Source organism: Triturus cristatus, chromosome 5_1 (genome assembly GCF_964204655.1).
Source record: "Triturus cristatus chromosome 5_1, aTriCri1.1, whole genome shotgun sequence".
In the NCBI taxonomy this organism is placed as follows: Eukaryota; Metazoa; Chordata; class Amphibia; order Caudata; family Salamandridae; genus Triturus; species Triturus cristatus.
In genome coordinates, this window is record NC_140587.1 from 656,725,844 (window position 1) to 656,797,932 (window position 72,089).

Consider the following 72,089-nt stretch of genomic DNA (forward strand, 5'->3'; position numbering starts at 1 on the left):
GGCTTGATAGACTGTTGGAGCGTTATCTGGTATGAAAATGCAACAACTAGATTGGATAACCTTACATACCCCACCGCGGTCTGCAAGAATAACGTCTAGAACCATGCGGTTCTGCAAAGTCATGAGGCGATCCGCTTGGAGCTCAGCTGTCAAATTACCAAGGGCACCAGCCGTAACATTAACAGTGGATTCAACCACACGAGTCAGTTGTCTCAGGTTCCTACTATTGACCATCGGTCCCCAAAACGGCAGGAAACCCAAAAAGAAGTCTCCTGCTTCCTGACCTGCAGTATCCTCCTTACTAATCACGCCTCTCACAACTCTGGTCTTGTGATAGTCGGAGGCAGCAGTAAATGTTGGCGGTAGCAGATTTGCAATATAACATGTGCCCGAGAAATCAGGGGGCAACCATGTATATGCTCGGTCATTGCAGACAAAATATGTACCCTTGGCAGCCAAAAACGCAGGGGAAAACTGTGATGGAAAAGTGTACGTTTCAGTACAGTCACTTTTCCCCAGTTGAGCTCTTGGATTCTGACCATTACCTTGTAAACAGAGCCGACCTATGTGGGGTACGACCCAAATTGGGGATGAGATTTTCCGCTTCCTTTCACCCAGACTAATACTATACCCCGTCGCGTTCCACCCTACATATGCTCTCAATTCTTCTTTGGGAATAGATGAGTATGCATCGATATCTCTGCTCATATCGGCAACTCCTTTCATTAAGGCCTTATTATTTGTGCTAGGTCTGATGGAACGCGGTTGTCGCGGGGAGTAGGCATCTAGTGCAAAGAGAAACATGGTCTGGAATGCCCATGACGATCCATTGTAACTAAACGGCAGCACTAGATACGGAATACCCTTATTAATGGTATGTGGCATTAAACCACACACCCAGCAATTGGTTGTATTCATAACTAGTTGGTGCTGATGTAGGAGCTGAATAAACGAGTTGTTTACAAACTCTGATCGTCTAGCTTGTTCGTGTTCAGGCAGAGGGTGAAAAGAGTGTGAGGAGACAGTAGGAAGAGGTATAGGCTGTACAGTGGGTGCAATGGGCTCTTGAGAGGAGAGGAATACAAATCCCACAGTAAACACTATCATACTACATAATATAAACAGACATAAAAATACAAAACGTTTGCTCTTCATTATTTTACACATTCTCGTTTTCAAGTTCATTTCCTCAGCGAGTCTCTCTATCTTGAAAAACTCCATCCTCTAATCGTGCCGCTCGCGGCGGGTGAGTATCTTCTGCTAAGGAGTACGCCTGTCAGTCCAGGAAACGCCCTAGACCAACCAGAACCGTTGACCTAACGTCTTCGGCCTGTACCCCAAAGTCTTGGCACCGCGACCCTGCGGCTGAACCCGGATGGTGGTTCGAAAAACAAAGATCAAGAAAGTCCTTCAGATGGGAGAGCTATGATATCAAAAACAAAAAGGTAAGGGAAAGGAATATTTATTTGTCCATAGGCCTTGGTCTCAGATTATAGTGGAAACGGCCAGGTACTGTCTGATCTTGAAACAAGAGTTCAGGCTCTGTAGTGTCCAATCGAATTGACGGTGGCACAGCTTCTTGCAAAATATCGTCACTCTGTTGTGCTGAAGTTGTGCCTCTTACGCGTGCATCACTGAACGGCACAAAACGAGGTACAGTGTCTGTTTCAGAGTCAGCGAAACCCTCCTGGACCCACTGGTCATACGGTAGAGGCAAAGGGATCCTCTTGATGTGGGCGCCGTGGATCCAATTCTTTTCCCCCTTTACTCGAACAGCTGATCTTGTAGACAGAAGTACGAGGTGAGGGCCAATCCAACGGGGCTCATCGTTGCTTTTGCGCTGGAAATTCTTGATGAGTGTTGGAAGGCGGACCCTGAGGAGTCGGCGAGACCACTCAGGGGGGGCCCCCACACTGTACGAAGTAGCCGAGCGCTGCAGAGAAGCCTCCTGGGAGGTCCTCCTCCTATCCTGTACTAGCACAGTAACACCACCACACCGGACTCAAGGAGGTTGTCTCAAGATGAGCAATTCTTTATCAGCACGTTAAAAGGTTACGGGTTCAATATTTACACAAAAAGGGGATCGAGGGATCCGCAAAGGTCTCAGTGTCTCTTTAGAAGGGAAGGGGTAGCGGGACAGTCCTTGGCAGGAGCTTGGTACGAGGGTACCTGGGGCCCAGTTCTTATCCTCAAGCTGGGGGACCTCCGGATCTCGGAGGGGTCGAGCCGCGACGGCGTCAGCAGGGCTTTGGCGTTCAGTTCGTGGAGAGCCGCGATCAGGTCGGCAGGGCTCTCAAGATGGTTTCTACTCAGCTCGAGCCGCGACGTCGTCAGCAGGGCTCCGAGGGAGGTTTCAGCGAGGTTGGGCCGCGACAGCGTCAGCAGGGCCCCGATGTTCCGGGGGGCTTCAAGGTTTCAGCAAGAGGGAGCCGCGACGCAGTCTGCAGGGCTCGTGGTGGTTTCCAGCAAGAGTTCTTCTCCGTAGGGTCGGCCGCGATTCAATCAGCAGGGCTCTCGACTCCGGGATACAACTGCCGGTCTGTGGCGGGGTCGCCCCAGATATAGGTCTGGAGCCCTTTGATGTCCGGACCCTTGTGCCCGGGGGGCGGAGAGGCCGGGTTGGGAGCGGCCAGACGCCCAGCAGGAGAGGCGCCCGGCCCAGGAGAGATGGAGGCCAATCGCACCTTGGTGTGTGGGGACGGTTGGGGGTCCCATCGATACTGCCCTCCGCCAGGGCGATGAGGTGTTCACGTGACACCCCCTGGCCAGTTCTTGGTGCCTCAATGTCTGGGCCTTGCTGGGGCCGAGGCCGGGTTGAGCGGAGTCAGGAGGACTGGTGTGCAGGGTCACGTGGCAGGCAACAAAATGGTGGAGCCCCGAGGTGTATGTGACCTTGTGCGGCCCGAACGGGTAGCTCGTGGAGGTTAGGGCGGGGAACGGGCCCAACTCCCGGGAAGTCAGGACCACGCCACGAGGCCGGGTCCAACAATGAGCACCCATGTGCCAGGGTCGATAGGGTGTCCTGGAGCTTCAGAGGCCTGGGGGAGAGTATCATGCACCTGTTGGTGTAAAACACGCAATTTAGCCGTCAATTCATACAAGTAATCAAGCAGTACTGGATGTTCGATTTCGCTGAGTTTCGCTGGTCTTGGCACACCCCATACATTGGCCGGGCGGCCAAAAATAATCTCGTATGGGCTAAGTCCCACTCGTGAGTGTACGGTCATTCTGGTGGACAGGAGTGCTAGAGGCAGAGCGTCAGGCCATTTAAGACCGGAGCTCGCCTGGATTTTGGCCAGCTTGAGTTTTAGAGCGCCATTGTAGCGCTCTACTAATCCAGCTGATTGGGGGTGATTTGCAGCGTGGAACTTCTGCTTGATCCCTAATCCCTCACACACATTGTTCATCACTTGACCCACAAATTCACTCCCATTATCACTCCACACCATTCTTGGCATTCCAAACCTAGGGAAAAATTCCTTCACAAGGGCTTTGGCTGTGGATAGAGCAGTGTTGTCTTTTAGGGGATACGCTTCTATCCATTTTGAAAAAGCGCAAACAACAACCAATACATATTTCAGGTTGTTGCACCTTTCCATGTGGATAAAATCTAGCTGCAAAACTTCGAATGGATATGATGGAGGCGCAAAATGACCAGCTGGAGTTGATGTTCCCCTACCAGGGTTGTATTTCAAGCATACCATACAATTCTTGACCACATTCTCTGCACACTTGGGAATTCCAGAATTCTGCCATACTGGAGCCAACAACTTACAGATTCCTTTCATACTGATATGTGCCATTCCATGTGCCATAGTAACCACTGGAAGCACATATGCATCAGGTAACAACCATCGCCTATGTTCTGACAGATCAATCCAACAACCATTCTCATCCAATTTACCCGTACTTTCTCTCCACTTGCTCAACTCTTTCTCTGTGGCTTCAGCTTGAAGGGACTTCACACTCTCTATCGTGTTTTCACACATTCCAACATCACCAACCCATCTTGCAGGGCCTGCAACATACATTTGAGTCTTCACATCTTTTGCTGTTTCTTTCGCGATTTCATCAGCAAACGCATTACCACGACCAACATCATCAGTGATTTTCTTGTGCGCACTGCATTTCATGATCGCAACTTGTAACGGTAGGGTCAGTGACTCAAGGAGATCATTCACCAACTTGCCATTCTGAATCTTAGCTCCATGCGAAGTCAGGAACCCACGTTCCTTCCACAATCGCCCAAAACTATGAGCCACGCCAAAGGCATACTGGCTATCAGTATATATGTTCACTTTCATTCCTTCAGACAACACGCATGCTCTTGTAAGGGCAATCAATTCTGCTGCTTGAGCCGAATTTTGTGACACACGTGCAGTTTCAACAATCGTGTGCAAAGTAGTGATAGCATATGCAGCAGTCGTATCACCATTCGGAAGCTTGAAACACGAACCATCCACCCATAAGGTACCATCACACTCAGTCAGGGGAGTATCTTTAAGATCTACTCTCCCTTTCGTCTCTTCTTCTGTTCTGAACAGACAATCATGTTGCTCAATCTCATCTAGGTCTACTGGGATTGGTAATAATGTAGCTGGATTCAACGTGTTGCATCTCTTTATGTGTATATGATTTGCTAACAGTGGCAACTCATATCCGGATAATCGCGCACTAGTTAAGTGCTGTGTCTTGGTCCTGTTTAACAATGTGTCCACAGCATGTGGAACCATAACAATCAATGTATTATCCATTACTAGTCCAGCAGATTGTCGAATAGACATAGCTGCGGCGGCTGTAGATCTCAGACAACTTGGCAATGCCCTCGCTACCAGGTCCAAGGTTGATGAAAAATATGCGCATGGACGCGGTCTGTCGCCAAAAGGCTGTGTTAACACTGATAATGCGCAACCGTTCTTTTCGTGAACATACAATGTAAAAGGCTTGCTGTAGTCAGGGGTACCCAACACAGGAGCTGAACATAATGCATTGCGCAATTCCAAAAAACTTTTCTGACACTCTTCAGACCATGGAATAGGATTCGGTGTGTCTTTGCATGTTAATGCTAACAAATGTTTTGCCAGCAAGGAAAAATTGGGAATCCAATGCCTACAGTATGAAGTAATGCCCAAGAAAGCACGCACTTCTCTCTGTGTTCTTGGCACACTCAACTGTGCAATAGCTTGAATTCTTTCTGGGGTCAGTTTCCTTCCCTCCTTCGATAAGAGATGACCTAAGTAGGTCACTTCTTGTCGACAATATTGCAGCTTTGAGAGAGACACTTTGTGAGGAAAGGCAGACAAATGACGCAACAATGACAATGTAGCTTTCTTGCAAATCTCTTCAGTATCCGCGGTGAGGAAATATGAATTTTGTGATCAGTTATGTCCCCTATCGTAGACCCCAACGGCTCCATGTGCAGGCTATAAGTACATGTATGTTCCCTCCAGTTCCAGTTATGAAGACGCAAATACATGTGCGTCCACCGTCAACATGTCCTCTTTCAGATCCGCCATGAATGGGTCAGATATTCCATTCCTAAGTATGAAAGGCCACCGACTTTATGTGGTTCACTTTCCACATTTTACAGATTCAGGCGAGTAGGCCCTGAATTCTGTCATCAAGCCTTTTCCTGCCTTCTGCCTCTGAAAGCTCCAGTCCGAGCCCGCATCGGTATCCATGAACTTTGTCCTACTCCCTGCGCGGCTAACGGTGCCTGATCCAGCCTGTTGCCTGCCAAAAACTGTATTTCACCTTCAAGATTATCTGCTCCGTTCCTCATCCGATGCATTCCTGTCTAGTAGTTTAGGTAAACATTCTTCCAGCTACAGTGCAAAGGGCCAGGCCTCACTGTCCTCATGCAAGTAATTCATAGCCCCTGTTACCATGGAAGATTCCTGCCCCCTCGCATCTCATGTAGACACTTAGACGCTTGTACACGCACCAATAGTCAGTATAGAATAGATTCTGTCCGAGAGACCTTTCCTTTTGGATAATACAGTTCTTTAAACATAAGATATTAGATATGATTTGGGATTAGGTTGACATGACCCCCCAGACTTCTGTCTCCACATGTAGAGCTAAATGTCAAGTCCCCTTCACCCTCTAGTTGCACGTCAATCACACGTCATGCGGCTGCGCGCGCATCTCTGCCAAATATTTCTGCTGACATTGCAGGATTCTCTTATGGATCCACCCACTTGTGACATCATGTATAATGACGTTTTCTAAGTTACGCCTATATGTCCGCCTTTTTTAGTTACGTATGCATATTTTATCTATCTTATCAACTGTTACGCCTCCTGCATCTGTTTCACTGTAATGCATTTCTTATAAGAATGATTACCTGTCAATAATGTATTGCCTTCCTTCCTGAACCCCCATGGTGATGGAATTGGAAGCCTGCAGTTCGAATTGTAATTCCTTTGTAGAGGAATAAAGCCTTTTAGAACCTCTAATACCACGGATTCTGCCTCTTATATTTACTGAGTTATTCTTACTAGACTTTACCGCATAAAAAATAGTACCGGTAATGAAATATTTACCACATAAATTGGCGCCCGAACAGGGACACTTTCTCATCTCACGCGCCGGAGGTGCGTTGCAGGCCCGGTCTCCTGCCACAGCTGAACGGACAAAAACGCGTACCTGCAGGATTTCCTGTATCTCCCTCCGGCCGAGCGGGGGTGACTGAGGCTGCAATCAACACCCAGACGAGGCGGTGAGAAGTGCGAAGTATCCTGACCAGAGCCTAGCTGAGAGAGCAAGATCCGAGGTATACAGAGGCCCACCAGGTTCCGAAGTTCCGAGTCCAGTCGAGTCGAGTCCAGTCCGGTCCAGTTTCAGTTCAGTTCCGAGGCCTTCCGTTCCGAGCTACCCGGTGAGTACCATTGCCGGGGAGGCATTTAAACGTGCACATAGTCTGTGCCGGTCAAGACGGGTTTGGGTACACAAATCCGGTCTGCACTGTTTCAGCAGTGTATCTGTACTGTTTAGCAGTATATCTAGTATGTCTTGCATATAATTAAGTATTATCTAGTGTCAGTAATATGTCAGTAACTAGTTTTCTATTAGTTATTATCGTTCGTTAAAACTGTTAAATGTTAAATGTTTTAAATACGTTCTACATATTGTGGTGTGAATGATTGTTCCTCATTGTGTTTTACTGTATTACGTGTGTTCAAGGTTAAGTAACCAGATCTAAAAATGCCGCTCTTTTCGAAATTAAGACAGATCAAAACTAGAAAAGGTGTACTCGAAGAAGCTGTTCCCATTCCACCTAGAGACACTCCAGGATACTTTATGTATCATAAGCATGGCCTAGATGCCGTATTATTTCTTGATTTATGGGTGGACTACACCAAGGATTTGCCAGAAAGTCAGAGATGGCCCGCAGCGGGGACCTGGGATGCAGATTGCATCATGAGAGTAGAAGAAGAATTATGGAAAAAGAAAGCCAGACAGTCACAGAAAGATGCCATTGAATTATGGCGTAAAGAATCATATAGACGTACAGAAAAAGCGCTCAGACAGGAAGAGAAAGGTAGGGAGAATTCAAATAAAGCCCGAGAAAATCTATTAATTGAGGAAGGTACCCGAGTAAAATCAGAACAAGTAGATAGACAAAGAAACACTCTTATGAATGGTATGTATCCTCTTCTGGCCGAAGATCCAGACTTGACATTGTATGTAGATGGTTCATGTATGAGAACAAGTACAGGAGAGTTAGTGGCCGCTTACGCAGTCACAACAGACACTGAAGTCATTGAAACAAATTGTATTAACACTTTGTCAGCTCAAGCAGCAGAGCTCATCGCTCTGACACAAGCCTGTACTCAAGCCAAAGATAAGAAAGTCAACATATACACAGATTCACGTTATGCATTCGGAGTCGTCCATGACTTCGGCGTATTGTGGCGAGAGAGAGGTTATTTAACTTCTCACGGTGCCCACATCCAACACGGACCCCTCATTCAAGCCCTATTAGACGCGATTCATTTACCTACTGCAATATCGATTATGAAATGCAAAGCCCATACAAAAGTTACCGATATCATTTCTCAGGGTAACGACTTAGCTGACAGAACAGCTAAACAGACTGCTCAGAACCAGACTCATATAACTGACGCGACAAAGACAATAGTTCCGACACCAACACATTGCATGACAGTTAAGGATCCTGCCCTTGATGTAATTGACATACAGACACATGCTACACCAGAAGAAATAAAGAAATGGACTGAATTAGGAGGGATCCAAACGGATCAAGGATGGATGACGAAGGAAAAATCTATATGGTTTCTTCCCGACTCCATGGTTCAAGTCATCATTAACACAATACATAGTCCAGCGCACCTAGGAGAAAAAGCTATGCTAGATAGTATTCAACACATTTGGCTCAACAAACACTTGCGAGCAGCAGCCAAACAGAAAGTACGTACCTGTATGATATGTTGTCAGTTTAATCCAGGTAAAAGCATCCCCGTAGAGCAGGGTGGATTTCAACCTCCCGATCATGCTTTTGAAGCCCTCCAGATGGATTATATCCAGATGGAACGATGTCGAGGATTCAAATATGTTCTCGTAGTTGTTTGTGCTCTTTCCCGTTGGACAGAAGCCTACCCGGTTTCAGATTACACTGCCCCGACTACTGCCAAACAGCTAGTTCGAGAATTCTTCCCACGGTATGGTTTGCCACGTGTTGTCTACTCAGATAACGGCCAGCCATTCTCATCCGAACTAATGAAACACGTTTCCCTTTTGTTAGGCTACCAATGGAAATTCCACTGTGTCCGACATCCCGAGGCAGCAGGTCTCGTGGAACGCCATAATCAAACTCTGAAAATTAGATTGTCCAAAATATGTAGAGAAAAAGGTGTCGATTGGATAGTAGCCTTACCAGTTGCGCTCTTTTACATGAGAATGGTAGCACATTCTCGAACAGGGCTATCCCCGTACGAGGTGATCTTCGGTAGACCACCAAATATGTGGGGGACGCCTATACCTCGCAAAATCACTGATGTTGACTGTAATATGCTGACAGATTACCTGGCTTCCTTGATGTCTGCACTACAATCTTGTCGTTCACAGGTAGCTGCAGCTTTTCCCGATAACACTGAGGTGAAGCCCCATGACGTGGTTCCAGGTGACCTGGTTCTGGTACGGAATTTCGACCGGAAGACCTAACTGGAGCCTAGGTGGAAATCGCCTAAACTCGTTCTACTAACAACAAGGACAGCCGTGAAGATCGAGGGACGTAAAGGGTGGTTGCACTCGAGTCATATCAAGAAATTTTATGGACTACCGTCCAGTGTGAACACTCAGCCCTGCATGCCCTCACAGACAGACTCAAAGCTCCCCTTGGTTGAACCAACAAAACACGAACTTTATAAACTGAAATTAAGGTCTAGCAAGTCAGACAATTTGATTGTTTAAGTCCTCTCCAAGGTGAATCGGTTGAATTTGTCTCTGACATGTATCCTCTAGACCGGAATAGAGAAAGAAATCGACAGATGCAACTTAAAAAGCATGCGTATTGTAAATCACTTCGTAGTCACTGCACAGTAACATTATTAATTTTGTTTTTTCTAAGTCTTCTGATCATCATTTCTAGTATATTGCTGCATATGTATTACCCTATTTCTAAACGTGCTTACAATGTTACTGCTGAACATTCTTTTAGTGAATTACCTCCGCATGAGTTGTCCTATAGATTTGCGCTGCGCAACAACACATTCATTAGTATGTTACATCATTCCCATCAGACCAGCAATGCTACAAATTGTTGGATATGTGGCCGACTCCCTCCCTATCAGAACTATAAGGGAGTTTTGCCCCTCTTTCCATATCCGTTCACACACAATGGCTCCTGTGGAGCATGGTTTAGTTTGATTAATTCCCTAGATTCAAATTCCGCAGTTTATCAAGACAACTGGGTATGGGGAAACCTGAACCTAGTTTTGCTTAAAGTCTGCTACCCTAACAAGGAGGGACTTCCCAAAAGAACAGGAACTGATCTAGAAAATGAAGTATATGGATTAGGTAATTTTACACTTAACCTCATGATCCTGAATGTTGAATCTGAAGCTACACCAATCTTGCCCGCTATGTCAGTATTCCCAGTTAAAGGGGAATTATGTGTAAGCAAGAATGGTTCCATACACATGGGCCATAGTAAATGCACCACTGTAATAAAATTCAGTGATCAAGGCAAGTCTACATTTAGAGCTTCCCGTCATTCCTACTTCATATGTGGCCAGACCGCATATATACGTCTACCTCTAGATTGGGATGGTACCTGTTACATAGCATTCCTTCTGCCACCTGTTTTCCTAGCTCCTCCTGATTATCATAGAAATACCCATTTAGTACACAATAGACAGCAGAGAGATCTCCCGATTGTCGATTACACGGAAACGGCATGGGAGCAATACACAGATTTCAATAAAGGTTTCTTTCCCTATATAGGTACAGTCACTAATAGTAAGCTGATACGTAGATTAACTAGAACCCTTGAAGCAGTAGTGAACAAGACTACTTCCGCCTTAGGCAATTTAACAGAAGAGCAGTCTGCTATGCGGATTGTTGTGCTTCAAAATCGTCTTGTCCTTGACGTCATCCTGGCCGATAGGGGCGGAGCTTGTAGGGTCATCGGATCAAGTTGCTGCATTGTCATACCAGAAAATTCGCCGTCAGTATATAAAGCCATAACTCGCCTTCATAAGATTATAAGCCAGATACACCAGAGTCCAGGCACCTGGACTTGGTCCGGTTGGTTCTGGAGCGTGTTGTCAGCCTGGGGATGGAGGATCCTATCCTTCCTAGGTATTGGCTTTCTCATACTATTCAGTTGCTGCTTATGTCTACAATGTGGGCCAGCGATTTGTGGCCTGTGTGCCACATCGTGTATCCCACCTCCAAGTTTTCGTTCAAAATCCCGGAAGAAGAAAGAAGAACAAATGATGCTATATGAACAGATCGATGGATTGATGAAGATCGATATCTCCTGAGGGTCCGTAGGGGACAAGGAGGGAATGAGGAAATATGAATTTTGTGATCAGTTATGTCCCCTATCGTAGACCCCAACGGCTCCATGTGCATGCTATAAGTACATGTATGTTCCCTCCAGTTCCAGTTATGAAGACGCAAATACATGTGCGTCCACCGTCAACATGTCCTCTTTCAGATCCGCCATGAATGGGTCAGATATTCCATTCCTAAGTATGAAAGGCCACCGACTTTATGTGGTTCACTTTCCACATTTTACAGATTCAGGCGAGTAGGCCCTGAATTCTGTCATCAAGCCTTTTCCTGCCTTCTGCCTCTGAAAGCTCCAGTCCGAGCCCGCATCGGTATCCATGAACTTTGTCCTACTCCCTGCGCGGCTAACGGTGCCTGATCCAGCCTGTTGCCTGCTAAAAACTGTATTTCACCTTCAAGATTATCTGCTCCGTTCCTCATCCGATGCATTCCTGTCTAGTAGTTTAGGTAAACATTCTTCCAGCTACAGTGCAAAGGGCCAGGCCTCACTGTCCTCATGCAAGTAATTCATAGCCCCTGTTACCATGGAAGATTCCTGCCCCCTCGCATCTCATGTAGACACTTAGACGCTTGTACACGCACCAATAGTCAGTATAGAATAGATTCTGTCCGAGAGACCTTTCCTTTTGGATAATACAGTTCTTTAAACATAAGATATTAGATATGATTTGGGATTAGGTTGACATGACCCCCCAGACTTCTGTCTCCACATGTAGAGCTAAATGTCAAGTCCCCTTCACCCTCTAGTTGCACGTCAATCACACGTCATGCGGCTGCGCGCGCATCTCTGCCAAATATTTCTGCTGACATTGCAGGATTCTCTTATGGATCCACCCACTTGTGACATCATGTATAATGACGTTTTCTAAGTTACGCCTATATGTCCGCCTTTTTTAGTTACGTATGCATATTTTATCTATCTTATCAACTGTTACGCCTCCTGCATCTGTTTCACTGTAATGCATTTCTTATAAGAATGATTACCTGTCAATAATGTATTGCCTTCCTTCCTGAACCCCCATGGTGATGGAATTGGAAGCCTGCAGTTCGAATTGTAATTCCTTTGTAGAGGAATAAAGCCTTTTAGAACCTCTAATACCACGGATTCTGCCTCTTATATTTACTGAGTTATTCTTACTAGACTTTACCGCATAAAAAATAGTACCGGTAATGAAATATTTACCACAGCGGCGATTAGCAAATCGTCAACATACTGAATGAGGATAGCGTCACTGGGTAAAACAAGTGCATCAAGCTGCGCTTTTAAAGCCTGGCTGTATATTGATGGGCTTTCACAGTAGCCCTGGGGAGCGCGTTTAAAGCGAAAGCTTCGACCTCCTAAACTAAAGCCAAAAATGTCTCTGCTCTCCTCTGCAAGTGGGATGCTAAAGAAAGCATTCTTTAAATCGATCACTGAGAACCATGCAGCGGAGGCTGGAATCATGGTTAACAAGGCAGTTATATCAGGGACAACTGGAAACTGTGGCACAACAATCTTATTAACCTCTCTAAGATCAATCACAAATCTGTAAACAGGTGGCTGTGAAGGGTCCGTTCGTTTTAAGACAGGTAAAACAGGACTATTGCAAACGTTGCCTCTTGTCTCTTCAATTATACCCTTTTTAATCAAATCGCTGACAATTGCTAACAACGCCTTCTGACCCTCATTGGAGATCTTGTACTGGGGAATGCGTGGCAATCTGACATTGGCTTTTAAAGTTACCACATATGGCGGTATTTCCAGAAGACCCACATCATTGGGACCAGTAGCCCAAAGGCCATCCGGAAGGGATGACAGTTCAGGTGGCATTGCATTTTTAGACAAATACATTGGGGAAATCACTTTCTTACCTAATGTAAGTTGTACTCCTGAGGGAGAACAATATAGTGTTGCATGCAATCTTTTTAGCAAATCTAATCCTAGCAAATTTTCCCCACAACCTGTCGTTAGGATGAGGGGTGCTTTTAGCTCACAAGGTCCAAAAGAAAGTGACATAGGACTAGAAATCGGGTTCCTAACTGGGGCGCCAGAAAAACCTACTGAAACATTCATTTCGCCAGACAAAGGTGCGCCAGGGAGTTTTGAATGCATGATTGAACTCTTTGCAGCACCAGTATCCAGCAGAAAGGGCTCCGTTACATTTGCTGTAGTTACTTTAACATAAGGTCCGCTCTGATCCACTGGCACTGAAACAACTCCCTCTCTCTGTCTACGGCTGTCCTAGTAATCATTATCTTCTACATTGTCGTCTTCTGCATAATAATCATTATTGTAGTACTGAGCTGTATTACCAGTCGCGTTGGCTTGCTGATCAAAGCTATTTATGGTATTTTGAGGCGGAAGAGGACGCGCGTTCTGGGGAGCATTTCCACGCCCCCTACCTCTAGGAGCTTGTTGACCACCTCTACCTCTTGCGCCATACGCATTACTGTTACGCTGCATTAATTTAGGGCAACTATATTTAAAATGACCTTCCTCTTTGCAATATGAACATTGGTTGGGACCTACAGGGATACGTAGTTGATAATACCCATTCATTTGCTGATTATTCTGAAACTGTTGGGGCTGCTGATAGATACCTTGGGTTTGCCTATAATTATTCTGTCCTCCACGTGGCGGATAAGCCTGCTGTAAGAGGACCTTTGTCTTCAGTTCTTTTGTTTTCTTATCTGTTCTATCTTTCTCGTCTTTATCTCTATTTTCATAATACTGTGCAGTAGCCAGTATTTGTGCTGAAGAGGAAACAGCCCAAGAACTTTCTGAGTCTTTTAATTTCTTACACAACTCGGGAAGTAGATTCTGCACAAATTTATCCACAAATAACCGCTGGCCACCTTCAGTACTCATGTCCTGACCACTGTGGTCGATAAACGTTTCTTCAAACCGTGTAAAGAAATCGGACACTGTCTCATCCTTCTTCTGCTTGCATACAGATAGTTTATCCCAATTTACGCGCATCGCGGGCATTATAGTCTTCATGTATGTGATAATTCTACCAGGGAGTTCTGCTACCAAAGGGTCAGGCTTCGCGCCACCAACTTGTCCAGCATCTGCAGCAATAATATTAGCCCATGTGTTACCCAATTCTGCAGCGTGATCTACATTACGAATGGATCCCCATAAAGGCTGTGGAACCACATTCCCAAACAGCATATCTATGTCAGCCAGATTCATTACACACGATTCTGCAGTTTGTGATAACTCCTTATAATAACCTGTAGGGTTTTTACGGGGGTCAGGCAATGTCTGCTTAAGCGCTAACACCTCAGATCGTTTCCAAGGGACATGCACCCAAACACGCTGAAAATGAGCTGGGACAGCTGGATTAGCATTTGGATCAGCAGGTCTCCACACTGGAGGAACCTCACGCATCGGATATTGGCGCGCTTTTACCTTCTTCCCCACAGGGAGTTCCTGTACGAACAATGATTGCTGACAATCACCATTTCTGAAGGACAGTAAAGTCGCAACTGCTTTATCTACATTGGGACCCACAATTGTACCTGTCCCAAAGTCAAATCGCACTCGACACAATTCCTGGGGGTTTGGGTTTGAACCATTATCTTCCAATTGCTCACAGAGGAATTCACACATTTTGTCAAAGACATACCTCTGTGTTGGGGCATCCCATTGGTGAAAAACGTTAACAACTGATTCCACATCATAGAGTGAAGGGAAACCAATCCACCTACGCGCCAGATGATCTAACACCTCTTTCTCGTCGGGACCAGGCAGCTGACTGCGCAATTGTTTACGCTGTAAGCCAGGAGTCGCACTAGATGACCCAAAGAGAGGCGACATTAAACTAGTAACTACATTAGCTAGTCGTTGTTGTGCTGAAGGAGAAGTTGAGGCGAAAACGGGGGGATAGACAGAGGGAAGAAAAGCGGATTCAGATACAGGTACCTGGGTAGTGTAAGAAGGAGTGCCAGGGGAGGCAGCTGATGTGCTAGGCAAAGTCGCAGGAAGCGCAGGGGCAACAGGTAGCAAAACTGGCGGCCCTTGAGAGGGCTGCACTGCAGGGATAGGAGCCAGCTGAAGAGGAGCTGGCGGCTGTGGGAAGGCTTGCGGCATATTTACTGGAGGCTGCGCATTTACAAGCTGTGGAGGCGCTGTGGAGGCGCTGTGGCATTTTGCGCATACGGGGGTGGCAAACTTAGCAAATGGGACATTAGGGAATCCTTCTCTTTCTCTTTTGTCTCATCTTGCACAAGGGGTGACAAAACAGGGTAACATTTATCAATCCCTAGTTTGCGCTGTCTATGTAGCTGTTCATTCATTTGTTCCTCCTCATTATCTTTAAATTGCACAGCTGCTTGCATCACTGACATACCTCTTTCTCTCTTATTCCTTTTCGCTAGCTTAATTTCCTTCTGTTTGGCTTCCTTTCGCCATAGGCGGAAAGAATCAAACATCGCCGGCCGGGCTTTCTTTTTAAACAATTTAACTTCCAAATTATCTAAGATATCTGTATCAAAACTACCATTTTGGGGCCATTTTAAAACACCGTCCTTTCTGGTGTATCGGATCCATACTTCATTATATGCAATGGGGCCCACGCCATGTTCTACATAAAGCTCGTAAGTTGGAGTTCCAATTGGAGGAACCGGACATGAATCCTCTAACTGGAAATCCCTTCCACAACCCAAACAAAACAATCTTCCAAATACACTAGCACCAGGCATCTTCGCTCACTAATCTAGTTTCAAACTTCAAAGGATTATCGATTACGATAGTCTCGTGAATACACGAGTCCTCTGGCTTTGGCGTTTGCAAACTCCAAATCAAAATGATCCCGAAGGATACCAAAAATCCCAAAGGATACCAAACAAACTGGGAGACGCTCCACTTATACTTAACTGAATATCGATGATCAATGGCGTCACCAGAAGACTCTCTCGATTGTTTCGCTCTACCAAAATCGTCAAGGGTCCAAAACAGGGCGATTAATCAGGGCAGCAGTCCTTCGTAGCCGTCGGGACGCGGAGAACCTCGCAGAAAAGACTTTCCGACCACGTCGACATGCAGGGGTCGATGAAGTGGCGGCCTTCCTCCAGAATTTCCACACGAAGCTCCTCACGAACCTCTGGCTTGGACCGGTACCGCTGAAATCGTCCCGAGTTGGGCGCCAACTGAAGTGCTGGGAATTGTAAGCCCAGCGGTGCAGGGGAACACACCCTATGACTTCGGGTTCTTCCTGTTTCAGACCTACAGAAACACAGAGTCTTCTGGGTGAAGTCAAAGATCAGTTTATTGGCTGCAGACCAATTACAGGTATCCTAGAAGTACAACAGCGTGTATGTTCTCAGGAGACTGCTAAAAATTACAGAAACGAGCTTCTCCTTAAATACAAAATATCATGCTTCAGGCACACATTCCTTGTTTTACGGTATGGTCATTACAGGTATACATTACAAACGAAGAGGCAGAGTCATGATGACCATCCCACATTCCAGTTAGGCCAGCCCACAATTATTTACCCAGCGAGGCTCAGATCCCACATCAGATATCTACAGGCCCCAATAAACACGGGCATCTCCTGTTTGGAAAACAAGCCATAAAGCAGGAACGGTCAGGTGTGAAAGAGATTAGCTGGAGGCTCGTGTGGGATGAAAAAGGCTTTATGGTCAAGCCCTGATGCTAATCACAGGTGGCCATAGGACGGGGAGCTCGTGAGACCGGACTGACCTGGGGCAGCGGAGCCAAGCTGCCCAGGTCACAGAGAAGTCAAAGGAAGGCACATGTGCTCTAAAGGCCCGTATTTGCTCGTGATATGTAGCCTATGTGAGGGCAACCATAAGATGGCCACCGCTCTAAGATGGAACCCACGTAGTGATGTATAATATCGTATACACAGTGCTTTCATAGCTAGAACGTTATACAAAGCACTTGTACATACCGCATTGACCATTCGCGGTTCGCTAATACCGGGATAGACAGGGGTAGGGCCCTGCCTCCTACGCGGTCCCAAATTTCAAAGTACGACACCTCCGCAGGCCGCGCTGCTATTGGCGGCTGTGGCCGCGCCTCCACCACAACCTTCGCCGCCGGTCCCTGGGTCCCGAAAGCCTTCGGAGGGCCCGGGACCGGCCTCCACTCAGCGCGGGGCCCACCGGCCGGCCCGAGACCCGCCGGAGGCCCCCACAGCACTACGCTTCCCCGACGCCCCCCTCGTAGCCGGGCAACCCCGGGAGGCGCGCACGGCAACCCCGAGGAGGAGGCTCAGAGGAGAGCGAGCCCCCGTCGCAAGGGCCCCGAGGAGGTCGAAACCACAGATAACCCCCGGGGAGGAGGGCGGAAGGCCGGAGAGAGGCCCAGAGTTCGCCCCTCCCCCCGGGTACTCTATCCTTGGGCCCTGTTGGCCCCCACTTGCCCCAGGACGGGGATATCACTGGCCAAGGGAGCTACTGTTGGTATCTACCGCCCAGGCCGTGGAGGAGGTATAATCTTGCCGGACAAGCAGTGCTTTGTACATAAGGGGGTGACGATGAATTAATGCCATGCTCGCCCCTAATGGAACGCTGATCCTTGCTTCCTGAACTGGTCCTTGGAGCCTCAGGGTATTGGGCTAATGCCTAATAGTTGAGTGGTGGCCTAGTGGCCGTGTTTCACATTCTAATGAATTGCCCAGTTTAGCGCTATGGTTCCATGCCATGTCTGAAGCACTAATGCTTTGCTATGTGTAGCGCTATGTTTAAATGCCATGCTTTAAAGCGCTATTGCCTTGCTATGTGCAGCGCTATGTCAAATGCCTTGTTTGAAAGCGCTATTTTCTTGCTATGTGCAGCGCTATGTCAAATGCCATGTTTTAAAGCGCTATTGCCTTGCTATGTGCAGCGCTATGTTAAATGCCATGTTTTAAAAGCGCTATTGAATTGCTATGTGCAGCGCTTTGCGAAAACGCTGTGTTTGACGCTCCCCAGGATCACCAGGTGTCGCGCTTTGATTCAAGGCCAGGTTTTGATGTTGGAATGAACTGCTACTCTATTCCTAATGAAATGCTTTTGATCCTAAGGTTGGTTTTATCCAAACTACTGTGTGGTGTCAATTATTGCGTGCGTTTCCTGTCTCAGTGGATGTGTGTGCTGTATGGTCACTTTACACGTAAGCCTTTGGGTGCCTACCTGCTCGAGTCACGTTACCCCCAGAGGGCCTGGGGACCCCCGGTCCTACATTGTTGGCCAGCGGTGGGATAAGGACCTGTGACTATACAGCACCCTCCAGTGAGACGGAGGGCGCCGCAATTAGACGCCTATTGTGTATGTTAGCTCTGCATCTTTTATTGCTGCATTAATTGGCCCCCACTGTCTAGACTGAGTGTATGGAAGCCTGGTTAGCCCAGTACTGTTACCTGCATCCTAGTATTTTTTCCTTGATGTCTAGGTCCCCACCTGTCACAATGGAGTTCCAGTTAGCCAACCTTGAGGGGTATACAGTAAGGCAGCTGAGAGAATTCGGACAGGGGATGGGGGTGCCGGGGGTGCGGAGAGCCAAAGGACCAGAACTCTGTACAGCCTTGAGGGCATGGGTTGAGGCCCACCCAGAGGGGAGAGGGGATGGGGGACAGGAGGGGCAGGGTGCACCTCAGGAGGAGAGCGCACAGGAGGAGCTAGACCTGCTCAATGTTGATGTTTCTGAAAACTTGCCACCAGGGAGATGTTCCGGGGCAAGCAGTAGGACAGGGTCTAGGAGGAGCGCGTCACCAGAAGAGTATGAGGACAGGAGGGAGGAGAGGCAGTTGAAGTGGGAGCTTGCCAAGCTAGAACAAGAAAGGGAAAATAAAAGATTAGCGATGGAAGAGAAGAAGCTGGCGCACGAGCTTCAGCTTAAAGAGTTTGAGCTGCGAGCTCTACAGCTGAATGCGTCCAATAAGGATAATGGTGGCAGCGTACCAAAGGTTTATCTGGAGCCAAATTTGTATCTGCCCAAGGATGTGATTGCCAGTTACACGGTGGGGGATGAAATCGCCAAATGGCTGGAGGCGTATGAGGTGGCCTTGACAGCCCATGGGGTACCTGAAAGCAACTAGGGGGGTGGCCTGTATCGCTACATACCTCCCAATGTCAGGGACACCCTTTTGTATCTAGCAAAGGCGGATCAGGTCAGGTATGCCCCCATGAAAGAGGAGCTACTTAAGAAATTTGGCCTCAACCCTGAAAGGTATCGGCAGAAGTTCCGTGGCAGCCATAAGCTGTCCACGCAAAATTGGGTGGATTTTTTTGATTATGCCCGTAAGGCGCTAGATGGTTGGGTGCGTGGCAGCGAAGCACATGACTACGAGGGCTTATACAATCTGTTTTTAAGAGAGCACCTCTTGGATAAGTGTTTTCCGGAGCTGCGCCAACATCTGGTGGACCGCAAGTTAACTGATCCCCGTGAGCTTGCGGAAGAGGCGGTGTTGGAAAGGCGTTCGCCGGAGAGGTGTACGATACACGTCTTGCCCACCCCTTTGATCCACCTCTCCCAAGTAGGCCGAACCAGGCGCGCACACCTGAGCTTACACTACGAACAGAGGGACACCACACGTATTTCTTCGTAGGACGATAGGTTCTTTTATCGAAGGTTTCAAGGGATCTTTATGATCCAAGTTGCAAGTAGTATATCAGTGGCACAAGAGACTACAAATCGGTGGTAGGGGAATGGGGGTAGCGGGACAGTCTTTGAATGTAGTGTCTCTGCAAAGTACCCTGCGGACAGCTCACAATCCTCGAGCTGGAGGGTGTTGTTTCTCTTGGCGATCTCTTGCCAATTCTTCCTCGAGGGGAGAGCCGCGAGTCACTCAGCAGGCACAGGTAGTTCGGTGTTCGGGAGCCGCGACCTCGTCAGCAGGGCTCAGGTGGTGCAAGGGCTGGAGGCCGCGAGTCACTCAGCAGGCCCAGGTGGTTCGGTGTTCGGGAGCCGCGACAGCGTCAGCAGGGCTCCGGTGGTTCCAGGTCTTCTCTGCCATTCGTCCCTCCGGCACCCCCTATTATACTCCCCCTGCCCTTTGAAGTCCGGAGTCCTCGCAGAGAGGGGCCTTTGGTGACTGAGGGGGTTCGGCGGGATTTCCTGCCGCTCGTTCCTTTGGTCTTTTCAGGTGGGTCTGGGAGGGACCCCAGACGCTCGGCAGGCGAGGCGCCTGCGCCACAGGGGCCTGGTGGCCGATCGAGCCCTCCCGGGGGAAGGCGATCCGAGGTGTGACTGGGCTGGCGCCTCTTGGTCTGGCTCGGGGGGTTCTCGCTCCCTTGGTCGGACATGCGTGGTAGGGTGTCGAGTCTGGCGGGGGCTCTGGCCGGCCCTCGGGTCTGCGTGGCTGGGGCAGCCGGAGTCGGAGATGCCGTGTCTTGGGGTGGTTGCAGGTTGGCTGGATGATCGGGAGGGCCTACGCCGTGAGGCCGGTCTCACACGCGTCCCCCCCAGCTGAAAGGCGTGGAGAACTACCCATCCACTGGGGGGTTCTCCTCGCCGAAGCGGAAGAATCGGGACAGGCCGTCGGCGTTGGCATGATCCGTTCCGGGGCGATGCTCGACAGTGAAGTCCATCCCTTGGAGGGAGATTGACCATCGTAATAGCTTGGGGTTCTCTCCCCTCATCTGCATCAGCCACCGCAAGGGCCAGTGGTCCGTCTGCACTCGGAAGTGGGTTCCGAACAAGTAGGGCCGTAGTTTCTTGAGGGCCCAAACTACGGCGAAGGTCTCTCGTTCTATGGTACTCCAACGCTGTTCTCGAGGCAGCAGCCTTCGGCTGATGAAGGCTATAGGCTGATCTATGCCCTTGTCGTTGAACTGCGAGAGGACGGCCCGATGCCGTGTTCGGATGCGTCGGTCTGGACCACAAACTCTTGGGAGTAGTCGGGGGCCTTGAGTACTGGGGCGGTGCATATGGCGGTTTTCAAGGCGTCGAACGCTTGCTGGCACGGGGGGGTCCACTGCACCTTCTTCGGGAGCTTTTTGGAAGTCAACTCCGTGAGGGGCCCCGCGAGGCTACCATAGTTTTTAATGAACCTCCGGTAGTATCCTGTGAGGCCCAGGAAGGCCCGGACTTCCGTCTGAGTGGTGGGGGGCTCTCAGGACTTGATGGCGTCGACCTTTGGTTGGAGGGGGGCGACCTGCCCGCTGCCCACCTGATGCCCCAGATAGACCACGGAGCCTTGCCCGAGCTGACATTTGCTGGCCTTCACGGTTAGGCCGGCTTGGCGCAGGGCCAGTAGTACTTGCCGGAGGTGCTGGAGATGCTCGTGCCATTGATTGCTGAATACGGCTATGTCGTCAAGGTACGCTGCGCTGAACCCCTCGAGTCCGGCCAAGACCTTGTTTACCAACCGCTGGAAGGTGGCCGGGGCATTTTTCATTCCGAACGGCATGACCCTGAAGCGGTAGTGTCCATCGGGTGTGGAGAAGGCAGAGCGTTCCTTTGCTCCCTCCGTGAGCGCAATCTGCCAGTATCCGCAGGTCAGGTCGAAGGTGCTGAGGAAACGAGCGGCCCCAAGGCGGTCGATGAGCTCGTCGGCGCGGGGGATAGGATGAGCGTCCGCTCGGGTGACCACATTGAGCCCCCGGTAGTCCACACAGAATCTTAGTTCGGGGGCGACCCCAGGGGCGGCCGCTTTCGGGACCAGGACTACCGGGCTGGCCCAGGGGCTATCGGAGGGTTCGATCACTCCAAGGGTCAACATCTTCTGTACTTCGGTCTTGATGCAGGTGCGGACCCGGTCAGGCACCCGGTAGGCTCGGTGTCTCACAGGTGGGCTGTCGCCGGTGCCCACGTCGTGGACACACCAGTCGGTGACCCTTGGGATTAGGCAGAAGAGGTCTGCGAATTGTCTGAGCAGCTGGCGACAGTCGTCGGACTGTTGGGGGGTGAGGGTGGTCGACAGTTTCACTCCCTCCACGGAACCATCTATTTCTTTAGCGCACAGGGGGTCGGGCAAGGGGTTCAGTGTCTTCTTCCGCCCCATCGTCGGTGGCCAGGAGCAAACTCAACTCCGTTCTCACAAAGTGGGGCTTGAGACGGTTCACGTGGAGAACCCGGAGGGGGTTCCGCGGGGACTTCACATCGATCAGGTACGTGACCTGACTCTTCCGCTCGATCACCTTGAAGGGGCCAGTCCATTTGTCTTGTAGGGCGCAGGGTTTCACCGGGGCCATGACCCAAACCTGCTGGCCCGGCTGGAACTCGACCAGAGTTGCGTTCTGGTCATACCAGCGCTTCATTTCTTCTTGACTGGCCTCGAGGTTAGCTTCTGCGAGTTCTCTGAACTTCCGGGTCTGGTTGCGGAGTGCCAGTATGTAGCGGAACACATCAGGGGGGGTCCCCCGGGGGCTTGTCTCCCAGCCCTCTTTGACCAGGCTCAGGGGCCCCCGGACGGGGTGTCCGTATAGTAGTTCGAATGGGCTGAACCCCAGGGACTTTTGGGGAACTTCCCGGTACGCGAACAGGAGGCAAGGGAGGAGGACGTCCCAACTTCGGCACAGGGGCTCTTCGAGGCCCAGGATCATCCCTTTCAGGGTTCTGTTAAAGCGTTCCACCAGGCTGTTGCCCTGGGGGCGGTAGGGGGTCGTGAACTTATATGTTACTCCGCACTGCTGCCACAGGGACTTCATGTAGCGGGATATGAAGTTAGTGCCGCGATCACTCACAACCTCACGAGGGAATCCTACACGGGAGAAGATCCCCATGAGAGCCCGGCCCACCACTGGAGGCGTCACGGTGCGGAGGGGAATGGCCTCGGGGTAGCGGGTGGCATGGTCCACCAGGACGAGGATAAATCTGTGGCCCTGGGCGGTCTTCGGATCCAGGGGTCCCACGATGTCGATGCCAACCCGCTCAAACGGGGTACTCACAACGAGAAAGGGTTGTAATGGAGCCTTGGGCTTTCCGCCACTTTTCCCACTGCCCTGGCACGTGAGGCAGGATTTACAGTGGGCCTCTACATTTGCTCGCATCTTGGGCCAATAGAAGTGGGTAACTAATCGCTGATATGTTTTGTCTTGTCCTAAGTGTCCTGCCAAGGGTACATCGTGGGCCAGGCCCAGGAGGAGGCTTCGGAAGCGCAGGGGTACTACCAGCACTCGGGCTGTGCCTAGCTCGGCTGACTTTTGTTCGCTGTATAGGAGGCCATTGTCCCAATATACCCAGTGGGTTCCGGACCGGTCACCGGCGGTCTGGGCTTCGGCTTGTTGTCGGAGTACCACGAGGGAAGGGCAGGTGGCCTGTTATTGGCAGAACTCTTTACGGGAGGGACCTCCCTCACAGCGCCACTGGGCCATCTCGGGCAGTTCTTCGAGCTCAGTCAGTGCCTCAGGGGCGGAAGGTTCCGATCCCTCGCCCGGGTTAGTGTCTTCTTCTCCTTCCGGAGGAGGGTTGTCCATTTCTGGTAGGGTGTCCCGTTTCTCGGGGACAGTGTTCCGTGGGAGGGCCTCAACGCCCTCGGAGAGAGGCACTCGCGCGGTCATGGAGCGCGTGGTGGCGCAGACCCATTCGGGTAGGCCCATCATCTCGAGATGGGCTCTTCCTTCTACTTGCCCCCACGGGGAACTCTCAAGGTCGTTGCCCAGGAGGCAGTCTACGGGCTGTGATGTTCGGACGGCTACCTTCAATTCTCCGGAGACTCCTCCCCACTCGAAAGGCACCAGAGCCATCTGGCAGAGGCTCTCGGAATTGTCGGAGGATATGACCGGACAGAGGGCATCGGGTAGGATCTGGTCTTCAGAGATTAGGTTGCGGTGGACCGCGGTGACACTTGCCCCGGTATCGCGGAGGCCCTCGACTCGGTGGCCGTTGATGGTCACCTGCTGTCGGTACTTCTTCGTGTTGGCGGGCAAGGGTGTTCCGGGGACCATTTCTCGATCCCCAAGGGAGACCAGGGCCATGGCAGCTGGTTCCCACTCTTCGGAGTCCTCTATCTCTTCCCCTAGGGCCACGGAGGCCATCTGCCGGGCCGGAGGGTTGGTCGTTGCGGGTCGTTGATACAGGGGACACTGGGGGTCATTGGCGTAGTGTCCGGGCTGTTGGCAGTGGAAGCAGGTGGTCCTGGTTCGTGGCCCTAGCCGCCCCGGGGCTCCGGTGCTGGCTGGGGACGGGGCTGGACCTGCCGCCGATGGGCTGCTGGGAGGGCTGTGCGGAGGCCCCCCTTGGAAGTCTCTCTGTCGGCCTTGGTTTCCTCCGCCCCTCTGGCGGGGGGGTCCTTGACTGTGGCGACCGTAGTCCCCCACGGGGCCTCGGGTGGCCCGGGTGTTCACCCAACGGTCAGCCTCGGCGGCCAGCTTTCGAGGGTCGGTGAGTTTACTGTCCAGGAGATGTTGGCGCAGTTCTACAAAGCAATTGGCCGCTAAATGTTCCCAGGCTATCAGATCAAACAGCTCTTCGAAGGTGGAGACCTTGCTGCCCTTGACCCACCCGTCCAAGGCCCGGCTGTAAAAGTTCACGTATTCTACCCATGTGGTGCCCGGTATCTTTTTGCAATCTCGGAACCGTTGCCAGTACATTTCGGGGGTGAGTCCATATCGGCCCACGAGGGCCTCTTTCATGTGGCTGTCGGAGTTCATGACCGTAGAGGGCAGATCCAGCAGGGTATCTCTTCCTTCGCTTAGAAACCGACCCCATAGCCTAGCCCCCCAATCCTTCTGTGGGACTCGGTGAGAGGTCATGGCAACTTCGTAGGCCTTAAACCACTGCTGGATATCGTCGTTTTTGTAATACTCCTTTACCACATCCTTGGGGATGTGGACTTTGGCTTCTACGGTGGAAGCGGATGGTAGATTCCCGGAGGGTCGTGACTCTTCACTTTTAGCCCTCAACTCGATATCTTTTAGCCTGCGTTCATGTTCCAGCTGGAGTTTCTTTTGTTCGTGCTCTCTTTGGCGTCTCTTTTCCTCGAGTTCCCCCTGTAGCCGTAACTGCTCGACGGCTAACTTTTTCTCGGCCAGTTTTATTTATCCCTCGATTTTCAGCTTGGCCAGTTCAAGTTCGTGGTTGCGGCCTCTCTCTCGGTCTGCTAGTTCCTCGGGGGACAGGTTCCCCTCTGGCCCGCTGTTTCTCACCGGGATGCTTCGTGGTTCCTGGGTGGAATCTCCTTCTGTTTGGGTCGGGGACGCCCCTGTCTCGACCCAGGTCTTCAATACTTTCTGGAAGTCTTCCTTTGTGCTTAATCCGGTGGTAGCGATTCCAAGGTCTTTGCAAAATTGTTTTAATTCTCTATGCGTATAATAGTCCAATTGATCCTCTCGGAACGTCGAGCTCATTTCGGTACCTGCGGCACCCAGGGAGGTTTCTCCTTCCATCTCTGTTTGGTAGTGCGTCAGTCGTTCACTGCACGCTCTCTTTCGGTGTCGGCTCGGATCCCGTCGTCTGCAACCAAATGTTGGAAAGGCGTTCGCCGGAGAGGGGTACGATACACGTCTTGCCCACCCCTTTGATCCACCTCTCCCAAGTAGGCCGAACCAGGCGCGCACACCCTGAGCTTACACTACGAACAGAGGGACACCACACGTATTTCTTCGTAGGACAATAGGTTCTTTTATCGAAGGTTTCAAGGGATCTTTATGATCCAAGTTGCAAGTAGTATATCAGTGGCACAAGAGACTACAAATCGGTGGTAGGGGAATGGGGGTAGCGGAACAGTCTTTGAATGTAGTGTCTCTGCAAAGTACCCTGCGGACAGCTCACAATCCTCGAGCTGGAGGGTGTTGTTTCTCTTGGCGATCTCTTGCCAATTCTTCCTCGAGGGGAGAGCCGCGAGTCACTCAGCAGGCACAGGTAGTTCGGTGTTCGGGAGCCGCGACCTCGTCAGCAGGGCTCAGGTGGTTCAATGGTCGGGGGCCGTGTTCTGCTTGGGTTTTCGGATCAGATAGAACCCGCTCATCAGAGCCTCACTAACCCAGACAGAACATTACCCCCTCCCTAGGGCCTATTTACAATAGTGCAACCACATATATCTACCACCTAAGGACAGGGAATTCCTACTATACATACCAAGACCTCTTATAATCGGCGGCCTCGCGATCCCATACGGATCCAGACCTCTCTGCCCATACGACAGTATCACAAGTGGCGGCCTCGCGATCCCATACGGATCCAGACCTCTCTGCACATACGACAGTATCACAAGTGGCGGCCTCGCGATCCCATACGAATCCAGACCTCTCTGCCCATACGACAGTATCACAAGTGGCGGCCTCGCGATCCCATACGAATCCAGACCTCTCTACCCAGACGGCAGTCTCAGCACAATCGGCGGCCTCGCGATCCCATACGAATCCAGACCTCTCTGCCCATACGACAGTATCACAAGTGGCGGCCTCGCGATCCCATACGAATCCAGAACTCTCTACCCAGACGGCAGTCTCAGCACAAGTGGCGGCCTCGCGATCCCATACGAATCCAGACCTCTCTACCCAGATGGCAGTCTCAGCACAATCGGCGGCCTCGCGATCCCCTACGAATCCAGACCTCTCTGCCCATACGACAGTATCACAAGTGGCGGCCTCGCGATCCTATACGAATCCAGACCTCTCTACCCAGACGGCAGTCTCAGCACAATCGGCGGCCTCGCGATCCCCTACGAATCCAGACCTCTCTGCCCATACGACAGTATCACAAGTGGCGGCCTCGCGATCCCATACGAATCCAGACCTCTCTACCCAGACGGCAGTCTCAGCACAAGTGGCGGCCTCGCGATCCCATACGAATCCAGACCTCTCTACCCAGACGGCAGTCTCAGCACAATCGGCGGCCTCGCGATCCCCTACGAATCCAGACCTCTCTGCCCATACGACAGTATCACAAGTGGCGGCCTCGCGATCCTATACGAATCCAGACCTCTCTACCCAGACGGCAGTCTCAGCACAATCGGCGGCCTCGCGATCCCCTACGAATCCAGACCTCTCTGCCCATACGACAGTATCACAAGTGGCGGCCTCGCGATCCTATACGAATCCAGACCTCTCTACCTAGACGGCAGTCTCATACGACAGTTCATCCTATGATCACCATAACATACAAAAAGGGAATCAGTCTCACTATTCATCAGATCACACAAGGATTGCCAGTTCGAGCATAGCCTGTTCTCAGGTTCGAGGGGCTCCTCTTTCCCTTATTCAGTTACCACTTACCTGATCAGGGTTAACATCTGTTCATGTAGCCGCAGCTGACTAGAAGAATAGGCTACCCTCTCATACAAGAACACGCAGCACATGTTGGTTCACTACAAACTGGGTACTTTATTACTCATTACATACGCAATCACATAACATTACAATATAACACATAACCTGCAAAGAAAAGTGAAAGATTAAGTTGTACACTCTAATAAGAAAGGGTCGACATCACCTTAGTAGTATGTAGCCTGCACTCAGTGGTCATCTAGGTTCCCTTCTCGTCTGTGCCTCGGCTCGCCTGGAATCACCCTTCTCCGAGTCACTGGGACCTCTTCCTTATCGGCTACTCTCTCCTCTCTGGCTATTCTGCTAGGAGAGCATCTGTCTCTCGGTTCTTCTCCGCCTTCAAGATGGCGTCTGTCTTCCCTGGAATAAGTAGTAGCTTTACTGCTAACGGCTAGATGCCGCCTACGGACTGAACATGTAACTGCCTCAGACTTTCACTAATATAGAGGTGCGTTTCCTCATGGAAAATTCCGGCCCGTAACCTGCCGCCCACCAAATTCTTGTACCTCCCCGTACCAAGGACACGTTCCCAGCCGGCCGGCCTGATGTAGTGTCTTCGGCATGAAGAAAAATACAATCCTTCGATAAGGGCCGGCCTGAACCGGTTCTCTCCAAGCGAATAACACCTCATAACTAAAATATTACATTTGACCTAGAAGCATCCCAAGCTGCCGGAGCAGAAAGAAAGATGGAGTCTCTCCCGTCTGAGGCCTACCAGGCCTGAATTCAGCACAGCTCCATGAAATACCCTCACTACAGGACAGGTTATCCCTAATACTAACGAATCTATCCCCTAGGCCAGAGCTTTCCAAAGTATGTGTCGCGACACGTTACTGTGTCGCCTGACCTTCGTGGGTGTGTCGCGCAACAGGAGCCTTGGCCCTCGCAGTGAGGGCTTGAAGGCAGGGGCGCAACGGAATTGAGCTCAAAGAGCTGTCTGTGTGTGCGCGCGCCCAGGCTGAGACAGCTTCCCACACACACAGACAGCTTTGAGATTATCGCAGCCGCACCCGGGTACTTCACAGGTCTTTACAAGACCATTAACGAGGCTTTGTTTGTTTTTTTCACCCCTCCATCTCCACATGGCGAAAGGGACAAATCCTTTGTTTGTCACCGGTAACCTTTGCCGACTGTCCTGCTGCGTGGATATTTCCTTTTCTATGCAGTGCAGGAGAAAAGAAGTTTGTTTATTCCTGTCACCTTTCCCGACCCCTGCAGCAGTTTATCACACCAGGCTGTGACACAGTTTGACTAATAAAGTAGGTAGGAGAATTTGTCACTATTTGTTTTTCGATTTAAAATGTGCACAGGACCAGCAGGACACATACTTTGTGCGTGCTTCATTTAAACAATTTTTTTATCATTATCATGACCGATGCAGGATAAAATAAGACAACACAACATGCCCAGATAACGCTGGTGATTAATGATCCTGCTGGAGGGCAATCGTTTGTCTGTCCGTAGTTTTTAAATGCAGATCAACTGTATTTTATGTGGAAGCTCAGTGGGTTACTGCCTTTGTCACAGAGATCCTTGTGCTACTTGCAGTTCAGAAGTTACAATCCTAACATAGGACAGTGACCAATGAACTGTCACCAAAGAGCTGCATACAAACATGAATGGTGTAGTTAGAACTTCGCTTATTTTTGTTTTGTGATATAGTTAGAACTTCCTCAGTCTTTCATTATTCTAATGTTGCTGAAATGAGTATGTTTGGGCAGATATACATTTTTATCAGTAAAGCTGACCCCCATGTAATACTCTTTAAATCCTAAAGTTGTTTCCCCACACCAAACCCTCTTAAAATATATTGCCCACCAGTATGTATGACGTGATTCATACACCTTGTAATCCTCATTGGCTTATGTGACATTCCCTGTAGACTGATTTACATACTTGTATGACTCATTGTCTCTGTATAATGTGTGCGTGGTGTAAAGTACTGACACACACTACACTGACATGAGTAGCGCTGTACAACAAATGAAATGCATATGAGAGAGGGGCTACGTAAAGATGAGGGGCACTGTTGGAGGGTGGCAGCGAGGGAATCTGAGGAGGAGGTGGTGGTGGGAGGGGCTATGGAGCAATGAGGGGCACTGTTGGAGGGCGGCAGTGAGGGAATCCGAGGAAGAGGTCATGGGGTGGAGGGGGGGAGCTAGGGAGAGACGAGGAGCACTGGTGGAGGGTGGTAGAGAGGGAGTCTGAGGAGGAGGTCATGAGGGGGAGGGGCTACAGAGAGATGAGGGGCACTGGTGGAGGGTGACAGTGAGGGAATCCGAGGAGGAGGTCACGAGGGGGAGGGGCTATGGGGAGATCAGTGGCACTTGTGGAGTGTGGCAGTGAGGGAATCCGAGGAAGAGGTCAATAGGGGGGCAACTATCAATTATTTAACAAATCCTCTCAATTATCTCACAGCTTTAATGACTGCCGCTGAAAACAAAAACTAAAAATCAATATTAGTCACTGCCAGTAGCACAAGAAACCAAACATGAAAGTTATATGTTTGTTTAGCAGGTCTATCGTAAGTACATTTGAGCTCATTACAATATTTAACAAATTAGATTTTGCTTCGGGGTTGTGCAAAAAAATTATGCAACACCGATGCAAAATCAGGGCCTTAACATGTATTTATTTTTTTAAATCCTGCCACAAAGAAACTGGCAACAAGGAGAAATGCGGCAGTAAATCTGTTCTACTCAACTGGTTGCAAAGTCTGTATTTTAAAATATCATGGGGTTAAGGCACCTGTGGCAGAGATCTTTGTGTGCTCAGTAAAGCTCAGGGAATAATAATAATGGTAAAATAACTATTTGCTGGAGAGGTTTGTGTTTTGTCTAGTCCCAGTTTTGGATCAAAGTAGCATTGAGGGTTAATAGGTCTCCTGGAAAGCACACTATGTAACGCGCAGATGACAGATTTTTATTGTATGTAAATGGGCAAGTGAGTTAGCGCTTTGAACACAGAGATCCTTTTGTTACTTGCAGTTCATACATTGTAATTCTTCTAATATAGCACAGTGAGCCAAGAAGGACATGTGGCTCCTACACCTTGTAACTCTCCCCATCTTATGTAACATTCCCTTGATTTACACACATCATTTATTGTCAATGTATAATGTGTATGTATAAAGCACTCTGACACTACAATGGGATTAGTAGCACTATAGCGCTGTAAAAGAAACAAAACAAAATAGTGGCATTTAAATTGTTTGTGTAAATACTGGGACAGACTAACAAATCTGACATTCCTACACACATGCATATCTCTTATATAAAAGGACTGAACAAAGTCAAAAGCATGCCTGCCTCTTGTGTGATGTGATGTGATAAGCTATGTGCCTTTGTTTCTCCTCCATTTCATTTAGATGTGAGGCTCCTGATAGCTCCCAGCCTGGATACTCCAAGAAAAGGAGACCTGATGGCCCCTTAACTTCGACCTTTGTTATAGGCCCAGCTGGAATCTGATAAGCCCCTTCCCCGTCTGTACATTGCTGCTTGGAACAAAAGCAAACAATGTGCAGGCACTGTTGAATGTGTCCCGGTGTCTAAAAATTGCACCAAGACAAGTTTACCATATTTCTGTGGGGCCCAATCTCATAGCAGGGTAGACTGCGATCACCCTGTGAAAAGAGTGGATAGACTCAGTCTACCCTCAACTTGTGCCCGGTCTACTACATAGTGCCAAGAGATGCATGTGCATCTCTTGACGCTATGTAGCAGCTATTGCTCATTTTAGTAATGATGAAGTTCACCTGTGTGCCCTAATACTGAAAAGCGAGGGCAAGAGATCTTTGCAGTGTAAGTTAGTAGATAGGTACATAGTACATTTCCTTTACAACGAACCATGAAGCGGTGTTTAGGAAATTATTAATATGCTAGTTAAAACAGGTGCATTTAGAAAACTGAGGCCCAAGCTCCTAACTCGCAGGAAGGCCATTTATTTTCTTGATCTGTGCGTAAGTGGATGAGCTCAAAGGGGTAAGTACACATCACTTATCATTTTGCTGGCTCGGTGAGTGAGGTGAATAATAAAGCCGATCTACAAAGAAAACGAATCAACAGGGTTGGGGCGGGCGGGAGGAGATGGAGTGAGTGAAAACACCAGCACTCGTGTGGAGTGCTCAAAGACAAAGAAAATAGTAGCTCCTATAACGGGAGTAGTGGAAGGACGCAAGCACTTGGTCCATGTTCAGGGGGAGGGTCAAACACAGGAAGAAGCATGACGCTTTTATGCTATGGACTAACGGGAACGACGGATATGAGAGCACGATGGAGCAAACAAGTGGTAAGGCAATGGGCGGGCTGAAGCCCACAGATTGAAAACATGCTGTTCGAGACAGCATATGCGCAGCCTAGACGGGACCTAAAAAAAAAAGGACAGAATATGACAAACAAGGCCATCATGCTTAAAGTTGATTATTATATAATAGCTCCCCAGCAACTTAATATTTGGCCCAATACAGGAAATAGGTTTTCTTTTGATAACGTGGCGAAACAAAAACTCCACAACCCAACCGACAGTTGATCTAATGTACTGCCTTGTTTTTTTTAACTGGGAATTATTCTAATTTGATTCACATGTTTCTTTTTAGTATTTAAGAAGGAAGAAACGTTTGCCAAAACCAACACTCCATATGCTGTGGGGTGCCCTTTTTGTGCTGTAAATCACTGGGGCATGTGTCGATGTGTGCATGATTATATTCTTGTTTCAGGCACAAACCTAACCTTACTCCCTGTTTTGCCAGTCACTGTCTTTGTTAAAAACAGATTCACAATTGCTTTATTAAACCTTCTTGCTTTCTCCAATTTGATTGAAAATGCACCATTTGCCCACTATTTTTAAACCCCCCCGAACACCTCTGTGGTGATTCCGGCTCACTCGCTACGCTCGCTCGCATTACCGTGTCACTAAAGCAGGAATGTCAAAACAGTGTGTCACCAGCATGAAAAGTTTGGAAACCTGTGCCCTAGGCTATGTGTGCAAGCCCTGATCTATGGGGCAGAGCACAGAATCATGTCGAAGTGCCTAGTAAATAGGCTCCATTCACTACTCTAACCCTTAGACTTGAATGATAAGAGACTGAAGTCACATTCCATCATTGTTCCTCACAAGAAGGCCGGGAAAATCGAGCAGAACATTTCACCCTTGACTTCAGTCTATTATACATTCATTAAACAGAACTAATATCTGTGGAAGAATAATATGAAACAAGACTAACTGATCTATGTCTAGTACCAGGTGTGCAGAATTGAAGTAGTGAAGGAATACACTGAATAAAGCAACAGATAGAAATCAAAATGCCGATAGTAATCAGAATACCTCCTAATATCTGACGTAACATATGCAAATCAGGTAACCAATTAAAGAGCCAGTCAAACCAGCCCTGGTCAATGTGTTTTCTAACTTCTTCTGTCAAGTCATGTAGTTTATCAATGTGAGCTTGAATGGATTTTGTATGATCCGACAAGTTAAAACAACAAAGACCCTCAAAATCAGAACAATCGTGTCCATGTTTAAGCAAAAGATAATCAATGGCCGCTCGATTTTGCAAGATAGCCCTACATTCACCCTGGGCGTCTAATAGCATGTCAGACAGGACTGTAGAAGTATGATTGATGGATTTTACCATCCAGCAGGCCATTTTCCCAATAGATTTGGCATTATAAACTGCCAAAGCAGGAACACCAACAATTGAAATAGCCAGGCTAAGGTATTCAGACTTGGAATATAAATGCAAAGATGAGTCACAATCCTCCTGTAACCTCACTGTATCTCGAATCACACGAGAGTTGGCATTCGGATGTGATGAAAACATTAGCAAGCTCAGTCTAGTAATGGCACAAGGGCCTCCAGAAATATTTGCGGGAATATATGGCCAGGAAGTATTACCACATGAGAAAAGCCATCCGGCAGGTAGTAACATCGTGCGATAATGACTGGGGGTAACTACCAAACTCTTGCAAGTCATGTTATTCTGAACAGAAGTACATATTTTCGGTGTCCTTTGAAGGCACAAAGTCCGTTCATGAGCGGTGAATGAAGTGGCACCTTTCAATTTTAAACGCATACATTCAGAAATCGCACTAGGATCACAAGTAAGAAAAAAACACAAATCACCCTGTGTGATATTATAGGTAACTATTTGGGACTGGATGGGGGGTATCGGGTCTGGCAGTACAGTACACAAGGGGCAATACTCATGGGCAGCAAAATCGCCCAGAAGAACATTGGGGCGAGCATTTGATATATTAAAAATATGAGTCAAAGTCTCCAATGAAGCAGGGACAGCAACTAAACAAGTCGCTAGAATGTCCGTCACCGATCTCATCGGTGTCAAGCAGAAATGAGGGGCTTTAGTCACTTGTTTGGCTAATGTAATCCAAAAGTTCGACGACGAATCCCACGCAGCGAAGGAACGCGACACTCGGGTTCTCAACTCAGCCCGGGTTGATGGGATCCCTCCTCTCTCGTCGTACCAGCCCAAAAGGAGTCCAACGCCGACACATCCTGCAGCAACAGTCCAAAGAATGATCTGAAAGAGAATCAAATACAAGCATTATTCATTCTCGTAAGTAACATTTGTCAGCCGGGACTGCTTCCCAGCTATCTTTCCCTGGTCTCATAACTAAAATGGTGTTGTCTTGACCGGTTGCAATGACTTCTGCTTGTTCAGGGGGATTCTTAGGCGACTGCACCCAAACTCTGGCCCCAGGATTATCTGTGGAGCCAAAACCTTTCTGGCCTCGTACAGTTAGCAACGTTGGGGCAGTGCCTTTTGTGATCTCACCACTGAAAACAGGCATTATTAGCAATTGAGCCACTCGGTCAGTTTGATGTATCAGTAAGTCAACCTCACTGCTATTCAGCAGGAGCACCTTAATCTCTCCCTGATAATCACTATCAATGATTCCTCCAAGCACCTGAATGCCTTTTACAGCCAGCCCCGATCTAGGGGCGATTAATCCGAAATTGCCAGTTGGTATATGAACACCAACACCAGTTTCAATGATGACTCGATCCTTACTTTTTACAACGGTGTCATCCATGGCATGCAAGTCTAAACCTGCCGACCCTGGGGTCGCTCTACATGGAGCCAAAGCTCCGGGAGTAATTTCCCAGTACATCACAGTCTCTCTGATTTCATTGGGCTTAGCATCAACATTCGGAGGAAACAAACGCATAAGTGGGGATTCAGCATTTAGAAAAGGACGGTTATTCAAAATCAATAGCGCTTGAGGCAAAAAGTCTCGCCAATTCTTATACTTGTCATCTGTTAATTTACGTAACTGATTTTTCAGCAGGCCATTCAACCTCTCCACAAGACCCGAGGCCTGTGGATAATATGGTATATGAAACACCCATTCAATATTGTTTTCCACACAGAATTCCTGTACCAATCTTCCACGAAAATGGGATGCATTATCAGATTGAATTTGGAATGGCACACCATAATACATCATAATCAATTCCACTGTTTTAATAGTATTCAATTGGGTAGCTTGCTTACAGGGAAGGGCCACCAACAGGCCACTGTATGTATCAACAATAGTGCAAACATATTGACAATTCCTACTCATAGGAAGTGGACCAATGTAATCAATCTGCCAAATTTGAGCGGGTAATTTCCCGCGATGTAAATGACCTTTAACAATTTGGGGCACTTTGCGCTGCCTGATATGCTGACAAATGGGACAATGTAGAATAACATTTTTAATTAAATCTAGGGGAATATAAATTCCTCGATCAGCAGCCCACCTGCTAGTGGCTTTCTCTCCAAAGTGTCCTGCTTTCTGGTGGGCCCATTTCGCCAATCCCGCAATATCAGAATCTTGCCTGTCCACCACTGCCTCAGCAATTTTAGATTTCTCATCTGCAATGTTATGAAAGAATTTGTCAAGAGAGTCTATCGGGGTATGAGCATCCACATGGAAGATTGTAACAGTACTCTGTGGGAGCATTTCCCAAATCTCCTGCCATAATTCTTTTCCCCACAGTTCTTTTGAATGGATTTTCCAACTATGGGAATGCCAAGTCGGTAACCAAACTGCCAGTCCATTGGCAGTAGACCAAGAATCGGTGAAAATATGACATGTGCCAGGTAACTCTTGTTTCAGAACTTGATAAACAGCATAGAGTTCAGCAAATTGACTGCTCTTACCCTCACCAGTTGTACTCAGCAATTTTTGTGTGATCGGATTATAGGACACCGCCTTCCAATGCCGTTTCGTCCCTATGAACCTTGCTGAACCATCCGTAAACCAGACATGGTTTCTGTCCTCTGCGGACAAATCATCAAAAGGTCTACCCCACTGAACAGGAGACTCCTGTACTAAAGGTACGGAACATTCACTCTCAGTCTCAGTCGATGGCGCCCGTGCCACCTGCTCATGCAAAGATGCAACTCCTTTTTGTCCCACACGTGCCCTGTCTTGTATATACCATTTCCATTTAATCACACTCGCCTCTTGAGCGTGTCCAATTCGGTGAGTTTTCGGCGAACTCATAACCCACTGCATGATAGGAATTTCAGGTCGCAAAACTATATCATGTCCCAAAGTTAATTGCTCGGTATCCACCAGAGCCCAATAACATGCAAGTAACTGTTTCTCAAAAGGTGTATAACGCTCACCAGCATCAGGTAACTTTTTGGTCCAGAAACCTAACGGTACTCTACTCTTGCCTTGTTTCTGCCACAAACTCCAATTCGCATAAAGGCCTTGTACAGACACATTCAAATCCACATCACCATCACATACAGGCCATAAATCCAGAGCATGCTGAATTGCTTCTTTTGCCAGACTGAACGCATCTTGCTGTGGTTTATCCCATTCAAATGCATTCTTTTTACGAGTGACACGGTACAAAGGGGCCAATATTTGACTCAAATGAGGAATATGCTGGCGCCAAAAACCAAACAAACCAATGAAGCTTTGGGCTTCTTTCCTGTTCCTCGGAACTGCAAAATCAAGAATTTTCTGTTTAACCTGAGGGATCACTTCTCGGTGCCCCTCATGCCAATTAATACCCAAAAATTTCACAGCCTGGGACGGACCTTGTAATTTATCCGGGTTGATTTCCCAACCTTTCTCACGCAGGCACTCAATGACTCTGTCCAATTGGGTCTGAACTTCCTCTTGTGTTTCACCTTGGATCAAAATATCATCAATATAGTGACATATCTGAATTCGCGGATGAACCGGTACCTCAGCCAAATGCTCTGCCACCAGCCGGTTACATATCGTAGGACTATGCACATAGCCCTGGGGAAGACTTCTAAACGTCATCTGACGACCGTTCCACGTAAAACTGAATTGTTCCTGACACTCAGGGGCAATCGGAATCGAAAAGAAAGCATTAGCAATATCAATGGACGCATACCATGTACCTGGATGTTTTTGGATTCTTTCAATTAGGGTAATCACATCCGGTACTGCAACAGTCAAAGAGGGTGTGTTTCTATTCAATTCTCGATAATCAACAGTCATGCGCCAAGAATTATCACTCTTACGTACAGGCCAAACAGGATTATTCCAAGCAGAAGTAACTGGGGTTATAACTCCTGCATCCACCAACTCCTGAATAGTGGTACTAATCTCTTCATGACCACCTGGAATACGATACTGCTTCTGACGAACCACTTTTGTCGCCTGGGGAACTTTTATGGGGGGCATTCTTAAACGACCAACCCGTACAGGCCTGGACGATATATAATGTTTAGTTCCAAATTGGTAACATCCATCATCTAAGTGCAAAGTCATTCCTTTCAAAATATCAATTCCAATTATGAATTCTAAGAGTGGTACCACTAATACAGAGTATTCTTTTCTAGGAATTCTACCTATTCTCATTTCAAGTAAAGTTTGAACTGCGGGAGTTTCCTTTCCACCTAATCCGGTAATTGTAAAAGGCTGACCTTTAAACTTCTTTGATTTTCCATGAATAAGAGTGGCCTCCGCTCCTGTATCTACCAATGCTCGGGCCCTTTGGACATTACGATGTCTCCAATAAATATCAATATCTACATAGGGTCTATTATCTCTGTGAGCCCATCTGTGTACTGGAGCTTGACCTATTTCCTAGTCATCTTTACTGCGTTCTGTGTACCAGGATAAATCAGGATAAAGACTCTCACGTTTCCCAGGTATCGATACCTCCTGTTCATATCCATCTCCATTACGAAATGGATTCCTGTTCTCTGCATTGTACTGCGGGTTTCGATCGGCCAATCTGTGTCGATCCTCTCTCCTTCTCAACTCAGGGGATTGATCCCTATCATCTCTACGTCTGCTGTTAACATAATCATCTCTCCCCCTCTCTCTTACCCCCTCTCTCTCCCTGTCTCTCTCACGACGGGGGGACAAATCACGTACATAACGTCGATCATCACGACGATCAGAGCGCCCACGGCGGTCGTCATCACCGCTACCGTCAGAAAAACCACGATCACACTCAGTTGTCCGAACACGCCAGGCACCCTCCTTTCGATCCAAGCCACGTTTGCGAAACATTTCCCACAAACGAGAAGTAGTCTCACCATCAATGTCCTCCTTCCGCACACCATCGGCCATAAGACCAAAAAACATATCACGTCTAGTAAGTTTATTGTCACCAGGAGTACGAGTGTCAGGCCGGGACTGCCGTTCAGGTTTAAACCAGTCACCCAACTCACCGAGTTGGCGTACCGATTCCAGCACCACAGATAACATGTTACCAGTCTGATTAATCAATAAAGTCATCATGACCTGCTTATAAGCAACAGGGGAAGAACGAATAATACGATTCCGCACAGAAGATGTCAAGAAACCATCAAGCAACCTGTCAGCAGTATTTAGAAAAATTGCCGTTTTCATCACCTCCTCTTTGAGACGTTGCGCAGCATCGCGCAAAGTATACCACGGTTTGTCATTCAGAGGCCAGTCAGACTCAGTAGGATATTTTTGATTACAACCCTCAGTCGCCAATTGAAGCAAAGGAATTTGACCACCACCATTAAAGTTACGAAAATGATCCTGTACAGTAGAATCCGAACTCAAGGAACAAAACTTCAAACAATCGCCAGCATCCAACATAATGCCAGCAGCGCCCAGTTCATAAAGGCGCACCATCCATGTGAGCAAGGGCTCACCAACTCGCTGCCGAAATCGCTGCAAGATATCACTAATTTCTTGTTGAGTAAAATCCTCCAAAGAGTCTAAAGCAATACCATTCGGAGCACCGGGAGCCTACTGCACCTTCCGTCGAAAAACTGGATGCGCCGAGACCGCGGGACGAGCATCACAAGGAGCTCGACCAGTACACGTAGAGGAACAATCAGTGTAAGAAGCATCGACCCCACTCGAAGGACGAGCGCAATCACGGGGTGCACCATCAGAGGCGCAAGAAGCAGATTTACAATCACGGCCGGAGCGAGAGGACTCGCGCTTGGCAGACTCCTCACCCGAGGAAGGAGAATCACTCGAGTTCCAGATATTACCATCCCATTCATCAGGATTCCAATCCAGTCCGGCTTTCTTGTATTTATAACGAGCAATTCGCACAGCCGCCCTCTCGGCAATAGTTTGGTACGTCTCAAGTTTATCAGCAAGCAACTTATTTTGACATCGCAACAAAGTATGAGCATTCTGAATCTCAACAAAGTTCGCTTCCAAATCCTTATGCAAGTTCTGTAACTTCAACAACCTCTCATGCAGAATCCAAGAAATTAGTGATATTTTGCAGCGATTTCGGCAGCGAGCTGGTGAGACCTTACTCACATGGATGGTGCGCCTTTATGAACTGGGCGCTGCTGGCATTATGTTGGATGCTGGCGATTGTTTGAAGTTTTGTTCCTTGAGTTCGGATTCTACTGTACAGGATCATTTTCGTAACTTTAATGTTGGTGGTCAAATTTCTTTGCTTCAATTGGCGACTGAGGGTTGTAATCAAAAATATCCTACTGAGTCTGACTGGCCTGTGAATGACAAACCGTGGTATACTTTGCGCGATGTTGCGCAACGTCTCAAAGAGGAGGTGATGAAAACGGCAATTTTTCTAAATACTGCTGACAGGTTGCTTGATGGTTTCTTGACATCTTCTGTGCGGAATCGTATTATTCGTTCTTCCCCTGTTGCTTATAAGCAGGTCATGATGACTTTATTGATTAATCAGACTGGTAACATGTTATCTGTGGTGCTGGAATCGGTACGCCAACTCGGTGAGTTGGGTGACTGGTTTAAACCTGAACGGCAGTCCCGGCCTGACACTCGTACTCCTGGTGACAATAAACTTACTAGACGTGATATGTTTTTTGGTCTTATGGCCGATGGTGTGCGGAAGGAGGACATTGATGGTGAGACTACTTCTCGTTTGTGGGAAATGTTTCGCAAACGTGGCTTGGATCGAAAGGAGGGTGCCCGGCGTGTTCGGACAACTGAGTGTGATCGTGGTTTTTCTGACGGTAGCGGTGATGACGACCGCCGTGGGCGCTCTGATCGTCGTGATGATCGACGTTATGCGCGTGATTTGTCCCCCCGTCGTGAGAGAGACAGGGAGAGAGAGGGGGAAAGAGAGAGGGGGAGAGATGATTATGTTAACAGCAGACGTAGAGATGATAGGGATCAATCCCCTGAGTTGAGAAGGAGAGAGGATCGACACATATTGGCCGATCGAAACCCGCAGTACAATGCAGGGAACAGTAATCCATTTCGTAATGGAGATGGATATGAACAGGAGGTATCGATACCTAGGAACCGTGAGAGTCTTTATCCTGATTTATCCTGGTACACAGAACACAATAAAAAGGACTAGGAAATAGGTCAAGCTCCAGTACACAGATGGGCTCACAGAGATAATAGACCCTATGTAGATATTGATATTTATTGGAGACATCGTAATATCCAAAGGGCCCGAGCATTGGTAGATACAGGAGCGGAGGCCACTCTTATTCATGGAAAATCAAAGAAGTTTAAAGGTCAGCCTTTTACAATTACCGGATTAGGTGGAAAGGAAACTCCCGCAGTTCAAACTTTACTTGAAATGAGAATAGGTAGAATTCCTAGAAAAGAATACTCTGTATTAGTGGTGCCACTCTTAGAATTCATAATTGGAATTGATATTTTGAAAGGAATGACTTTGCACTTAGATGATGGATGTTACCAATTTGGAACTAAACATTATATATCGTCCAGGCCTGTACGGGTTGGTCGTTTAAGAATGCCCCCCCATAAAAGTTCCCCAGGCGACAAAAGTGGTTCGTCAGAAGCAGTATCGTATTCCAGGTGGTCATGAAGAGATTAGTACCACTATTCAGGAGTTGGTGGATGCAGGAGTTATAACCCCAGTTACTTCTGCTTGGAATGATCCTGTTTGGCCTGTACGTAAGAGTGATAATTCTTGGCGCATGACTGTTGATTATCGAGAATTGAATAGACACACACCCCCTTTGACTGTTGCAGTACCGGATGTTATTACCCTAATTGAAAGAATCCAGAAACATCCAGGTACATGGTATGCGTCCATTGATATTGCTAATGCTTTCTTTTCGATTCCGATTGCCCCTGAGTGTCAGGAACAATTCAGTTTTACGTGGAACGGGCGTCAGATGACGTTTAGAAGTCTTCCTCAGGGCTATGTGCATAGTCCTACGATATGTCACCGGCTGGTGGCAGAGCATCTGGCTGAGGTACCAGTTCATCCACAAATTCAGATATGTCACTATATTGATGATATTTTGATCCAAGGTGAATCACAAGAGGAAGTTCAGACCCAATTGGACAGAGTCATTGAGTGCCTGCGTGAGAAAGGTTGGGAAATCAACCCGGATAAATTACAAGGTCCGTCCCAGGCTGTGAAATTTTTGGGTATTAATTGGCATGAAGGGCACCGAGAAGTGATCCCTCAGGTTAAACAGAAAATTCTTGATTTTGCAGTTCCGAGAAATAGGAAAGAAGCCCAAAGCTTCATTGGTTTGTTTGGATTTTGGCGCCAGCATATTCCTCATTTGAGTCAAATATTGGCCCCTTTGTACCAGGTCACTCGTAAAAAGAATGCATTTGAATGGGGTAAACCACAGCAAGATGCGTTCAGTCTGGCAAAAGAAGCAATTCAGCATGCTCTGGATTTATGGCCTGTATGTGATGGTGATGTGGATTTGAATGTGTCTGTACAAGGCCTTTATGCGAATTGGAGTTTGTGGCAGAAACAAGGCAAGAGTAGAGTACCGTTAGGTTTCTGGACCAAAAAGTTACCTGATGCTGGTGAGCGTTATACACCTTTTGAGAAACAGCTACTTGCATGTTATTGGGCTCTGGTGGATACCGAGCAATTGACTTTGGGACATGATATAGTTTTGCGACCTGAAATTCCTATCATGCAGTGGGTTATGAGTTCGCCGAAAACTCACCGAATTGGACACGCTCAAGAGGCGAGTGTGATTAAATGGAAATGGTATATACAAGACAGGGCACGTGTGGGACAAAAAGGAGTTGCATCTTTGCATGAGCAGGTGGCACGGGCGCCATCAACTGAAACTGAGAGTGAATGTTCCGTACCTTTAGTACAGGAATCTCCTGTTAAGTGGGGTAAACCTTTTGATGATTTGTCCGCAGAGGACAGAAACCATGTCTGGTTTACGGATGGTTCAGCAAGGTTCATAGGGACGAAACGGCATTGGAAGGCAGTGTCCTATAATCCGATCACACAAAAATTGCTGAGTACAACTGGTGAGGGTAAGAGCAGTCAATTTGCTGAACTCTATGCTGTGTATCAAGTTCTGAAACAAGAGTTACCTGGCACATGTCATATTTTTACCGATTCTTGGTCTACTGCCAATGGACTGGCAGTTTGGTTACCGACTTGGCATTCCCATAGTTGGAAAATCCATTCCAAGGAATTGTGGGGAAAAGAATTATGGCAGGAGATTTGGGAAATGCTCCCACAGAGTACTGTTACAATCTTCCATGTGGATGCTCATACCCCGATAGACTCTCTTGACAAATTCTTTCATAACATTGCAGATGAGAAATCTAAAATTGCTGAGGCAGTGGTGGACACGCAAGATTCTGATATTGCGGGATTGGCGAAATGGGCCCACCAGAAAGCAGGACACTTTGGAGAAAAAGCCACTAGCAGGTGGGCTGCTGATCGAGGAATTTATATTCCCCTAGATTTAATTAAAAATGTTATTCTACATTGTCCCATTTGTCAGCATATCAGGCAGCGCAAAGTGCCCCAAATTGTTAAAGGTCATTTACATCGCGGGAAATTGCCCGCTCAAATTTGGCAGATTGATTACATTGGTCCACTTCCTATGAGTAGGAATTGTCAATATGTTTGCACTATTGTTGATACATACAGTGGCCTGTTGGTGGCCCTTCCCTGTAAGCAAGCTACCCAATTGAATACTATTAAAACATTGGAATTGATTATGATGTATTATGGTGTGCCATTCCAAATTCAATCTGATAATGCATCCCATTTTCGTGGAAGATTGGTACAGGAATTCTGTGTGGAAAACAATATTGAATGGGTATTTCATATACCATATTATCCACAGGCCTCGGGTCTTGTGGAGAGGTTGAATGGCCTGCTAAAAGACCAACTGCGCAAATTAACAGATGACAAGTATAAGAATTGGCGAGATTTTTTGCCTCAAGCGCTATTGATTTTGAATAACCGTCCTTTTCTAAATGCTGAATCCCCACTTATGCGTTTGTTTCCTCCGAATGTTGATGCTAAGCCTAATGAGATCAGAGAGACTGTGATTTACTGGGAGATTACTCCCGGAGCTTTGGCTCCATGCAGAGCGACCCCAGGGTCGGCAGGTTTAGACTTGCATGCCATGGATGACACCATTATAAAAAGTAAAGATCGAGTCATCATTGAGACAGGTGTTGGTGTTCAGATACCACCTGGAAATTTCGGATTAATTGCCCCTAGATCGGGGCTGGCTGTAAAAGGCATTCAGGTGCTTGGAGGAATCATTGATAGTGATTATCAGGGAGAGATTAAGGTGCTCCTGCTGAATAGCAGTGAGGTTGACTTACTGATACATAAAACTGACCGAGTGGCTCAATTGCTAATAATGCCTGTGTTCTGCGGTGAAAGGCACTGCCCCAACGTTGCTAACGGTACGAGGCCAGAAAGGTTTTGGCTCCACAGATAATCCTGGGGCCAGAGTTTGGGTGCAGTCGCCTAAGAATCCCCCTGAACAAGCAGAAGTGATTGCAACCGGTCAAGACAACACCATTTTAGTTATGAGACCAGGGAAAGATAGCTGGGAAGCAGTCCCGGCTGACAAATGTTACTTACGAGAATGAATAATGCCTGTATTTGATTCTTTTTCAGATCATTCTTTGGACTGTTGCTGCAGGATGTGTCGGTGTTGGACTCCTTTTGGGATGGTACGACGAGAGAGGAGGGATCCCATCAACCCGGGCTGAGTTGAGAACCCGAGTGTCGCGTTCCTTCGCTGCGTGGGATTCGTCGCCAAACTTTTGGGTTACATTGGCCAAGCAAGTGACGAAGACCCCTCATTTCTGCTTGACACCGATGAGATCGGTAACTGATATATTGGCAACTTGTTTGGTTACTGTCCCTGCTTCATTGGAAACTCTGACTCATATTTTTAATATAACAAATGCTCGCCCCAATGTTCTTCTGGGCGATTTCGCTGCCCATGAGTATTGCCCCTTGTGTACTGTACTGTCAGACCCGATACCGCCTGTCCAGTCCCAAATAGTTACCTATAATATCACACAAGGTGATTTATGTTTTTTCCTTACTTGTGATCCTAGTGCGATTTCTGAATGTATGCGTTTAAAATTGAAAGGTTCCACTTCATTCACCGCTCGTGAACGAACTTTGTGCTTTCAAAGGACACCGAAAACATGTACTTCTGTTCAGAATAACATGACTTGCAAGAGTATGGTAGTTACCCCCAGTCACTATCGCACGATGTTACTGCCTGCCGGATGGCTTTTCTCATGTGGTAATACTTCCTGGCCATATATCCCCGCAAATATTTCTGGAGGCCCTTGTGCCATTACTAGACTGAGCCTACTCATGTTCTCATCACATCCGAATGCCAACTCTCGTGTGATCCGAGATACAGTGAGGTTACAGGAGGATTGTGACTCATCTTTGCATTTATATTCCAAGTCTGAATACCTTAGCCTGGCTGTTTCAATTGTTGGTGTTCCTGCTTTGGCAGTTTATAATGCCAAATCTATTGGGAAAATGGCCTGCTGGATGGTAAAATCCATCAATCATACTTCTACAATCCTGTCTGACATGCTATTAGACGCCCAGGGTGAACGAAGGGCTATCTTACAAAATCGAGCGGCTATTGATTATCTTTTGCTTAAACATGGACACAATTGTTCTGATTTTGAGGGTCTTTGTTGTTTTAACTTGTCGGATCATACAAAATCCATTCAGGTTCACATTGACAAATTACATGACTTGACAGAAGAAGTTAGAAAACACATTGACCAGGGCTGGTTTGACTGGCTCTTTAATTGGTTACCTGATTTACATATGTTACGTCAAATATTAGGAGGTATTCTGATTACTATCGGCATTTTGATTTCTATCTGTTGCTTTATTCAGTGTATTCCTTCACTACTTCAATTCTGCACACCTGGTCCTAGACATAGATCAGTTAGTCTTGTTTCATATTATTCTTCCACAGATGTTAGTTCTGTTTAATGAATGTATAATAGACTGAAGTCAAGGGTGAAATGTTCTGCTCGATTTTCCCGGTCTTCTTGTATTAACAGGTGATTGAATGTGACTTCAGTCTCTTACCATTCAAGCCTAAGGGTTAGAGTAGTGAATGGAGCCTATTTACTAGGCACTTCGACATGATTCTGTGCTCTTCCCCATAGATCAGGGCTTGCACATATAGCCTAGGGGATAGATTCGTTAGTATTAGGGATAACCTGTCCTGTAGTGAGGGTATTTCATGGAGCTGTGCTGAATTCAGGCCTGGTAGGCCTCAAACGGGAGAGACTCCATCTTTCTTTCTGCTTCGGCAGCTTGGGATGCTTCTAGGTCAAGAGTAATATTTTAGTTATGAGGTGTTATTCGCTTGGAGAGAACCGGTTCAGGCCGGCCCTTATCGAAGGATTGTATTTTTCTTCATGCCGAAGACACTACATCAGGCCGGCCGGCTGGGAACGTGTCCTTGGTACGGGGAGGTACAAGAATTTGGTGGGCGGCAGGTTACGGGCCGGAATTTTCCATGAGGAAATGCACCTCTATATTAGTGAAAGTCTGAGGCAGTTACATGTTCAGTCCGTAGGCGGCATCTAGCCGTTAGCAGTAAAGCTACTACTTATTCCAGGGAAGACAGACGCCATCTTGAAGGCGGAGAAGAACTGAGAGAAAGATGCTTTCCTAACAGAATAGCCAGAGAGGAGAGAGTAGCCGATAAGGAAGAGGTCCCAGTGACTCGGAGAAGGGTGATTCCAGGCGAGCCGAGGCACAGACGAGAAGGGAGCCTAGATGACCACTGAGTGCAGGCTACATACTACTAAGGTGATGTCGTCCCTTTCTTATTAGAGTGTACAACTTAATCTTTCACTTTTCTTTGCAGGTTATGTGTCATATCGTAATGTTATGTGATTGTGTATGCAATGAGTAATAAAGTATCCAGTTTGTAGTGAACCAACATGTGCTGCGTGTTCTTGTATAAGAGGGTAGCCTATTCTTCTAGTCAGCTGCGGCTACATGAACAGATGTTAACCCTGATCAGGTAAGTGGTAACTGAATAAGGGAAAGAGGAGCCCCTCAAACCTGAGAACAGGCTATGCCCGAACTGGCAATCCTTGTGTGATCTGATGAATAGTGAGACTGATTCCCTTTTTGTATGTTATGGTGATCATAGGATGAACTGTCGTATGAGACTGCCGTCTAGGTAGAGAGGTCTGGGTTCGTATGGGACCGCGAGGCCGCCACTTGTGATACAGTCGTATGGGCAGAGAGGTCTGGGTTCGTATGGGACCGCGAGGCCGCCACTTGTGATACTGTCGTATGGGCAGAGAGGTCTGGATTCGTAGGGGATCGCGAGGCCGCCGATTGTGCTGATACAGTCGTATGGGCAGAGAGGTCTGGGTTTGTATGGGACCGCGAGGCCGCCACTTGTGATACTGTCGTATGGGCAGAGAGGTCTGGGTTCGTATGGGACCGCGAGGCCGCCACTTGTGATACTGTCGTATGGGCAGAGAGGTCTGGATTCGTAGGGGATCGCGAGGCCGCCGATTGTGCTGATACTGTCGTATGGGCAGAGAGGTCTGGGTTCGTATGGGACCGCGAGGCCGCCACTTGTGATACTGTCGTATGGGCAGAGAGGTCTGGGTTCGTATGGGACCGCGAGGCCGCCACTTGTGATACTGTCGTATGGGCAGAGAGGTCTGGATTCGTAGGGGATCGCGAGGCCGCCGATTGTGCTGATACTGTTGTATGGGCAGAGAGGTCTGGGTTCGTATGGGACCGCGAGGCCGCCACTTGTGATACTGTCATATGGGCAGAGAGGTCTGGATCCGGATGGGATCGCGAGGCCGCCACTTGTGATACTGTCGTATGGGCAGAAAGGTCTGGATCCGTATGGGATCGCGAGGCCGCCGATTGTGAGATCTTGGTATGCATAGTAGGAATCCCCTGTCCTTAGGTGATAGATATATGTGGTTGTAGGATTGTAAATAGGTTCTAGGGAGGGGGTAACGTTCTGGCTGGGTTAGTGAGTCTCTGATGAGCGGGTTCTATCTGATCCGAAAACCCAAGCAGAACAACGAATCCAGACCTCTCTACCCAGACGGCAGTCTCAGCACAATCGGCGGCCTCGCGATCCCCTACGAATCCAGACCTCTCTGCCCATACGACAGTATCACAAGTGGCGGCCTCGCGATCCCATACGAATCCAGACCTCTCTACCCAGACGGCAGTCTCAGCACAAGTGGCGGCCTCGCGATCCCATACGAATCCAGACCTCTCTACCCAGACGGCAGTCTCAGCACAATCGGCGGCCTCGCGATCCCCTACGAATCCAGACCTCTCTGCCCATACGACAGTATCACAAGTGGCGGCCTCGCGATCCTATACGAATCCAGACCTCTCTACCCAGACGGCAGTCTCAGCACAATCGGCGGCCTCGCGATCCCCTACGAATCCAGACCTCTCTGCCCATACGACAGTATTACAAGTGGCGGCCTCGCGATCCTATACGAATCCAGACCTCTCTACCTAGACGGCAGTCTCATACGACAGTTCATCCTATGATCACCATAACATACAAAAAGGGAATCAGTCTCACTATTCATCAGATCACACAAGGATTGCCAGTTCGAGCATAGCCTGTTCTCAGGTTCGAGGGGCTCCTCTTTCCCTTATTCAGTTACCACTTACCTGATCAGGGTTAACATCTGTTCATGTAGCCGCAGCTGACAAGAAGAATAGGCTACCCTCTCATACAAGAACACGCAGCACATGTTGGTTCACTACAAACTGGGTACTTTATTACTCATTACATACGCAATCACATAACATTACAATATAACACATAACCTGCAAAGAAAAGTGAAAGATTAAGTTGTACACTCTAATAAGAAAGGGTCGACATCACCTTAGTAGTATGTAGCCTGCACTCAGTGGTCATCTAGGTTCCCTTCTCGTCTGTGCCTCGGCTCGCCTGGAATCACCCTTCTCCGAGTCACTGGGACCTCTTCCTTATCGGCTACTCTCTCCTCTCTGGCTATTCTGCTAGGAGAGCATCTGTCTCTCGGTTCTTCTCCGCCTTCAAGATGGCGTCTGTCTTCCCTGGAATAAGTAGTAGCTTTACTGCTAACGGCTAGATGCCGCCTACGGACTGAACATGTAACTGCCTCAGACTTTCACTAATATAGAGGTGCGTTTCCTCATGGAAAATTCCGGCCCGTAACCTGCCGCCCACCAAATTCTTGTACCTCCCCGTACCAAGGGCACGTTCCCAGCCGGCTGGCCTGATGTAGTGTCTTCGGCATGAAGAAAAATACAATCCTTCGATAAGGGCCGGCCTGAACCGGTTCTCTCCAAGCGAATAACACCTCATAACTAAAACATTACATTTGACCTAGAAGCATCCCAAGCTGCCGGAGCAGAAAGAAAGATGGAGTCTCTCCCGTTTGAGGCCTACCAGGCCTGAATTCAGCACAGCTCCATGAAATACCCTCACTACAGGACAGGTTATCCCTAATACTAACGAATCTATCCCCTAGGCTATGTGTGCAAGCCCTGATCTATGGGGAAGAGCACAGAATCATGTCGAAGTGCCTAGTAAATAGGCTCCATTCACTACTCTAACCCTTAGACTTGAATGATAAGAGACTGAAGTCACATTCCATCATTGTTCCTCACAAGAAGGCCGGGAAAATCGAGCAGAACAGGCCGCGAGTCACTCAGCAGGCACAGATGGTTCGGAGTTCGGGAGCCGCGACCGCGTCAGCAGGGCTCAGATGGTGCAAGGGCTGGAGGCCGCGAGTCACTCAGCAGGCCCAGGTGGTTCGGTGTTCGGGAGCCGCGACAGCGTCAGCAGGGCTCCGGTGGTTCCAGGTCTTCTCTGCCATTCGTCCCTCCGGCACCCCCTATTATACTCCCCCTGCCCTTTGAAGTCCGGAGTCCTCGCAGAGAGGGGCCTTTGGTGACTGAGGGGGTTCGGCGGGATTTCCTGCCGCTCGTTCCTTTGGTCTTTTCAGGTGGGTCTGGGAGGGACCCCAGACGCTCGGCAGGCGAGGAGCCTGCGCCACAGGGGCCTGGTGGCCGATCGAGCCCTCCCGGGGGAAGGCGATCCGAGGTGTGACTGGGCTGGCGCCTCTTGGTCTGGCTCGGGGGGTTCCCGCTCCCTTGGTCGGACATGCGTGGTAGGGTGTCGAGTCTGGCCGGGGCTCTGGCCGGCCCTCGGGTCTGCGTGGCTGGGGCGGCCGGAGTCGGAGATGCCGTGTCTTGGGGTGGTTGCAGGTTGGCTGGATGATCGGGAGGGCCTACGCCGTGAGGCCGGTCTCACAGGCGGACATTTGGGTTAGCACCCGGGTGTCTCACAAGGGCCCCGGGGGAGATGGCCCTAAAGGCGGACAGGGTTTCCCCCAGAAGAAAGAGGGGGGAGATAAAAAGGTGGAGTTCTCCAGAGGCCCACAAACTAGACAGTTTGGGAAAGGAGTAGGGACCCCACCTCAGTCCAATTCCCCAAAGCCCACCTACTCTGACAAGAGTCAGCAGCCAAGGATTGTGCGATGCTATGAATGTGGGGAGATTGGAAACTACAAGGGCGATCCTAAGTGTCACAAGAGACCCCCAGCCCCAACGGGCGGGAAGAGCCCCGGGGTGGCTAGTGTAGCGCTTGGGGTGGAGCTGCCCCTAGATAGGGAAGGGGAGTGGACAGGCCTGACCCTGGTTTCACTAGGGGATAGAGAGATGGTCCCAGTGGTGTCCCTACCCCCGAACACTGCTAAATACCAGCAGAGGGTGAGAGTTAACGGGGAGGAGGTGGAGGCTCTGAGGGACACAGGTGCCAGCATGACCACCTTAGTGAGGCGGCTGGTGTCCCCAGAGCAGGTAGTCCCCGATGAGTTCCATCCGGCCGTGTTGGCTGACGGCAGTGTGAGTCACTATCCAGTGGCTCAAGTTCCCTTTGAGTGGGGAGGAGTCAAAGGCCTATTGAGAGTTGCGGTGAGCCCTGCCTTGCCTGTGGGGTGCTTACTAGGGAACGATCTAGAGCACACCGACTGGAAAGATGTGGAATTTCGAGCCGATACTGAGATGCTGGGGTTACCAGGATGGACTTGCGTAGTCACGCGGTCAATGGCTGCCCGGCATGGAACTCAACCCGGGTTGGAGCCTGGGATAATGGCCCAACCCAACGCCGATTTTGGAGAGGAGAATGTGGTGGAGGACACGCCCCGTGTGATGGATGGGGAGCCCGCGGAGGTACCCCCGGAGTCCGCGGAGGTGGATGTCATTCCTGTGGGCGACTTGCCATCCCTTGCCGACTGGCATGTGGAAGGAGGGCCTACCCGGGAGGAATTTTGTCAGGCGCAAAGGGAGTGCCCCACGCTTGATGGCATACGGCGGCAGGCCGAAGCCCAAGCGGCCAATCAGGAGACTGGCGGTTATCACGTGTAATGGGAGGATGGCCTCCTGTACAGTGAGCCTAAGGTTCCGGTGCATGGATCTTCGAGGGCCCTAGTGGTCCCCAATGCTACCGGGCCTTCCTGTTGGAGTTGGCACACGAAATACCCTTAGCCGGACACCTGGGCCAGGACAAAACCTTTGCGCGGTTGGTCCCACATTTTTATTGGCCCAGGATGAGAGTTGCCTCTGACACCTATTGTAAGACCTGTAAGTCTTGCCAGGCGAGTGGCAAGACTGGTACTAAACTGAAGGTCCCTTTGGAACCGCTCCCGGTGGTCAGGACCCCTTTTGAGCGGGTCGGAATCGACATTGTTGGGCCGTTGGACCCTCCGACCTCAGCGGGACACCGGTTCATTTTGGTATTAGTGGACCACGCCACGCGGTACCCGGAGGCTATTCCTCTGAGGACCATCACTGCACCGGTGGTGGCGCGGGCCCTGTTGGGGATTTTTACCCGAGTGGGATTACCCAAGGTCGTGGTGTCAGACAGGGGCACGAATTTCATGTCGGCCTATATGCAGGCCATGTGAAAGGAGTGTGGGGTGACCCATCGGTTCTCCACTCCTTACCACCCCCAGACTAACGGGCTCGTAGAGCGCTTCAACAAAACGCTAAAAGGGATGATCCAGAGCCTACGAGAGGACTTGAGGCGGAAGTGGGACGTCCTCCTCCCTTGCTTGCTGTTCTCATACCGTGAGGTGCCGCAGAAGGGAGTCGGGTTCAGCCCTTTTGAGCTGTTCTATGGCCATCCCGTTAGGGGGCCCCTCAGCCTAGTGAAGGAGGGGTGGGAGAAGACTTCGAAGAAGCTTTCCCGTGATATTGTCAGCTACATGCTGGCATTCCGCAGCCAGATGGCCAAGCTGTGGAAGGCAGCCTCCGAGAATCTGGAGGCTTGCCAAGCCGTCATGAAGGAGTGGTATGACCGCAACGCTCGGACGGTAGAGTTGGACGCTGGACAGAAGGTGTGGGTCATGGAGCCTGGGGAGCTTAGTGCCCTCCAGGACCGGAGGACTGGTCCGTACGAAATTGTGGAGCGACGAGGCCAGACTACATATGTCGTTGACTTGAAGACCCCCCGTCAGCCCCATCGGGTGCTCCACGTCAACCGCCTGAAGCCGCACCATGAGCGATCTGAGCTTGCTCTCCTCATGGTGACGGATGGGAGCGAGGGGGAAGAGAGTGAGGCTCTTCCTGACCTTCTGACAGCCCAGGAGAAGGATGGATCGGTGGATGGTGTGATCCTCTCCCCATCCTTGACCCCAGAGCAACAGAGGGACTGCCGCCAGGTGTTGGGGCAGTATGCCTCGTTGTTCTCCCTCACGCCTGGAATCACTCATTTGTGTACCCATGATGTGGACACAGGAGACAGCCCACCGGTAAAGAACAAGTCTTAACGGCTATCTGACCGAGTGAAAAACAGCATCCAGAGTGAGGTGGCAAACATGCTGGAGCTGGGGGGGATCGAACCTTCCAGCAGCCCGTGGGCTAGTCCGGTGGTGTTGGTGCCGAAAGCGGCCCCACCGGGCACCACACCAGAACTGCGGTTCTGTGTGGACTACAGGGGATTGAACTCTGTCACGAAGACAGACGCTCACCCGATCCCACGGGCAGACGAGCTGGTGGACCGGCTGGGAGCAGCCCGGTACCTCAGCACCATTGATTTGACGTCAGGGTACTGGCAAATTGCCATGGCCGATGGAGCGAGGGAGAAAACAGCGTTCTCCACCCCCGAGGGTCACTTCCAATTCAGAGTGATGCCCTTCGGGCTCAAGAATGCTCCGGCCACTTTCCAGCGGTTGGTGAACGAGGTGCTATCTGGCCTGGAGTCCTTCTCAGCGGCATATCTGAATGACATAGCTGTCTTCAGTAGCACCTGGGAGGACCATCTGCAGCACCTCCAGGAGGTACTGCAGGCTCTGCAACGTGCTGGTCTGACTATCAAGGCCAGCAAGTGCCAGATTGGACAGGGATCTGTCGTTTACCTGGGACACCTGGTGGGCGGGGGTAAGGTGCAACCCCTCCAGGCCAAAATTGAAACCATTCTGGCCTGGGAGCCCCCCAAGACCCAAACTGCGGTCCGAGCTTTCCTCGGCCTCACTGGGTATTACCGCCGGTTTGTCAAGGGATATGGCACCATCGTAGCCCCCTTGACAGAATTGATGTCCAAGAAGCAGCCGCGTAAAGTAATCTGGACGGCTGCTTGCCAGGAGGCATTCGAAACTCTGAAAAATGCTATGTGTACTGCTCCGGTGCTTGCGACACCCGACTTCGCAAAAGAATTCATTGTACAGACGGACGCCTCAGAGCACGGCATAGGTGCGGTGCTCTCGCAACTCAACACCGAAGGCCTAGACCAACCTGTGGCCTTTGTCTCCAGTAGACTCCTCCCTCGGGAACAACGATGGAGCACCATCGAGCGAGAAGCCTTCGCGGTGGTCTGGGCTCTGAAGAAGTTGAGGCCATACCTCTTTGGCTCTCACTTCCTGATTCAGACGGACCACCGCCCTCTTCGCTGGCTCAGGCAGATGAGAGGCGAAAACCCCAAGTTGCTAAGGTGGTCCATTTCCCTACAGCGGATGGACTTTCGGGTGGAACATCGGCCCGGAGTTGACCACGCCAATGCTGACGGTCTCTCCCGGTTTTTTCGCCTTAGCGATGAGAACTCCCTAGAGGTTGGGTAGCTCTCCCCTCTTTCGGCTGGGGGGGACGCGTGTTAGACCTGTCAGCCCTAGGGTGGTTTTTCCCTGTATTTTTGCCCTTTCCTCATTTTTTCCACCCTCTTTTTCGTTGGCCATAGGTCTCCGAGCGCCTTTCCACTGCTAATCAGTGTTAAGGTGCTCTCTTCCCCCAAGATGGCTGCCAAAGGCCCCTGCTACTGCGAAGTGGCCTTTTTAGTAGCACCCTAGTTGCCAGGAGCTGGCTGGGACCCTACAACAATGTTGCGACACCAGCCCGCCTTTTTGTCTTATAGCTAGAGTGGGGAAGCTCCTGGAACTTGCTGGAACCTTCTAGAAGAAGGGTGGGGTTCTGCTTTTGCCGCCTTAGAGGGTGGTCACCTGACCTAGGGCTACTTAAGGAAAGGAGGGAACATTTTTTTGGCAGTTGGGGCGACGCAGACCTGGGGGAATCTACACAGGAGTTTTAGGCGGTAGGGCCTAGTCAGGGACCTATGCCACTGAAAGTGACAGGGCTTGCTATGTGCCTTGCTATGTGCAGCGCTATGTTAAATGCCATGTTTTAAAAGCGCTATTGAATTGCTATGTGCAGTGCTTTGCGTAAACGCTGTGTTTGACGCTCCCCAGGATCACCAGGTGTCGCGCTTTGATTCAAGGCCAGGTTTTGATGTTGGAATGAACTGCTAATCTATTCCTAATGAAATGCTTTTGATCCTAAGGTTGATCTAGATAAAACTGATTGGTTTTATCCAAACTACTGTGTGGTGTCAATTATTGCGTGCGTTTCCTGTCTCAGTGGATGTGTGTGCTGTATGGTCACTTTACACGTAAGCCTTTGGGTGCCTACCTACTCGAGTCACGTTACCCACAGAGGGCCTGGGGACCCCCGGTCCTTCAATCCCCAACTGTGCAGTGGCGACAACCCCCCATACAAACCCCAGATATCATAACAAATTTACATCTAACAGTGTTGTGACAATAATTAGTGAGGTAAAACCCAGCTTGTGGTGCACACCTGCGGGCGGATGTTGCCTACCCCAACTGTAACTCAACTTTGGTGGGCTACCTGCCCATTACCGTCTGCCATCAAGTCTATGTGGTGCATGAGGAACTTATACATCCAACTTAATTATGCCCCATAGCTCTGTTTTAAGGGTGTTCCGCTCCTCTTCAGAACACATTCTAACCCCTTACAACAGGCACAGCACAGGAGAAGTGTCTGAACCCTCCCATAAGCAATAACTCAGTTCTCGACATAAGCGCCCCAGAAGGGCAGGCCACATCGTATTATACCCAGACCACCCTCCGAATGCCCCCATCTTATCTGGTAGTCCGGATAGGTCGCAAGCTAGTCCTCGTCATCCAGAGTGCCTCCAGTAGCTCCCTCCAAAGCGTCGGGTTCTGGGCTTCTTCGCCGCTCCTTTGACCAACTTCTTCAGGGCTTTTTGGCGCACTTTGGGGTCTGTGAAGATCCTGGATTTCCCCTGCCTGTTCACCCGCAGCCTCGCCGGGTACAGCATAGCATAGTCAATGTTTTGATCTCGCAACTGTCGCTTGATTGGGGCAAACTGCTTGCGTGCCTCCTGCACTCGGGCCGTGAAGTCTGGGTACAACAAAATATTGGAACCCTCGAACTGCAGAGACTGCTTCACCCGCGCCACTCTCAAGGCTGCATTACGGTCCCTATAGTTTAATAGCTTAGCAATAATTGACCTTGGGGGGCCCCCCGGAGCAGGTCTTGGGCCCAGCGAGTGGTACGCTCTCTCCACGACGAACAGTGATGAGAACGTGTCGGATCCCAGCAAGTTTTGCTGCAGTTTTTCAACAAATAGCTCTGTGTTCCCCACGTGGATTCTGGTAAGCCCATAATTCGTATGTTACATCTTCGGGAACGAGCCTCAAGGTCCTCTGCCGTATCTTGCAAGGTCTGCAGCACTTTACTGATCTGTTTTTGCGTAGTGTCCAGCTCCGTCTGTGCCTCCTCCACTTCCGTCACCCTGCGTTCCGCAAAATCTTTCTTCTCTGCCTGCTTGTCCATTCGTTCCAACATTCTATCCATCCTATACGACAGAGAGTCCAGTTTTGCATCTATAGTAGACAGTCTGTCATGTATGCTTCTCTGCATGGCTACGAGCATGACACGGACAGCCGGGCCGGAGGGCACGAGGCACTGTCGGTGCCCCGCAGAGCAAGCACAGCCTGTATGGGGGAGGCGCAAGCGCTTTACATGCTCCCCCCGGTACCACAGTGTGCTCCGCACCATGCACCCACGGTTCGCTCTCAGGAGGCCCTGTATTGGCGTCCCCCGGCAACACGTCTCCAGACCCGTTCCGCTAGGCCTCACCACGCAGTCACCGGCTCCGGAGTCCACATCGCGTATCTTTGGCCACAGGGCAGCTCCACAGTCGACGATGGGGTCTATCGGTGCAGCACATGTTCCGACGCTCGGGCTGAACTCTTTCAGCATAATAGTTCATCCAAATGCAGGATTTTTAATGGATATGTGGATGGCTCAACGGAGCACTCAGTTTAGACGGCCATCTTAGGTTCAGGCAAGCTCCGCCCCCCCATTATATGTTAGCATTATTAATGAAGTCTCCTTTTCAAGAGGAACATTGTAAATATTGATTTACTTGCCCTTCTTCTATACAATGTATTTTGCTTCTAAACATGCAAAGAGGGCGCAGTGATTCTTATAGAGAAATGGAATATATCGATAAATGTCTGTCAGAGGCGTTTCCGGCGTGTCTCACGACACCGATGAAGGCGACCAGCCAAAACGCCTTTGTTTGCCTGAGTTAACACCTCCCCAGGCTAATTAAAATGATATGGGGGGCCTCGCGGAACCCCATGCCTCGGAGACCGCCACCTCCTCGAGGCTAAAATAAATACCACTTTGCAAACGCGGCTCCTGGTGCACTACTGGTTGGGGAATGAAGTCCACTTTACTCCTGAGGGACCTTGGGGGCTAATATGCCACACAGCAGAATTCCTGAGAGCTGATCGGAGGCCACGTCCCCTTTCTCCCCCACTCTGTAAAGGTTACTTCTACTTATAATACTGGTTAAACAAGCAGGCTCGTACAAGGGACACCACATGCCACAGCTAGTGCGTGCACATGGCTGGCCCCGTCTGAACAGACTATGCCAATGCCTAGAAAAGATGTCACACCTTTAAAGACCATGCCCTGCATGTCCATAGGTGGGGTGAGTGACTAGACTGAAGCATATGTATAAACCTGTATGTTGTACATTATAAACGCATATTTTTTTGAAGTGCCTGGATGGTTATGTGCATGAATGTATTGACTTGCATCAGATACGTTTGCCTATTTAGCCTTCTCAAATTTTTTATATCACTAAATGATACCTATGAGTGCAATTGTTTTTCCTCCATGAATTTAACTTGGACCAATGATTTTATGGGTTGCTCTTGTTGCTTTTTAAAATTCTCCTGTGGATATCATCATATTTAGTGGTTAAGAGTAATGCGCATTTGGACAGTATTTCACACTTCCATACATGAGAATAAGTTTCACTGCCACGCAAGAGAAAATGTGTTTATTTAGAACTTCTTTCGACCCAAAATGAACCAAATGCTTTTTTTTCTTGGGTATGTTCATGCAAGTTTTGATCTATATAATTCAGAACTTTCAACCTATGTTGGTGATCCTAAAATTCAAAATGGAAGCGCCCTGCTGGACTCCAGGTAATGCCCATAGTCTAACCCCTTTCTCAGTCCTACAACTACAGGAAATCAGGCCAAGTGGTGGATTTAAAACTCTGGTAAATTGCGTATTCAGTTTTAAAAGATGGCATATCCGGATTAATTGACCAGGGAGCAGGGACGGCTCTTGGGAAGGGCGAGCTGGGCGCAGGCCATCCGATTATCTTACTCCCATTCCCCTGCCATGGACTCTCCCCTCCAGTTTAACAACTGAATAGGTGATTAAAGTGAGGTGTGATGTGGCAAATGTGTGTTAAAAGGCTGCTCGCTGGTTTGAGGTATTCAGCCACAGCCAAAGCGTGAGATCAGAGAGCCAAAGAAGGGCCCCCACTAGGCTCACCAACGGAAGGGCGTACATCGGGAAAGAGTGAGGGAGAAGGATCAGGAGGGGTGCCAAATGTAGTTTCGCATGGGGCGTGTTAGAAATGGGGGTCTCTGGTTGGTAGTGGATGGCCACCGTCCAAGCAGGGACCCTTCTTTCTAAGTCAGAGTGAAGGGCTGCACCCCCTTGACAACCCCTGCTCCACCCTGTGGTAACGTAGCACGAGCAGTTAGGCTAATCTCAGAGGCAGTGTGTAAAGCGTTGATGATCATACACAGCAAATATAGTGAGGAACACTACAAAGGGACACAACACAGGTAGTTATCAAAAAAATTGTTATCTTTATATAGAGGCTTATCACAAGACCAAATAACGAGGAAACCACAATACTGTACAAAAAAATAGTTCTCTCTGGACGCTGCAAAAATAGTTCCAATGGGGAAGGTAAAGCTCAGTTCAGGGCAATGGTCTCTGCGACCCTTCTACTCACAGATCTGAGATGTTGACAAATAATCCACAAGAAATGTCGCTCCGGCGGGTTAGCAATGTTTTTCCTCACGCTCTGGTCACGGCCGCTCGCTAACAGGGGTTAGCGGCGATTTTCTTTACGCTCAGCCGCTGTAGCGATAATTTTCTGGCCGCAAATGTGCGGGGCGATGATCAGGCCAGCGAGCCTTCAGCGGCAGCGATGCGAGGATTTTCTTCACGCTCAGCAGTTGCAGCGATGATTTTCTTCATGCTCAGCAGTTGCAGCGATGATTTTCCAGCCAAAACGCAGGGGAGACCAATCACTACCTTGATGGGCTTCCCTGCTTTGGGTGATAGAACATGGATCTGGCCCGCGACTGCTGGGGCATACTCCAGTTCTACACCACTCCGAACCCTGCGGGATCCCCTGGTCCACACTCTCAGGGCCCACTACGACAACCAATAGGGAACTCTTCCCCTCACCTGTGGACACCACCTGTGCAGCACCTAACCCAAGCTTGCTCACAGGGATGTCCCAACAGAGAGACAGCAAGCAACAGTTGCCACTGACGGTAGTCAGCAGGGAGACCCAGGCCCTATACCTCTCAGGGCTCTCAAATCTCGGCGGCATCAGAAAGCGGGGGTCAGTAGCCCCAGGTAACTGACACCTTTTGTTCACTCTCCCTCTCATCAGGTCAGGCATACCCTGACACTGACCCACCAGCCCTGGGCCTGTACACAGCGGTGGGGCCGGAGACTGGGCGGAGGTCAGGGGTGAGGCTGCCCTAACCCTGCCCCCTTTACTGGGGCCCTGCACCCTCCCACCTAGAGAGGCACCCCCATAACACAAACCGGTAGGGGCACTGTTAGCAGTTGCCCCTTCGTCCAGGTCAGGGGCGACACCCTGGACCTGGCCCTTCAACCCAGGGTCTGTACCCTTAGGCTGGACCTGGGCCTGGCAACCCAGGACTTCTGGAGGAGTACACCCATTCCCCCCATGGACAACACACTCCTCTAGAGTTGAGCAACAGACTGCCTGGCACACCAGGACTTCCTGGGGAGCATACAGGCCCCCCTTGAGGGAAACATACCCCTCCACCAGTTCAGGGCCTTGACCCTGCAAATGATCTACCAACCTGGAAAACCCCTCAGGTGGCACCAGGGTCAGAGGCGAGGACTTCCTTCCTCTGCACCCCCTTCCAGCATACTGCACCCTCCCACCTGGAGGGGTGCTCTTAGAAATAAAAATGGTCGGGACACTGCTTACAGTTGTCCCTCCCTCCAGGTCAGACAACACCTGGACCTGACTTCCCAACTCAGGGACCAACCCCCAGGGTTGAACAACTGCCTGGCGAACCAGGACTTCCTAGGGACTACAAACACCCTCCCCGAGGGTAACACAGAACTCCTGTGTTGCGTGACAGTCTGCCTGGCGCAGATCTCCCGGTCCCTGTCCACCTGACAGGGTGCAAAGATCTCCCAGGACAGAAGTGGTGTCACCATGGTCATTACTCTGGGGCTCAGCCCTCCTGACTGGCCCCTGACCCACTGGTTCTCCTTCCCCCTCTCACCCCTCAAACTGGACTTCTGCACCCTCCCCCTAGGAGGGGCACGGCTAGACACAAGATCTGATGGAGGCCTGACTACGGGCACTCCCAGCTCACGTAACACGGGGAGACTCCCCACAACTGACGGTCCATCCGGACAGACTATCTTCTCTACCTGGTGTTACCTCATGGAACCATCCAGTACTGGGGACTGAGGGGGGGGCACTTCGGGACCTATCCCAGTCTCCCTCCTGCTCCCATGAGACAGGATGTGAGGCCCTACAACCTCCTCACAACAAGGGGACCTAGCTGCATCACTCCGGACCTCTCCCACCCCTCTGGGTGGGAAGACCTTTGAACCACTCCTATTAGGGTCATTCCCTAATGCCTCTACAGAGCCTCTGGTACTCACCCAGAGGTCTGCCTCCTGTGCCATCTCCCTAGGATCAGGAAACTCGCGCTCTAACAGGTGTTGGTTTAGTTCTGGAAAACAGGAACTCACAATATGCTCTCCCACAAGTGGATTACACAGTTCCACGCAGGTGCTAACCTTCACCTCACAATCCAGTGCCTCACATACGTACCCCACACCATTCTCCTGAAATGGGCGAGACATTACATGACTGTCTCTATCACTCAACCCACACTCTTCTGGGCGATTCTCACACTCATACACCAGGACTTCAACCACGGGGGGACCCCTCTCCCTGTACCTCACATCTAGAGTTGGTAGGGTGTCCTTCCCCTCACTAGGACTATGGGCTCCTGCGCTAGTTCCCCAATCCACCTCAGGGACACTGCACACTAATGGACCTACCTCATATCCTTGAATCCCCTGGTGTAGATCAACCCCCTTCTTCGAGTCAGGTGCCACATGTCTGGGTGGGCGTACTACACTGTAATTATTACATAACTCAATTTTGCTGCCACCACTGGACCTCACCCTCACTGGTGAGTCCAGACAATTAAAACTGGGGAACAATCTACCCTCCCAAGCTAACTTCTCCTCTACTGCTATCTGCGCTCTCTTGTGGAAATCCCTAACAACCTCTTTAGGAATGTATACTCTGCTCTCTGTCTGTACTACTAGTATGCTGCCACCAGAGGGACTGGAGGTCTCTCCATTCATTGCCTTAATCTCCAGCTCCCTCAATGCTCTCTCATGCTCATGCTTCATTTTCTCAAGCTCTATCTTCCTGATCTCACGATCTCTCTCCTTCTGACCTTCTATTTGTATCTTAGCCATCTCCCTATTATGGCGTCTCTCTCTTTCCCTGTCCTCCATCTCCTCTGGGGACAGACCCCACACCGACACACTTGTGCCCGGGCTGGAAAGCTTTACTATCTACTACCTCAATCACTTCATCCACATTCTCTCCCTCTACCACAGGCTCTCCCATATTCCTAAGGGGCATCCCTGGCTGCTAGCCATGCCTTCAGTGCCTCGCAGAATTCTTCTTTCCTGGTGAACCCTGTGGTAGGGACTGTAAATTTCTCACAAAATAATTTTAGCTCCTTGGACGTGTAGGTATCTATCTTCTCCTCTTCCCAGGAAAACTCTTCTGGGTCAACAACTCTGGGCTTGGCCATTGTGACGACAACTGGCACTCTTAATTAAAAGTAGACTTAAAAAAAAATCAATCAAAACAAAACAAAAAAAAACCTGAAATACGTATGTGGCACGTTATGGTCTGCACTCACTAGTAGTGTACACTATAATTACTGTATGCGGTCACTAACGCAAGTCCAGATCCCCACCGCTGACCACCAATGTTAGAAATGGGGGTCTCTGGTTGGCAGTGGATGGCCACCGTCCAAGCAGGGACACTTCTTTCTAAGTCAGAGTGAAGGGCTGCACCCCCTTGACAACCCCTACTCCACCCTGTGGTAACGTAGCACGAACAGTTAGGTTAATCTCAGAGGCAGTGTGTAAAGCGTTGATGATCATACCCAGCAAATACAGTGAGGAACACTACAAAGGGACACAACACAGGTAGTTATAAAAACAATTGTTATCTTTATATAGAGGCTTATCACAAGACCAAATAACGAGGAAACCACAATGCTGTACAGAAAAATAGTTCTCTCTGGATGCTGCAAAAATAGTTCCAATGGGGAAGGTAAAGCTCAGTTCAGGGCAATGGTCTCTGTGACCCTTCTACTCACAGTTCTGAGATGTTGACAAATAATCCACAAGAAATGTCGCTCCGGCGGGTTAGCGATGTTTTTTCTCACGCTCTGGTCACGGCCGCTCGCTTACAGGGGTTAGCGATGATTTTCTTTACGCTCAGCCGCTGTACCGATAATTTTCTGGCCGCAAACGTGCGGGGCGATGATCAGGCCAGCGAGCCTTCAGCGGCAGCGATGCGACGATTTTCTTCATGCTCAGCAGTCGCAGCGATGATTTTCTGGCCGCAAACGTGCGGGGCGATGATCAGGCCAGCGAGCCTTCAACGGCAGCGATGCAACGATTTTCTTCACGCTCAGCAGTTGCAGCGATGATTTTCTTCACCCTCAGCAGTTGCAGCGATGATTTTCTGGCCGCAAACGTGCGGGGCGATGATCAGGCCAGCGAGCCTTCAGCGGCAGCGATGCAACACTTTTCTTCACGCTCAGCAAGTGCAGCGATGATTTTTTAGGCTTTAGCGATAGGTTTGAGGCTTTAATGACGAAATGAAGTCTACTGGTCCTGAGACTTCAGTCAGAGGGCTAGCTCTCTCTCTAGCCCTTGGGTGATTGCAGGTTCAAGATTAAAAAGTTCTCTTACAGCTCCTTTTCCCTCCTTTTTCCAGTCCAATGAAAACTACTGCAGGCCAATCCAGGGAACAGCACACAACACCAGGACAGTCCTCTCCTACAGCTTTCCTCAGTTCCACAGACAGAAGTTCGTCTTGAAATCCAGGGGCAATACAAATTGTAGGGGTTTCAGCACAGATATTTATACCCCAAAAGTCTTTGTCCTAAAGAGTCACAAGTCACTGGACCCAGCCAGAACCAGCTCTGCTCAGTCCTGGAGCACTTTGTTTACCAGGCTGCTTCTTTCCTTTCAGGGTGCAGGGCAGAGACATCAGACGCACCATAGGTGGTGGAGCCAGCATTGTGGAGGGAAGACACAGCCCTATTCAGTTCCCAGGTGCAACTCCTCCCACCCATCTAGATGCAGATCTCTCTATTCACCACTGGGACACCTCACCCTGTCTCCTGGAATTCCCCAGGCCTGTCACTCCAAACCCAGACAGCCAATACACATAACAGCAGAGCACACTGGAAGGCTTAGGCAAGAAAATACCTACTTTCTAAAAGTGGTATTTTCAAACACAGAATATAAAAATAAACTTCACTAAAAGATACATTTTAATATTCTGAGCTCAGGCATACTAAATTCGTTTTTCTACCATGTTCTATGGGTCAGTTAGGACTATAGAATGTAATAGCCAAACCTCCCATTCTGGCCTATGGAGAACAGGTAGCCTTACAGTAGTGAAAAACGAAATTGGGTGTAATTCACTACCAGGGCATGCTACACACATCAGAGCATGTCCTACCTTACACACACAACGCACCCTACCATAGGGGTGGCTTACATGATGCCAAGGGAAGGTTCAGGGGCTGGGAAGTGGGTGCACTTCACAGCCAAGATGGCAGTTCTAGACTGCACACAGACACTGCAATGGCATGTCTGAGACACACTTTACAAGCTGCTTCTGTGGGTGGCGCAACTCAGCGCTGCAGGCCCACCAGCAGCATTTGGTTTACCTGCCCTGGGCACACACAGGCCACATTACTAGGGACTAACAGGTAAACCAAATAAGCCAATCATGGATATACCAATTCACATGTAATATTTACAAAGGGAGAGCATATGCACTTTAGCACTGATCAGCAGTGGTAAAGTGCCCAGAGTCATAAAATCAACACAAACAGGTCAGAAAAAATACAGAAGGAAGGCAAAAAGTTTAGGGATGACCCTGCAAAAAGGGCCATTTCCAACAGGGCGTGTCTGAGGAAAGGCCGGGCCTGCCTGGAGGTGTTGTTTTCGCAGGTAGACGACACTGAGCATCAGAATACAATGTCAATGAGTAAAAGGCTTTGTGAATCAGGCTCAGAGAAATTAGAGAAAGTTCTTCTGTATACAAGCAAAGTATGCAGAGGCAATTGATAGTTTAGGCTGACAGCTGAAACCTGCTCTGCCTTTTCAATCTCTTTTGTCACTCTATGCCTGAAAGGGTTTTGTTTTGAGTTATACTAGGTGCTCCCTTGTGTCTGTACAAAGCTATACCTCTCTGAAGAGCTCTAATGAGAGCGAAAAAAGTGTCAGGGGTTGCTTTTATTCATTTCAGGTTGGCTTGGATGGTATTTCACCAATCCAAAGTTGTAATACTGTGCCTGGAGTGATAAAAGGCTTTGGCCATTTTACAGCTCGGCATGGATAGCACTGTGCTAATCCTATGCTTAAAGACTTTGCTGTGGAAATGGCAAAAGACTTTGTCCCTTTCTATCCCGGCGTGGATGGCACGGTGCTAATCCTATGCTTAAAGACTTTGATAGAAAAGCAGACATTTGAGGTGAGCAGATCTAGAGTGTCGCTGGTGTTGCGAGTGCTCTATACTGGAGCTGCTTTCCACCTAAACTTGAGAACTACCCAGAGTTCTCTGCTTCTTTTTTTGCAAAACTTATGCGTCACTCTATGCCTGAAAGGGTTTTGTTTTGACTTATACTGGGTGCTCCCTTGTGTCTGGACAAAGCTATACCTCTCTGGATAGCTCATGAGAGCGAAACAGGTGTCAGGAGTTGCTTTTATTCATTTCAGGTTGGCTTGGTTGGTATTTTACCAATTCAAAGCTGTAATACTATGCCAGGAGTGATAAAAGGCTTTGGCCATGTTACAGATCGGCATGGATAGCACTGTGCTAATCCTATGCTTAAAGACTTTGCTGTGGAAATGGCAAAAGACTTTGTCCCTTTCTATCTCGGCATGGATAGCACTGTGCTGATCCTATGCTTAAAGACTTTGATAGAAAAGCAGACATTTGAGGTGATCAAATTTAGAGTGTCGCTGGTGTTGCAGGATGCTCTATACTGGAGCTGCTTTCCACCTAAACTTGAGAAGTACCCAGAGTTCTCTGCTTCTTTTTTCGCATAAATTATGCATCACTCTATGCCTGAAAGGGTTTTGTTTTAATATACACACACACACACACACACATATATATATATATATTTTTTTTTTTTCTCAAACCTTTGGTAACGGATTTAAGTTCATATGTGAGGGATACTAAGGATTTTCTGAGGATTATTGCTAATATAGAATGGGAACCTGATATGCTATTGATAACGCTCGATATAACGAGCTTATATACGAGCATAGAACATCAGAAGGGACTGGAGGCAGTGGAGTTTTTTCTGAAAAAGAGAAATTTGAAATTTTATGAGCATAACATCATGTTGAAGGAACTCATTGCATATTGTCTATATAACAATTTTTTTCTATTCTCAGGAGAAATTTACCATCAAAAACAGGGTACTGCTGCGATGGGCACGTGCTTCGCCCCCAGCTACGCGAATCTTTTCGTTGGCTGGTGGGAGAAGCATGTGGCCTGGGCAGGCAGTAATGAAATCTGGCTGGACAGAGTGATTTTATGGTCTCGGTATATCGACAACCTCTTTATTGTTTGGAGAGGGTCGATGGAGGAGGCCTTGATCTATGTAACTGATCTGAATAAGAATGATCTAAACTTGAGATTCACGGAATGCATAAGTCCAACTAATGTACCCTATCTTGATCTCATGGTTTTTGTAAAAGAAAATAGATTGGAAACCACTCTCTACAGGAAGCCCACTGCAGGGAATAGTGTATTGCACGCTAATAGTTTTCATCCCCAGAGTGTTATCAGTGGAGTACCATATGGAGAATTGGTGAGACTTAGACGTAATTGCTCATTAGATGAAGATTTTATGAGAGAGAGCAACAATGTCTACAACAGATTCCGCAAAAGGGGATACAGAAAAGAAACCCTCAGCAATGCAGAAAGGAAAATCAGGGAGGTAGAAAGAAAGGACCTCCTATTAGAGAAAACAGGGGGGAGTAAAACATCTATTTCTGAACCCCAGGGAAATGTGAGGATGATAACTGAATACACAACAGGATCCACAGAAATCTTCCAAATTTTTAGACAAAATTGGAAGGTACTTAAATCAGATCACGTGATTGGATCCATCATCCCACAGACCCCACTGATTACATACAGAAAAGGACCAGGTTTGAAAGAGAAGCTAGTGAGGAGTCATTTCTCAAAAACACCCAAAAGGAAGGATTTGATTAGTGGATTTTTTCCGTGCATGAACTGCAAGGCATGCAAGAATAGCTGTAAAGTGAAAGACTATAGCATACCAGGGAGGAAGTCTAGACGTAAAATCAATAAACTCATGAACTGCAACTCTGACTACACGGTGTACTGTTTACAGTGCCCGTGTAATAAGAGATATGTGGGAAGTATGATTCATCCCGCAAAAAAGAGAATCTTGGAGCACATGCGTGCTATCAAAAATCGAGATGCAGCATATCCTGTTGCAAGGCATTTTGAAGAGAGACATGAATCAAATGCCAATCTACTCAGATTCTTTTGTCTAGACCGCATTCCAAAAACTGAAAGAGGGTGGAATAGAACTAGAAACCTGAGAAAATTGGAATCACGATATATTGTGGAGATGCAAACTAAAGCCCCATTAGGACTTAATAATGAGGAAGAATTATGGGTCCACATAAACTAATGAACAGTTAAGAGGAGGATGGAAATGATTTTATGCAAATGATGGAATTTGCCCATCCAGGGCACAATTATGAGTTCAGATAGACCTAGGAAAATGGTAATGATCTCACGTATAAGATGGATCCGAGCCCATCCAGGGCTTAATTGTTTCTTGACATGCGATGTCCATTCAGGATTAAAATATGGTTATGTAATATACATCAAATTCGCAGTCAATCTGAAACAGAATTAATTGTGATGTTAGGAGCAGGATTGTATGTATATTGTGATGGAAAAAAAGTACAATGAATTAATTGCTGACTTTGACCTCTGACTTCAATGCACTACATGTTGGATTTAATTTAATTTGGCACTTGCTTGAATACATAATTTTTACATTGGTTTTTACATTGCTTTGGTCACTACATCATGGCCGCCAAAACCAGGAATGGTAAAGCACTGCCAGTCCTCTTTTGATCTCGACTGTCTTGGAAAGAGAAAAAAATGTGTTTGTTGTATATATGGAAGTAATCGAAAATCGGACTTTTGACATTGAGGAAGGCGTTATGCCGAAACGCGTCTGTCCGTGTTCGTGTGCATAAAATAAATTGAATTAACATCAGTGCCAGAGTGCGCCTCGATTTGTGACCGCAGTTGAAGTTGAGGGTCACCCTGTTGGATATATATATATATATATATATATATATATATATATATATGTATATATATATATATATATATATATTCACTGAAAAAACCATAGGTTTCACACATGTTATAGTTAGCGGAAATTTTACTGATAAAAAACCAGTGAAATTGCCCCGTTATAGTTAGTGCTGGCAACTATAACTCACGCGACCGCAATCCTCTGCTGATGCTAATACTGTATTTAGACACTTATTTGCCCATGTCTTCTTCCATACATTTTTAGCTATACATATATTACAAATATTTTTTTTTCATAAAGACACATATGTCATCAGCAGAAGATTGCGGTCGCGTGAGTTATAGTTGCCAGCACTAACTATAACGGGGCAATTTCACTGGTTTTTTATCAGTAAAATTTCCGCTAACTATAACATGTGTGAAACCTATGGTTTTTTCAGTGAATTTGCAAGGTTTTTTAAATGCTAATTCCTAACTATAACGTGTGTGAAACCTATGGTTTTTTCAGTGAATTTGTACGGTTTTTTAAATGCTAAGTTACTTTACGCCATTCGAGGCGTGCGCGCCCACTTAACGCAGTTCGTTCCGTGCACGGTTTTTATCAACTTTAATAAGCCCTGTACATTTGGTGGCCTTCGGCCACCAAAAGCACAGGGGGTGGGGTCAATGTGGATAGTGTTTTTTTTATTTCGATTTTATAATTTCATGTTGCCAAAATTTAGTTTTTTTTTTCCTATTAATAAGCCCTGTACATTTGGTGGCCTACGGCCACCAAAAGCACAGGGGGTGGGGTAAGAGTGGATAGTGTTTTTTTTTTTTTTTTTTTTACCGTACGCTTACGGTAAGCGTACGGTAAGCGTACTCGGCGAAATTGCCGAAAAGAAAATAAAACCGTTTTTGCTCTTGGGGGATGTTTGGGGACTCCCTCAACATGACTATGTGGGAGGGAGTTGTCAAAACAGCCCCGTAACATGTTTTTGGCCATCTTGTTTGATAAACAACACTCAGTGCGAGAGACAAAATGGCGGCCGCCGCTTCCTGGTTTCGGCCGATTCGAATGTTTACTAAGATCTAAGAGCCAATCAGAATCGCGCTCGCGCACGCCACCGTACGCTTACGGTAAGCGTACGGTAAGCGGGCTCAGATATATATATTGATTTAAAGGCTATTTTCTCAGAATCTACTGAACAGATTTACACCAAACCTACAAAAGGCACTTCCTTGACCTAGGGACTACCTCTCTGCCAAATTTCTAGTAATTCTGTTCAGCCGTTCGGGCTGTAGCTCGTTCTAAAGGTCCTATGGAAAAATGCATGGGAAAAACGCGTTTTGGGACCCCCCTTTTATCTCAGCCCCCGCTTGACGAATCCCCCCGAGACTTTCAGGGTAGGAGCGGAGCGTAGCGCCCCACCTATTTTGAGAAATTCGCGAGGATTCATCGACCGGCGCCAAAGTTATTCAAAATAGAATGTTGAGGTTTTCCTATGGAAAAGGGGTCCTAACTATAACTACCTACTGGCGACCGCCAGTAGGTAATATATATATATATATATATATATATATATATATATATATATATATATATATATATATATTCCAACCAATGCCCTGAAGCTGTGAGGAAAGCACTCAACAGTGCGCCTACCATCTGGCATTAACAATCAGCTTACCTTGGTGTCCCGGTAAGATTCTTTGCCTTACTCATTTCGAGGCTCCACGGCCTCTTTCTCAAAGGCTTTTGTTCAAGAATGGCACAGTGACAACCCTCCTATTTCAATTACTCCGTATGTCCAATTATGTTAATGGCTGGAGGGTGAAAAATGCTGCTTTTTAATGAAAGGACACACGTAACTCACTAAGAGTAATAATCTTCTCCAATCAGGACTCGATGTCCCAACATGCATTGTACTAAACGTATGCACTGCGTGTGACCCACTGGGGGTCTTTGCATGTACTTAAAGACACTGATTAGAGTAATATGTGCGATAACTTGAGCTGCCCATGAAGAAGAGGTTACGGCCTTGAAACGCGTCGGCAAAGAACATTTCCCTCAAATGAAGATGCTGGATCTCTGTGTTATTAAAGCCGTTTGGTTTACAACTGCTGTGAGTGCGTCTTCAAGCTTCGGGCTATTGTTGAAAATAAATAAATATATATATATATATATATATATATATATATATATATATATATATATATATATATATATATATATATATATACATATATATATATATATATGCCACAAGGAATCGCCTCACCAACAGCACAACGTCTAAGTGCAAGAGACGAACACGGACCCAAAGTAAGTGCTAGTGGTTTTTATTAGATCCAAAACCCAAAAGCTGCCATATAAATAACTATATATATATATATATATATATATATATATATATATATATATATATATATCCAGACCACACTCCTTTGCTGTGAGCACAGAAGTCGAGCACACACGGTTTGTCAGGAGAGCAGCGCTTTAATAAAATCACAAGGCATGACGCGTTTCGTTCATTCGAACTTCCTCAGATGCCACAATTACGTGAATCATTTCAGCCCACATTTTTAAAGTACAATGTCCATCTGTGATTGGCTGTGAACATTGTCTGCACTGCATCAGGGAAAACCTGGCTCGGACTTAGCCATGTAAGTCCATGCGGAACAGTCACCAAACGTAAGTACTTGCCCCAGTGGGCGGCGTCTGCTCCGTTTCCCCAGCTTGCCTATGTTCTCTTGCGGGCGCGATCTTCTACTGGCAGCTGCCCACCCGATCCCTCACCTCACCGCTGCCATCCCGGAGCAGGAACAGTAGGCACTTCCCAAGTGAGGAGCCGCCTCCCACGAAGTCGTAGTCCATCTGTAATGGCAAATTACACTGTTCCAGGTAAGCGGGTCTTCGGCGTTTTTGAAAAGTTTTCAAACTGCTACCAAATTGCCACCAATACCGCCGAATCACTTCCGAGGTGGGCGCTCACAGGGTGCTGATGGCTGCACCCCAAACATCCAGACCACACTCCTTTGCTGTGAGCACAGAAGTCGAGCACACACGGGTTGTCAGGAGAGCAGCGCTTTAATAAAATCATAAGGCATGACGCGTTTCGTTCATTCGAACTTCCTCAGATGCCACAATTACGTGAATCATTTCAGCCCACATTTTTAAAGTACAATGTCCATCTGTGATTGGCTGTGAACATTGTCTGCACTGCATCAGGGAAAACCTGGCTCGGACTTAGCCATGTAAGTCCATGCGGAACAGTCACCAAACGTAAGTACTTGCCCCAGTGGGCGGCGTCTGCTCCGTTTCCCCAGCTTGCCTATGTTCTCTTGCGGGCGCGATCTTCTACTGGCAGCTGCCCACCCGATCCCTCACCTCACCGCTGCCTTCCCGGAGCAGGAACAGTAGGCACTTCCCAAGTGAGGAGCCGCCTCCCACGAAGTCGTAGTCCATCTGTAATGGCAAATTACACTGTTCCAGGTAAGCGGGTCTTCGGCGTTTTTGAAAAGTTTTCAAACTGCTACCAAATTGCCACCAATACCGCCGAATCACTTCCGAGGTGGGCGCTCACAGGGTGCTGATGGCTGCACCCCAAACATCCAGACCACACTCCTTTGCTGTGAGCACAGAAGTCGAGCACACACGGGTTGTCAGGAGAGCAGCGCTTTAATAAAATCACAAGGCATGACGCGTTTCGTTCATTCGAACTTCCTCAGATGCCACAATTACGTGAATCATTTCAGCCCACATTTATAAAGTACAATGTCCATCTGTGATTGGCTGTGAACATTGTCTGCACTGCATCAGGGAAAACCTGGCTCGGACTTAGCCATGTAAGTCCATGCGGAACAGTCACCAAACGTAAGTACTTGCCCCAGTGGGCGGCGTCTGCTCCGTTTCCCCAGCTTGCCTATGTTCTCTTGCGGGCGCGATCTTCTACTGGCAGCTGCCCACCCGATCCCTCACCTCACCGCTGCCATCCCGGAGCAGGAACAGTAGGCACTTCCCAAGTGAGGAGCCGCCTCCCACGAAGTCGTAGTCCATCTGTAATGGCAAATTACACTGTTCCAGGTAAGCGGGTCTTCGGCGTTTTTGAAAAGTTTTCAAACTGCTACCAAATTGCCACCAATACCGCCGAATCACTTCCGAGGTGGGCGCTCACAGGGTGCTGATGGCTGCACCCCAAACATCCAGACCACACTCCTTTGCTGTGAGCACAGAAGTCGAGCACACACGGGTTGTCAGGAGAGCACCGCTTTAATAAAATCACAAGGCATGACGCGTTTCGTTCATTCGAACTTCCTCAGATGCCACAATTACGTGAATCATTTCAGCCCACATTTTTAAAGTACAATGTCCATCTGTGATTGGCTGTGAACATTGTCTGCACTGCATCAGGGAAAACCTGGCTCGGACTTAGCCATGTAAGTCCATGCGGAACAGTCACCAAACGTAAGTACTTGCCCCAGTGGGCGGCGTCTGCTCCGTTTCCCCAGCTTGCCTATGTTCTCTTGCGGGCGCGATCTTCTACTGGCAGCTGCCCACCCGATCCCTCACCTCACCGCTGCCATCCCGGAGCAGGAACAGTAGGCACTTCCCAAGTGAGGAGCCGCCTCCCACGAAGTCGTAGTCCATCTGTAATGGCAAATTACACTGTTCCAGGTAAGCGGGTCTTCGGCGTTTTTGAAAAGTTTTCAAACTGCTACCAAATTGCCACCAATACCGCCGAATCACTTCCGAGGTGGGCGCTCACAGGGTGCTGATGGCTGCACCCCAAACATCCAGACCACACTCCTTTGCTGTGAGCACAGAAGTCGAGCACACACGGGTTGTCAGGAGAGCAGCGCTTTAATAAAATCATAAGGCATGACGCGTTTCGTTCATTCGAACTTCCTCAGATGCCACAATTACGTGAATCATTTCAGCCCACATTTTTAAAGTACAATGTCCATCTGTGATTGGCTGTGAACATTGTCTGCACTGCATCAGGGAAAACCTGGCTCGGACTTAGCCATGTAAGTCCATGCGGAACAGTCACCAAACGTAAGTACTTGCCCCAGTGGGCGGCGTCTGCTCCGTTTCCCCAGCTTGCCTATGTTCTCTTGCGGGCGCGATCTTCTACTGGCAGCTGCCCACCCGATCCCTCACCTCACCGCTGCCTTCCCGGAGCAGGAACAGTAGGCACTTCCCAAGTGAGGAGCCGCCTCCCACGAAGTCGTAGTCCATCTGTAATGGCAAATTACACTGTTCCAGGTAAGCGGGTCTTCGGCGTTTTTGAAAAGTTTTCAAACTGCTACCAAATTGCCACCAATACCGCCGAATCACTTCCGAGGTGGGCGCTCACAGGGTGCTGATGGCTGCACCCCAAACATCCAGACCACACTCCTTTGCTGTGAGCACAGAAGTCGAGCACACACGGGTTGTCAGGAGAGCAGCGCTTTAATAAAATCACAAGGCATGACGCGTTTCGTTCATTCGAACTTCCTCAGATGCCACAATTACGTGAATCATTTCAGCCCACATTTATAAAGTACAATGTCCATCTGTGATTGGCTGTGAACATTGTCTGCACTGCATCAGGGAAAACCTGGCTCGGACTTAGCCATGTAAGTCCAT